General features: G+C 39.7%; 1 protein-coding gene across 1 annotated transcript; it reads right to left on the bottom strand.

Moving 5' to 3' along the window:
- Positions 1 to 28,559: 28,559 nt before the first annotated feature.
- LOC124613022 (3-ketoacyl-CoA thiolase, mitochondrial-like) lies at positions 28,560 to 70,529 on the bottom strand. The gene is made up of 8 exons (XM_047141579.1): positions 70,394 to 70,529; positions 43,570 to 43,736; positions 39,920 to 40,051; positions 36,560 to 36,824; positions 33,578 to 33,753; positions 32,251 to 32,451; positions 31,929 to 32,083; positions 28,560 to 29,034 (listed from the first exon to the last, which is right to left on the bottom strand). Exons 1-8 carry the CDS (start codon positions 70,410 to 70,412, stop codon positions 28,950 to 28,952), a joined length of 1,200 nt encoding a protein of 399 aa, XP_046997535.1. The 5' UTR covers positions 70,413 to 70,529; the 3' UTR covers positions 28,560 to 28,949.
- Positions 70,530 to 72,089: the final 1,560 nt, after the last annotated feature.

Genomic DNA, 72,089 nt, shown 5'->3' with positions numbered 1-72,089 from the left:
AGTTCACAAACAAGTCCTAGGGACCATACCAGGTAGTGGAAATGACATCACCTTCAATGTAAAATCACAATTGCCTACCAAGACAACAGTGCTTCACGTTAGTAGAGTTAAGCCGTTCCAGGGGGTAGTAGATCCGTGTATATGTACTTCTCCTTCTGGCAGAAAGCGAAAAGAAGCGCCAGAAGCAGTCAGTATACCGGGTATTAAGTATAAGTTGCATTCGAGGGATGTGTAGTTAGCAGTAATTATCATGTGTGTATTATTTTTGTGCACGACTAGGGTTATTTTATTGGTATTAAGGGGTAGTGAGCTTTTTCCTTCTCTCTCCATTCTGTAGGTGACCCAGGATGGGGTACAAGTGGATAGTATGGGGCATAGTCCTTTGGGAGCTGACACAAACTGGCCAGGTACAGGATATGCCGTTGCGAAGTGGGGTGTTGTTCGGGAAACAATCGGATGTGGTCCTCACGAGTCACGAGTGGATGCTTCAGCTGGCACTCAACATCCTGCAGGTAAGGAATGAGGTGCGGCAGCTACAGGAGGTGGTATCGAGTGTGGAAACGGTTGCATCTAACAACGGAATATTACGGGACGTGCAAGAAGAGTACGAGGCTTTGGATAGGCCATGTAAGGAAATAAGGGAACAACTATGTCAAGTCGTGAGCATGATTCCAGGGAGTAGAAAGAGAGTAAAGAGGGGTTGGTTGAATGCAGGTGGGAAGTTTCTGAAAACAATTTTTGGAACAGTGGATAGAGATGATATTGAGGGTTTGAACAATTCTTTAACAGTTATTCGTGACAGGGAGGAAAGCATAAGGAAGGTATTGGATATACACACAACAGAGATTGCAAGAGGCAGTACATCATGCACTGCATGGGCAGGTGAGTGTGACGTTGATGTCACCAGAAAAATTCAGACGGAGTCTGAAGCAGGCAGAGGGAAAATTTCCAGAGGGGGTAGAGCACATAGTGCCGATACTTGAAGCGAGTATTTCATTTTTTTATCATATATCTAGGATTAAGGTAACAATGGATCTAGTTAAGATGTATATAGAGATTAGATTTCCAGTAACTAGTGTGGGGAGACAGTATCACTGTTACACAGCGCATCCTTATCCGGTCAGATGGGAGTGCATGGGGAAGGGCATACAGTTCAGGACACAGGAGGTTTTATTAATTTCTAAGGAGGGGGATACTCATGCTACTATGTCGAGTTTAGAGTTGAGTAGATGTCTAACGGAGTCAGTTTCCATTTGTCCACCATGGGTTGTTTTCACAGGCATGGGGTCATGTGAGATCCAGTTATTTAGGGCAGAAACAGAAGCTTCGGAGTGTCAGAGAACAATAGTGAAGCCTACGCCACATTTTCAACAAGTTGGGAGGCATTGGTCGTATTCAGTATTCGCTACAGAGAGGATATCAACCAAGTGTTATGACAATGGGAATTGGACAGCACCCACGGAGATGGAATTATGGGACAGTGGTTTGCTAATCAACAGGACAAATTGTGAAATAGTAGGGGATCGTTTCAGCTTACCAGCGACAGTCACTGGAGTCACCAAGGTTACAGGTACTCATCTGACGTAGTACTAGCCAGATGCGTCATTCAGCATCGCTCCAGGAGAAAATTTGACGTATGTTAACAACACCATGGATGCTACACTATTGCAAACGATAGATAAACTAGTAGATTTGGAGAAAGATCAAATTTCAATGCAGCAATTATTAAGGCATGTGGAGGAGTACCATACCAGGTGGAAACGTAGCATTGTGACCATTGGTATTTCAACCAGTACTATTACCGTGTTGATTGTATTTATCAGTGTGGTATATGTCTTATTAAAATGGGGAATTCAGCATGTTAATGCAAGAACGCTCCACAAGATTCCATTAGAATGGATTACCAGTAGTGCATGAGTCAGAGCAACCTGGATGTATATAGGGAAGAAGTGGAATATAAGATAGAACTAGAGTTAACCAATAGGGTAAATTCGGGGACGAATTTAATTTTTAGGAGGTCGCAGTGTTGCGGCCACATGTAGTAAGCGTTGCTTCACACAGTGGAGAATGGTAAAACAGAGGCACGCTGGCGACCGAGGCATTGTGAAGTAGGCAGGCACAGATAGCCTTGAGGACAGCAGCAGTCTACCAACAGACTGACGCAAGGACTCACACAGACCGAGCGCTGAGCGAAGCCTGGAGATTGCTGAGTAAGGGAAAGCGAGGTCAGCACGCAACGTTACTCTGCAACATACTGCGGGAGTAATAACAAAAAGCTACCACCGAGTTTAAAAAACGCCCTCCTGCCGGATATAAATAGTGCAGCGCAGGCAGCAAGAGACAGAAGACATTAGCAAGCAGTTCGGATCTGAGGACGGACGCGGTCCGTGTCCCAATGTTCCATCTTCGTAGGTGACGATTCCGGAAGTCTGTTCGTGCTCGCAGAAGTCATCCGTTCGCTGCCAGATGTCAACTTCAGCTCTGGAGGTCGGCCTGAGTTCGGTCGGCACCATGACTGACTAACTACAGCGAGAACTTCGAGCAGGACCAGCCGCAGCGCGATCTTGGTCACAGGCGCCGCCGGGGACTGACGCCCTGACTTCACGGCAACCCGGCCCCACGGGGCATGGTCCGCCCATGACGGGACCTAGCGGACATCGCGACTGACAGCTTCCCAGCCGCCGGTGCGGCAGGCGTCGGCAGCTGGCCTCACGGCGACACGGCTAGCGGCGACGAGTTCATCTCAACCACAGGGCATCCTGGCTTCAGCGGAGCACTGGTGGCCTGAGGGTCCCGGGTGCGATCGGCGGCGCTCGTTGAGCGCATTGTCGGAGAATGCAGCGACAACGAGGGAGAAATTGTAAATAAAGTTCAATAAATAATTAATAAATAATTGTAAATTCCACGCCGTCTCAGTCTTTGGCGCAGCCACTATATCCGCTGCTAACAAGTGGTGCAGAAGTCGTAACAGATGGGTCTGATGAGGTATTCATATTTTGTAAAAAAAAAAAATTCATAGTGTCATGTGTAGAACACAATGTTTCATGAACATCTGTAATTAAATGCTACTGCAAATAGCATAAGTTTATGACAGAGAAGCTGTGCTACATACATAACATAAATTATTCAACATGTTTATGAGCATTTTTATCTCTGTTTTACTCTACATTATTGTCTATTCACACTCAGATTCATTTAGCAATTGGCACTCAGGCTATAGTAAATTTTCAATCCTGATTTCATCTATCACTGATGATACCATCAGTGATGATAAAAAGTTATATATATAGTTTCTTTTTATTCAGCACAGTTTGTTTGTGTTAAGCCCATGAAGACTGTCAGTGAACACAACATGTGGGCAATGTCTTAAGAAGTTTTAACATTGCCACAGGTGTCAGGGACAATGTTGTTGTCAGGCTACTGGATAAATATCCAAGTCCACATGGAATCTTCGCAAAGGGTCACGAAAATAAACCAAATAATGATATATATATATTAAGAAAACACACACAAAAAAACAAAGTCCACATGACTGAGCGCACAGAGAATAGGTTAACTTACAATATTAAGTCCCAATATCTAAAAGTAAAAATGATATATATATTTTACACTACCTGACTTAAAAAACAGTCTACGCTGTACATAAATAATAACATAAACAGAGGAAACAGTTGTCATTAAGAAACCTTTTTTAACAGCGAAAAAATATTTCTACTTAAGGAAAATCTACAGTTGTTTTCGATGTTATTTGGTTCTTAGAAAGAAAACGAAACCCAATTGGTAAGGGAAAGAGGCTCTATGTATTGCCTTCTAAACATTATTTCATGTGTTTATATGCATATACTTCCTTAATAAATAAATGTTGAAGTTTAGAAGTGTCTGGATGACACTTTCCCCATTATTTCACTTCTCACATCAGCAGTACAGAAAATTTATCTTGCAGGCTGTGTCAAGAACGACCACTATGAAATTTGATTTGATCGTTTATAAACTCCTCACTACTTTTTTAATCCTAATATTGTTCTCTTACTTTTTGTAACAAAACTCTTATTGCACTTTGACCATTCAGTACTGGGCTAAGTGAAGTAACGTTTTGGTGACATTCCAACTAGTATGTATACACCAACATTTGATGATGATGTAGCCACTCTGTTGACATCCAATGTGAATCGACCTTTCAACTACTCATACCACGACCTTGTGACCCCTGTTTTAAAGAAAGGATGGGAGTTAATATCACCCAGTATCCATCATGGTGAGACTTCACTAACTGCTCTCTCACAAATTAAATGCTCGATTTCCAACTTAACAGATTCAATGCATATCCAAAAAATCGTTCACATCTAAGATATGAATTATCTAATAGTAGTGGACAGTATAATATTTATGTTTCAAAGCTTTCTGGGTTCCCCTTGTGTACCTTATCTCCAGAACTCAAAAGGTTGTGAGACTGAGAATACGAAAAAGTTTTTAAAAAATGCTGTTTTCTTAAAATGTCACGATGTATAATGGAAAAGTAATGCAGATCTACTAACCTCAGGCATGAATGCCCAGGACACAGAAATCCAAACAGAATTCCATTGAATAAGTCAGTTTCAACCAAAGTAGACCAATGCCATGAATATAGGTAATAAAAGGTTGCAGAATGACAGAAGGTGATGAGTTAGTTATGGACAGAGCATAAGCTGGAATTGAGGAAAGATACAGAAGACAATTGGCTGTATCCTTTCAAAGGAATGAGCCTGATGTCTGCCTTAAGTGATATTTAAAAAAGTCAGGAACAAAACAAAAATAATCTGGATACCCAGAAATGGATGTGAGCCATTATCCTACCAAATATACAATGGTGAGCCAAAACATTATGACCAGCTGCTTAATGGCTTGTTTATCAGTCTCTGGAACGAAATATGTCACTGATTCTGCAGATCAAGGATCCGATAGTTTGTTGACAGGTTTCAGGAGTTATATGGTATTAGATGTCTACGCACAAATCATGTAATTCGCGTAAATACCAGGCCACTGATTTATGTATGCAGTGATGGTGCCTGATAGCGGCCCAGATGAGTTCCATAGGATTTATATCAGGTGAATTTGGTCGCCGAGATAGCAACGTGAGTTCACTATAACGTTTTTCAAACCACTTTAGCACAGTTCTGTCTCTGAGATAAGGAATAATTATATTGCTGAAAGATGACATCGCCGTCAGGGAAGACTGATATTGAGGAAAGCTATTTACACTTACAGCGAAAATGTCCTTAATTCATTGGACAACAAATTAGAGGCAACTGGCATATTCTGTGATCTGTCAAAGGCGTTTGACTGTGTGAATCACAGTATTCTTTTAAGTAAATTAAAATATTATGGCGTCACTGGTAGTGCTGCAAAGTGGTTTCAGTCATATCTTACTAATAGAAAACAAAGGGTGTCATTACGTAACACTTCAGCAGTAGGCAATCAGACATCATCTGATTAGGAAGAAATTACATGCGGTGTTCCCCAAGGTTCCATACTAGGTCCACTACTGTTTCTTGTGCATATTAATGACCTGTCATCTGTTACATTACCAGATACCAAGTTTGTCTTATTTGCAGATGATACAAATATTGCAAAAAATAGCATATCAAATATAAATTTAGAAAGGACAGCTAATCAAATTTTTACTGACATTAATAAGTGGTTCATAGCCAATTCACTGTCATTAAACTTTGAAAAGACCCACTACATGCAGTTCAGAACTTCCAAGAGATTTCCTTCTGATGTGTGTATAAAATATGATGACATGGGAATAGGATAAGTTGAGAGTGTAAAATTCTTGGTATTACAACTTGATAATAAATTCAGTTGGGAGCAACATACTAACGAACTGCTAAAGCGCCTAAACAAGTCTGTGTTTGCAATGCGAATGATGTCAGACATAGGAGATATAAATATAAAATACTGGAATATTTTGCTTATTTTCACTCCTTTATGTCATATGGTATCATATTTTGTGATAACTCCACAAACAGAGAAAAATTTTTTAGAGTACAGAAGCGTATATTAAGAGTAATGAGTAGTGTAAATCCAAGAACATCATGTCGAAACCTATTCAAAGAATCGGGCATATTAACCATAGCTTCTCAGTATATTTATTCCTTAATGAAGTTTGTTGTAAATAATACATCTCTTTTTCCAACTAACTGCTTAGTACACAGTATCAATACTAGGAATAAGAACAATATACATAAAGATTTATAATCACTTACTCTTGCCCAGAAAGGAGTCCAGTATTCAGCAACGTATATTTTCAATAAGTTACTAGCAACCATTAAGAGTTTAGTTTCAGACAAGGCACAATTTAAACATAATTTAAAAGAATTTTTGGTGGCCAACTCCTTCTATTCCATCCATGAGTTTCTCAACAAGTGCAGTAGACCATTTTAATGAAAATTCGTTATACTTTAATTTTTGACAATACTTGGTTGTAACAGCCAGGTTACTACCTACTGTGTGAATGATGGATGTATGGAAATCAGATGTAAGTCTTAAGTCTGTAAATAGTGGAAGTTTAATTTTAAATCTTGTACATAATCTGACTGTTCATAACTCAGGATCACTGAAATGAATAATTTACTTTAATTTTTGACAATACTTGGTTGTAGTAGCCAAGAAACTAGCAAATGTCTGAATGATGGATTTAAGATGTAAGTATTAAACCTGTAAATACTAGAAGTTTAAATTTAATTCATGTACATAATTTTACTGTTCATTGGCTGAGGATAATTAAAATTAATGAAACCCAAGTTTTTCTAATTAAACTTTTGTAATGTGTTTAACTGACATGTTCCACACCCAGGAGGATTCCCTCTTTTATGGGTCTATGGAATGAATAATTAATCTAATCTAATCTAATCTAATCTGCTCAAATATGTAGGGATGCAGGTGGTTTGCAGCAGTCAGTTTTCTTCTATTAGTAGCACATATCACACAAACGTCCAGGAAAATGTATCCCACAGCATAATACTGATCTCACCAGCCTGCATCCATGGCACATGCAGGTTTCAAGCCGCCGTTCACTTCGATGACGGTGTTTGTGACGTCGGTTTTTGACCTAGTGATGTAAAACTATGAATCACCCAAAGAGCTGACATGTTTCTACTGATCGATGGTCGAACCCAATGGTCTCATGACCACTGCAATCGTAACTGATGATGTCGTTGGGCCAATATGTGAACACATAGGGATAGTCTGCTGCAGAGTTCCATATTCAACAACGTACCATGAACTGTGTGCTCTGAAACACTTGTGCATACCCCATCATTGTGCTCTTTTGACAGAGATGCCGCAGATCACCGTCTATCCTACTTTACAGAGCAGACAAGCCTCAAAACACCTGTGTTCTGTGAATAGTCGTGGACGTTCAACCATTTAGCGCCTATAGTAGTTTCATTGTCATATCTCTTTCTATAGATGCTCACGACAGTAGCAAATGTTCGCTGTTTTCGAGGTTCACAGGTTCTGCGTAATAATAATCTACTCTTTGTCAAAGTCACTTCTCTCAACGATTTCCCCAATTGCAGCCCAATTTATCTTCACTACAGTGATAACCCATTCGTGTCTGCTCCACTTACATACTTTTGGTACCATGTCATGTGCCCACAACGCCATCAGGCAGCATCCAACGTCACAGTGGCAGTGGACGTAATGTTTTGATATATAAGTGTATGTCCATTCTCTTAGCACTGCTCCACCTTGCTTGATTGTAAGAATACTCAGGCACTCGCACAGCAATTGAGTCATCTACTACATATGTAGATTATATTGCTAATGAGATACGAGTCAGATTAGAACAGAACTCAGACCAATCGAAGCAAATGAGGTTCTGAATGTGGTAGTAAGATTCTAAAATAGACAACTGCTTTCAGTTTTATATTTAATTAGAGTATAGTACGTGCAATTGACATTTTCACATAAATAACTGATTTAGTGTCCACTACTATCTATACATTGTTTTAGAAAATCAAGGAATATAATTTTTGTCTTAACTATTGTCCTGAGGATCTTAATAACCTTGTCATTTTCTTTTTTCTTGAGACCCTTCTCAATGTTTATAGCATGGGTATGGGCTTATGGCTATTGTCAGGGAAGGGAAATAACACCTGTATCCATGAACATTTTGAGAAAATTCATTTACAAAACAGATTTCTAAGAAATTTTGACATTCTGTATAAAAAACAAAAGGGGTTAACATCTCATGCTTTTGAACAAGAAACAAGCTTCACTACCAACAAAATTTTAAGAAACTGACCTGACAATAAAGAGCAGTTTATTATACCTTACAAAACATATGACACATGATGGCAGATTTGTTTTAGAAATGTAATCAAACATATTTTCAGAACACAGGTTTGTGTGTTTTATTTCTGCATTGTAGTACTACAGATTTCACTTGCAACTAAATCAAGAAATGATGCTACTGGCAACATTGTCACATCTGGGACATAAGTTTGGAAGTAGTCATGAAATAAATTAGTATCTGTTGTTTTACTGTTAGCAAACAGAAAGCTTATTTTAAAAAAAAGATCTTAATTGTAACATTCAATTATTATAACTATATGTCCTTGCATTAGTATTCTGTGTATACAGAATACTAGCGCAAGGAAATACAGTCATAATTATTGAGTATGATTGTAAACACTGTATCACACCAGCATTGTAGAATACTCATAAATATAGTGAAGCTTAATAGCAACCATTTGTAATCTAAAGTATTATTGTACATGTTGCTTAATATACCTGCTGGTGCTATACTGATATTAATATCCATTGTGTTAACTTAAATGGAGCTACATAGTGGAATAACATTTTAGTCCACTGTAATTCATTTCAAAATTATAAAACTGCAGGAATATCAATTTTTATGTGCTTCAAGAAACTTTTTCATTCCAAGAGATTCCTTTTCTCACACTTTTAAACTTGGAGCAGCATTCTTTCCACTTATGCTCTTTATTTGAATTACTTGTAAATGTGGAACTAATGTTTATGCACAACTATGAACCTAACCAGCAGTATCAGAATATCAGGAAAATTAAACAGTAACAACAAAAGCTTTTAAGCAAGAGAAACTGTATGCTGACAAAACCAAAGTGGAATAGTAGATTAAAATATCATAACACACACTGGTGACTTACAAATAGGATGAATCACGAAGTAATATCTATTTCCTGTCATGAAATGTCACTGCAGCTAAGTGCATCCTGTTGCGAGACACTCCTGCGATATAAAGATGGAAGTAAATAAATAGAAGAAGCGCCCTTTTCACCTCTTGACAACCAAAAAAGGTTAATTATTGGAAATTGTCTTGGGTCATAAATATGTGAATATACTACAGCCAATAACATCAAGTTCGAAATAACTTTTTTGTCCTAGACCACTCTACATGCAAAGATTTACTTACACAAATGTCTGTTCACAAGACATCTGCATAGGCAAATGGTAATGATTGGTCAGGAGAGTTGTGCATATGTGAGATATATGCAAATCAGGAAGTTAGAATTAAAGATCTGAGAAAGTTGCTGAATTCTGTGGGTGCAAGTCACATCTGCCTAGACAAATGGAAGCACACTGAGAGGAGAAATCTGGCTCACAATATATGTTTGAGTCAGTTGTTTGCTCAGTTTAGTGTGTCTCATATTTGTGTGCATAGGGAATTCTAATGTGGTTGATATGCGCCAGAGATTTAGTGCATTCATTTATTGATCTATGTAGGAGTTACAAATGTTTGTAAAAGTTAAGACCAAGAAATGAAGTGACTGGGATAAGAAGGCAGCTGTTTATAATTCTCCTATAGAGAAAATAAGGACAGTTAACCTTATGGCAGACGCAGAAACTATAATTTAAAAATTCTTTGAGAGCTTAACCAAAGTATTCAGATCTCTCTGCATTGCACTTAGGAATCTCTTTCATTACCTTTACCAGCAAACTTTCACTCAGTACTGCCCCATGCCATAATATTTTGTAGCAGTTTGGCTAAATTGTAAAATGTAAACTTTCACAGCTGGACATGTCACAATTGATAAAATGTTCCAGACTACTATGCCATAGTTGAATGGATTTCACATTAAAACCCAACTTTTTTTCCCATCAGTGGAGGACATTTTCAAGGGAGATTCTAGCTTCTTTGAATATCCAATTTAAGCCCTTGCTCGATAATGACTGTAGAAAAATTCTGCTCCATTACAGTGGCAGTAATGTTGACAAAAAGATTTTAAAATAAAATCTAGAGTGGGCCATTGGCATTTCCTTCTGTAATTTATTATTGAAATTGTTTCATTGCATTTTAAAGCAAATTTCGTGTAAGTATATTTTTTGAATTAAAAAAACATTTTCACTTCATTTAGTCGATAAGAATAACGAATGGTAAATTCTTTTAGCAAGTAACATCATTGTGAAAAGAAATCTCAAAACACACACTTTGAGAAATGGCATCTGCTTTTAAAATTAGTGGCTTGTACATAGAGAGTTGCAGCATGTTGCAAAAATAGTGTTGAAACATTTGACAATATTTTCCATACTTGTGAGAACATGAGGAGAAGTAAAAATTAGGTAGAGGCTGGTTTCTGATTTGTATTACAAAAAGATAATTTTTTTTAAAGTAATTACGTTCTTTTGAACATTGTTGTAGTAGCTTGTGGAGTTTCCGAGTTTTAACCACAATTTTTAAAATTTTTGATAGCTGAATAACATGACTTTTCTGAAAATTACAGATGAATGGTAAAAAATCACGATCTTAGCCCTTTCTAATTTTGGTAGCATTTGGGTGTCTGTGATAGAGTCTTTCAAACATGTTGAAAGTACCAGGAATAGTGTAGTGGTTTGAGAATTTCTGTGTAAATTCTAGAACCACTCAGCCTTCTATCCCCTCGAACACAGGTTATTTTAGATATGTGTGTGAGATGGTAAAATCCTACCTACTGTGCATCACGTTTGTGTGTGCAGGTTTAAAGTCAGTTGCGAGAAGAAAGTAGATGCGGCGGTGGAATGGCACCGACAAGTACTTGTCGGGCAATCCATAGATCTTTTAGAGGAAGAACCACAGAATTTTTATGCAGCTTTGTGCCTATTGTGTCATTGACTACCGTTATGTGAAAAAAGAACAGTTGAGAGAGTAATCTTGTAAACTCTTGATCCAACCTTGTTAGAGGCAAGACCTATTTTCCGATTCATTTGAGGTAGAGTCATGGTTATTAAGCCAACTCTTTTATAAAAGTAATTAAATTTTGTTTCTGGCGTTGGATGGAGCGAGTGACTTACTGGAAGTCATATATGTATGTGAAAAGTAATAATTTTATTCTGTACGGAGTTCAAATATATTGTTGGTTAACGAAAAGTAAAGTTCGCGCATCTATTTATTTCACAAGTAGGGAGAGAGGCTTAAATATTCCCATACCTAGCATTCTACAGAGAAGAAGTCAAGAGAGTTTTCCAGCAGCCAGCTAGCCGGCCAAGAAGATCGCCTGCTAATCTCAAGTAAGTCACCATGTATAACAGAAGTGGGAAGTTTGTACGTCTACTTCTCACTTTAAATCTCCGTCAAAAACGTTAGAATAGAAGCTCCAGAGAAATGGTCAGGTGCTTTAAACTGTTCACTGTGGGGATGGTCACAAGTAGTGCCTGAAACTGAAAATAATAATCTCGTAGCTGAGGAAGCCATATATATATATATATATATATATATATATATATATATATATATATATATATATATATATATATAGAATGCTACACAAGTTGTGAATAATAAAATCTATTTTTAAATAGTCTCTGCAGAAAGAAATGACATATTTTTCAGGCTCTTTGTGGCAAAAATTTAATACTTCAGAATTAATTTTGAGAAAAAAATTATAAAAAGGCAAATTTACGTACAAAGGAGTTACATGTACATCAGTTCAATTCTTCTTTCCTGAGACAGGTGCAAGAATTTCTCTCTGCGATGTTGTCGTATAGCAGGGGCTTTTAAGTGACGAGATCGTTCCACTGAAGATGTAAAGCATAGAATTGTATCAAAGTTGATAATTTACACACTTTACGAAGCAGGTCATGCTCGTTCATTAATGAAAGTGTCTTGTAGACATTCTTTGAAGAGAGCATGTGGGAACTGTACACTACAATGATTTCTTTTGCCAAAGCAACAAAGTCAAAGAGTTGTCCATAAACTGATGAAAGTTTATAAGAGATGGCCAGACAATTTTAGTTCTAAATTTCATAAGTAAAGCACGAGAAAAATTCCCAGTTCATCGAAAGAAGAAAACCTTTTTTTCTGTCTCCTTACTGTGACCAACTATTTCAAAATACAGGCCACGACAAATGTAGATTTTTGATTCACCTGAACAAAGGTTCTTCACTATCTGTTTACAACTTGTATCACTGTTTTGAGTCGCAGATGATTTTAAAAAAAATCTGAAGTGTGTTCCCTGTCAAACTTCAGCTGTTCTGAAACATCCCCAATCTTCATGTTACAATACACGACATCGTAGTCTGTCATTTGCGGTATTATATACACTGAGGTGACTGAAGTCATGGAATACCTCCTAATATTGTGTCAGACCTCTTTCTTCCGGAGTAGAACAGAAAGTCGATGTGGGATACACTTAACAAGTCTTGGCAGTCCTTGGCAGAAATATTTAGTCATGCTGTCTCTACAGGCATTCATAACTGCCAATGTGTTGCCAGTGCAGGATTTTATGCATGAAGTTACGTCTCGTAAATGTGTGATGGGATTCATGTTGGGCCATCTGGGTGACCAGATCATTCATCTGAATTGTCCACAATTTTCTTCAAACCAATTGCGAGCAACTGAGACTCAGTGATATGGCGCATTGTCATACATAAAAATTCCATCTTTGTTTGCGAATATGAAGCCCATGAATGGCTGAAAATGGTCTCCAGGTAGCCGAATATAACAATTTCCAATCAATGATTGATTCAGCCAGATCAGAGCACCCAGTCTATTCCATGTAAACACAGCCCAAACCATAATGGAGCCGCCATCAATTTGTACAATGCCTTGTTGACAACTTGGATCCTTGGCTTCGTGGGCTCTGCGCCACACTCGAACCCCGCTGGCAGCTCTTACCAACTTAAATTGGAACCCATTTGTCCAGACCACGGTTTTCCAATCGACTAGGGTCCAACTGATAGGGTCACGAGTCAGGAGGAGTACAGCAGGTGATGTAGTGCTGTTAGCAATAGTATGCACATTGATCATCTGCTGCCATGGCCCATCAACGTCACATTTCGCCGCACTATCCTAACGGATACGTTCGTCGTATGTCCCACATTGATTTCTGCGGTTATTTCACGCAGTGTTGCTTGTCTGTTAGTTCTAACAACTCAACGTAAACGCCACCATCTCGGGCGTTAAGTGAAGGCCACCCCGGCCATTGTGTTGTCTATGGTGAGAGGTAATGCCTGAAATTTGGTGTTCTCAGCACAGTCTTGACACTGTGGATCTTGGAATACTGAATTCCCTAACGATTTCCGAAACGAAATCCCCCATGCCTTAGCTCCAACTAACATTCTGCATTCAAAGTATGTTAATTCCTATTATACAGCCGTAATCACGTCGGAAACCTTTTCACGTGAATCACCTGAGTACAAATGACAGCTTCACTAATGCACTACACTTTTATACTCGCGTATGCGATACTACTCCATCTTAATATGTGCATATCGCTATCCCATGACTGTTGTCACCTCAATGTATATCGTCTCTCTCCAGCAAGGAAAGTGACTAAAAACTGTTCAGAAAAACCAAAATACGCCGAGATTTCACCACCGCATCAGTGTCACAATTGTCACTGTTATATAGAATACTATCAAGGAATTGTAGAAGTTCTGCTCTGTGTTCTTTAATTGTGTGGACCAATCTGGATGAGAGGTTCCACTTAGTTGGGACAAGTGAAGCAACTTCGTCTGAACAAATTCCTGCAGGATCCAATTTCCTTTAGAACACAGAAAAAAAAATGAAGAAATACCACTCAGAGCTTGCAAAATTATTTTACATTCTTTTGTATTAGATATGCTTTGTTGCAAAACTACATTTAATACATGAGCATATCAGCAGGTATCTTGAGAAAAACCTTTGCAGGCCCTTAATGTGACTGGTCACTCATTACTGGTGCTGCTTCATATATCTGGCCAACCAATGTCTCTGAAATGACAAATTCATCAAACACATGTTTAACATGACCAAACAAACCACTCGCAGTTCTCTCTACACTGGTATCAGTAAAACCAATGAGTTTTTCATTCATACTTCCTTTATGAACGTAATGGAGAATTATTGGCAGCTGTGATTTACAGAATATGTCAGCAGTTTTTTCAAGCATTACGGTTACAAATTTTATTTCTTGTTTCACTGATTCCTTAATTACCTCAGAAATAACAATGCCGAATTCTTATGTGTATTGCAGTCTTTGAATTGAATTGCAAATATATTGTTAATATTCTGCTTAATATTTGCTTGCATCCATTGTAATGGGTGGAGTAAATGATTTCACAATAGTTTTTATTTCACATATAACAGAACTAGTTTTACTGCATGATGTTCTGTGGACTCACATACATTTGTTCCTGCTCGGAAATCCATGTGTGAAATGCTCAATTTAAATGTGTTGTAATATATTGCTCATATTCTACTTATTTTTGCTCACGTCTACTTTTTGTATTTTCCCGTGTGTAATGGAGAGTTCCACGTTATCAGCTCTTGGCAGAATTTTTCTCAACTTTATTACATCTAGTCATGGAATAAGCATGTAATTCTACTTTGAATGCTGTTGCTTCTTGGCATGTTATATGTTATTAACTCGTATATGAGTCTGCACAACACCAAACTACAAAACCAGATTCTGTTTCATATGAAACAAAAACAAATATGGAATCAATTATTCCATTCAATATCACAGATGCAAGCAAAAATCAAGCAGAATATGATGAACATACAATGAAGCCCTAAATAATTTTACAGATGAAAGAAAACCACAGTGTCAGTTACAAAATTTTATATGACGGTGACCCCCAGCTATGAGAAGTGAATCTTAGTTTTCGATTGAGATTTCTGGAATATATTACTTTGCAAGGTCAGAAATGTTTCCAGTCACACTCTTTACCACTAGACAACTAGGCCCACCCATAAATTATAAATGAGAAATGTTGCCGTCTAATACTTGTACCTCAAACAGCAATAATATGTATTTTCATGCTATATTTTTCCCATAACCTAAGTTCATTGCCAGGCCTCTAGGATTGCTAATGTCTTTCTCTGTTTCTACATCATAACATGGGCAGTACACTACTTATATTTCGTTGTTCTGCATCTTGTCCGCAGATAACATGTGTGCAGGCCAATTGTGGTGTTCTATTGCTGATCAGTTGGAATTCTCATGTAATTAGACGAATCACATGCGATGTATGACAATATGGCTTCCTGGCTGTGCCGAGGTTGTGGTCTCCTTGGTTGTGACACGATTGTTTAGTTCAGTGGCGTTAGACTGAGTTCGAAACATGTTCTGCAACATTGTCGATGGATAGTAATGGACTACAATATCCCCAACGTTTTGGCAACACAAAAACCAGCGTTCTACAGCTGTGTAAGTACAGATGAATGGAACATTGCTCCTGGTCTGCTGCCACTCAGTGCTAGTATTTGTTTTTACTTTGTGTGTAGTGCTGTGTGTTGTCTTTCTGAGTGTTCCTTTAGGAAATGGAGCAGAGACGAGGCATAATCTACCAACTTGTCACACTCTATGAGACAGATGAGTGCCTTTGGAATGTTCCAAGTCCTAGCTATGAAAACTATTAACCAGAAATACGATTCCATAAAAAAACTGCTGTGTTGATTGGCACCAGCAGCAGTGATGTTGATGAAAAAATTAAGTCTCTTATTTCTCAGTACCACAGAAATAACGACGACAATATGAGTTGTTATCTGACTTTGGAAAATTTGTTATCATCAAGTTGCCACCCTACAAAAGAGGGATGACAACAAAAATTTACAATACTTTCTATCAGACGGAAATGAAAGTGTGTAGAAGACAGTATAAAATAGTAATTGTGGATATGCCAGGAGGATTGCCAACTGTAGATTCTCCTGTCACATTCATTGGAAGTGTGAGTGACACTGAAGCTGAAGAAGTTTCTTTAAAGGACTAACTTTAATATGAAAAAAAAATAAAAATATGGTCAATAAAATATATGTTTCAGTGATATTAAGATGATGGAATTATACAAAGATAAATAAATATATGATCAATTAATTATATGTTTAATCCTTCAACTAAATCTTCACAATGTGCCAGAACTATCTGATATGATTGGCTTTGAAATGTAGTATAAATGTGAAAGGCTTTTATACGAATCTCCTGTTGCCAAAAGACGAAGTGTAACAATTACCTGGAGGTTTTTGTGTGTTCCTGCACTATGCCTTTTAGTAGTGCTACATAATGTGCTTGTGTGTTCTATTTTTTGAGGGGTGTTTTACATCAAAGATACATGATTTACCTATATAATTGATTTACTTATTGTGTTTATTGTACTTTTCTGTAGTGTAATTAATATTTCTCTGCCTCGTGATGACTGGGTGTTGTGTGATGTCCTTAGGTTAGTTAGGTTTAAGTAGTTCTAAGTTCTAGGGGACTGATGACCATAGATGTTAAGTCCCATAGTGCTCAGAGCCATTTGTAATTAATATGTTCATGTGCTTTCACTTCTTCCTGTGTTTTTTTATTTTCAAAATTTCTTGTTTATTGATTTATTTATTGCATATGTTGCAGTCACAATGCAGAAAATGTATTTTGTGATTTCCCCAGTAATAAAGTACCGAGGAGGGTGGCGACACCAGTCTTAATGTAATGTACTCACTTTTGATAGGGCCAAGGTTTATTCCATATCTGGCCAACCTGCCTTGGTTTCCGTAACATCCTCTTGTTGTTAAGGTGAATGCTGGGATGTTTCCTTTGATTAGCCCATAACAATTTACTGCCCTATTCTCACCTAATCCTATCCTAGTTTGTTACTGTTTTGTATGTATATACTACATCTATAGTGTTCATGACATGTCTGATACTATTGTACTAAATGGCCTATGGATGAATAAATAAATAAATAAATAAATAAAATAAAGTCTCTAATTCACAGGAGTTGCTTTTCTGAAATTCGTGTCTTTCTTTGAAACAACTGTCCCTGTAATGTTATAACTTCAAATTCACATGGTGACATTCTAGTGAAGTTAAAAAATCAGAACTGTCTTCCAAATTTAGTTCACACAGCGTATCATTCCTGCCATGTCTTCCATAGTGCGTTTTTGTCCACTGATGACGACTTCATCATTTCTTTGTCTGTTTGCTTTGTCGAACATTATTAATGCAGCACCACATATCATTAATTCTTCCTCTTCACCTTTCATAGATAGTACTTGGTATGAATATACAATATGAAATGTCTTCTGGAAGTTCAGCGTAGTGGACTATACCAATATATATGTACAAATATTTATCATTTGTGTAGATGGGGACGTGAACAAAGCACAATGTTGCCAACATGGTGTGGAACAAGTTGCAATGTGGCTTTATGACAGCGTGGTTGTATAGTTATGTTTCGTTTTGCTTTGTCCACGTTAAGTAAGAACATTATATTAGAATTTATAGTTATTCAGCGACCATGAATCACTCTCATAATTGAATTTGATATTGGAGTTTCCATTTACATTAAGGAGTAATACAAAATACACATTCTGATTTTGCAAATGATTAACATGTTTGAGCTTGTGCTGTAGAATTAGAATTGATGAGAAGTTCATAGTAATACCATACACAAGGCTCCATCTGATAATCCTTTGTTATCTATGAAACAATTACACCCAAGTTCTTAACTTCTGAACAGAGTGATGTAACATAATATTAAGTGGTCATTTTAATTTAAATGTTCAGGGCAAATTTATTATACAGCTGTACTTGAGCCCCTTGCGTTTCATATAATGGAACTCTCCTTCATACATATAATTTATGATAACAGTTGTGGTAATCAGCAGTGCTGCTGTTGACAATATTCCTCTAGTAACAGCATTTAAATTACAAGACAAATGAATGGAAAAGGCGTTGAAGACTGATAAATGGGAAACGAGTTGTTTTGGCACACTTGGAAAATTTGTCACAACCTACTTGCCTTGGTGAAAACTGTATTATACTCTGTAAAGTAACCGACTGTTCCCAAGAAAAGCGATTCACACAAGTTTAATAAATTACAATTTGTGGTTTTTAAATTCAGTTTTTCAAGTATCTGTGGAGATATGGGAATCAACTGTCAGGGCTGCTAAACATCGCTGATCATTTTCCATAGCAGAAGTTCGTGATACAGAGCGCTGGTTGAAATTGTTTGATAAATCTCTCGTGCGTGGCGATTTCGAGACGAAAGATCGATTGCAGCGATGTCGCTTGCAACGGACCGCTGCGATCCGCCGCTGGTGCTTGGGGCCATATTGTTGTGACTATACCGTCTGCTGAAGCCGCACTTTCTACAACATTGAAAATGTATTTCTGCCGTTCAGACTGAGTATAGGAGAGGTCATGTGGTGGTTCCAGGGGGTACTCTGCTTGTGTAGCGAAGGCATTTGATGTCTATCTCCTATCTGATTCCTGAATTGTCCTCCTTTTACTTGCGATGGTATCAGTCTTTTGATTTGAGTGATGATTTTGAGGTGCGCCAGTTTGTGTAATAGCCCTGTATACCACATATTCTCAAACGCTCGTTCTATGTCGAAGAATAGGGCTAGTTTTCAGTTGCTCATATGATATCCATATCGTACCATAGTGAGTTTTGTAATAGGGGCACTAGTTGCATTTTTTTCTGAAGTATGTTTGGATTTTGTATGTGATGTGTCTTCTGCATATCTTCTAAGGCGGTCTGTCATAATTCCACCACACGTAGTGAGCGGTGACATTTACATGATTTTGCAGCTTTTCAATGTCTTTTGTATGGTTTCTTTCGTTACACAGAACTTGACAATATTAAGTAGGGGCGCATTTGCGATGTCAGAGGGGCTTTCTGTAGGTGAAATCTCTTAGTACAGTTTTTGCCCAGTGCTGCGTTTTTTTTTCTTTCAGTCATTAGTGCCTCTGTTAGTTTCGCCTCTGTGATGTGGCTCTTAGTCTGATGTCAGCACTGTGAGATTTTGTTCTAATTGTGAATCCATTATTAAATTTTGCATCTTCAGCAAACGACTGTTCTTTCTAGTATCGTACTATTTTGAAGGTCTTGCTGTCTTGTGATGGCCTGTTGTGGGCTCGCCATCAACACGTCATTTCCTTCAGTGTGATTTGCATTGTAGAATGTTTCGACGTTCCGATCCGTCCCGTCATTTTCCGTTCCGTCAAGGGTGAACCGACAGTCACTGCCGTTGCCCTTCTGAAATGCTTTCAGACGATTTGTTTCCTTCGTCCTTACCTGCTACAAATTTCTGACCAATTTTGAGACCTCACTTCAAGCAGTTCTCTGGATAAGCAACAGCCGCTGGTCTTTCTTGCTCATGTGCTTACTGACATATTTATACCGGTCTGTGAGGTTGACACAGACTGGAATCGTTTGTTTAAATCTCTCCGTTGGATGATTAATATCTTTCATCACTCTCTCATGTGCTCAGTATTTTTTAACAGATCGTTTTTCTATGAAATTCGAAACTATCTCCAGATGGCAACTCATTCTTTGTCAGTACTTTTCAAGGACGATATAATTGACACTTCTATAAATTAAACACGTCATTTCTCCACTTTTAAAAACTGTTTAATAAATATGTTAGGTGGCCTCCTGCATGATGTCAGGGGCCCTTCCAGCAATCTGCACCCGTGGGGTGATCGAAACGCCCCCCATTCGCTCTCTTGTTGCTCTTTCATTTGTCTACAGGTGTGGAATTAGCCTTAGAGAAGGGCGGGACAATACTGTTCAGCGTGGTAATATCGTCCACCGCTATTTCCAGTTTCCTAGAGGGAATAAATAGTGTTGCATAGTGCTGCCGCACGCTGCAAAGAACTACAATCAGATCCAGAGAGGCCGTGAGCTTTTAACGGCACAGTAGGTTTCGACAGTTGGATGTGTTTGATTTCGACTGTTTTGTCATAAAACCAACAGAGTGCGAGTGCAGAGGTAAGCGAAGTATGTTAATATTAACAATATTTAAGAAGCTTCAGCTTAATTGCGCATTTCTTGGATTTGTTCTAAACATCAAATGTTAGAAGTTAAACATCGTGGTTGTTGGTTTGGAACTAAAAATTGCCGGTTCATGGTGTCATAGGACAATACCGCGGAATATGTACGATATTGCCCCATGGTGAACCCTGTTGCCCAATGTGGTATTTTGTTTTAGTATTTTCGTGAGCTATATTTTTGGAACTGTATGCCATCTTACAAGTTGTTTTTTATCGCAGACGGTGAGCAAAAGTATCAGAACGATGGAAAGGGGTAAAAGGTTGGATGGAACATGAAATGAACTGTGCACTCCACGATTTTATGGAAAATGGAAAGCCACAGAGAGGAGCAGCGAGGTTGTATGGAATACCTTCAGAGACACGTTAAAAACTGCAGACTGTTCTAAAGTAAGCTTAGGAAGAAAACGCACATTTTCTAACGAACAGGAAGATTACATAGCAAAAAATTTGCTTTTATTACCAAAGACTTTTATGGTATATCTTCAGTGAAGTTGAGAAGATTAATGTATAAATATGCTGAGACAAATAAAATTCAACATAATTTTAATAAATCATCCGAAATAGCTGGAAAGGATTGGCTGACTGGTTTTCTTATAAAAAATCCGTCAGTCTGGTTTCGAAAACCTGAAGCTTCCACTCTTAAATGGATCTCAAGTTCTAATATAAATGATGTTAAACCTTTTTTCTCGAACCTCGCTGATGTAACTGGAGCATAAATTTGATGCCTCTGGAATTTACAATTTTGTTTAAATGGGGATATCAACAGTTAAAAAGCCAGGAAAAATTCTAGTACTCGGATGAACTAAGCAAGCTTGTTGTTCAGTGAGCCTTGAGCAGCCGCTGGTGAAGTATCAGAGCAGCAGCAGTGCAATAGCGAGTCGCATATTTAGCTTTCATATTTGTTTTGTAGTTTGATTCTTAATTTCTTTCTGAGTGTTTGTGCGCTTGCGTATCGAATTACATAAAATCCTTTCGTATTCTCGTGTTTGAGAGGAGTAATATTGCTTATTGATAGCTGTAGAGTATAAATTCGCGGAGTCGTTAGTCAGTTGTTTGTTTTGGACAGCCAGTGCGCTTTTGACACAGCTCAGTGAGCCTTGAGCAGCCGCTGGTGAAGTATCATGCAGCAGCAGTGCGGTAGCGAGTCGCGTATTAGCTTTCATATTTGTTTTTTAGTTTGATTCTTAATTTCTTTCCGAGTGTTTGTGTGCTTGCATATTTAATTACATAAAATCCTTGCGTATACTCGTAGTTGAGAGGAGTAATATTGCTTATTGATAGCCATAGAGTATAAATGCCTGTAGTCGTTAGATATTAGCAGTAGGATGGATAGGGTGTGTGCACGCTGTGTGTGGGCGCAGGAGGAACTGGCCGTGGTTTGCGAGCAGCTGTGTGTGCTGTTGGCCACGGTCAGCCGCCTTCAGGCTGCTGCCTCGAGGTGCAGCGACGGCAGAGGGTCTGGCATGTTGCTTGAGACACCCCAGGTGTCGCTTGCTGCGTTCACTGATTCAGCCGCCGAGGCACCTTCTAGTGTACCCGACGCGTTGGGGCCACCCTCACCTCAGAGTGAGTGGCGGACTGCAACGTGTTCGCATCACTCGAGGTGGAGGGCCAATGTGGAGGCTGGCCAGCTGCCCTCGCTCGTTCATCCTGTCAGTGGGCAGGTGGCCGCTCCTTCAGCGGGGCCCGAACAGGCACACGGGGGGCAAAGGCTTGCTGGTTATTGGGAGCTCCAACGTTAGGCGGGTGATGGAGCCCCTTAGGGAAACAGCATACAGGGCTGGAAAGAAATCCAACGTGCACTCGGTTTGTTTGCCAGGGGGCCTCATCCAAGATGTGGAGGCGGCCTTGCCTGCGGCAATCGTGCGTACGGGATGTACCCATGATGCCTGTCGCCTGGGTTCAGAGGCGATCCTCGGTTCGTACAGGCAGCTGGCGGATTTTGTGAAAACCGCTGGCCTCGCACGCGGGGTGCGAGCAGAGCTCTCTATTTGCAGCATCGTTCCCAGAGTGGATCGGGGTTCTTTGGTTTGGAGCCAAGTGGAGGGTCTCAACCAGAGGCTTTGTCGACTCTGTGACAGTCTTTGCTGCAAATTTCCAGACTTGCGCTATTGGGTGGGTAATTGTAGGACGCCCCTAGATAGGTCAGGGGTGCACTATACAAAGGAGGCGGCTACTCGGGTAGCAGAGTACTTGTGCCGTGCACATGGGGGTTTTTTAGGCTAGGCAGTAGTGCAAGGTGTCCTGATGAACACTCACCAGTCGACGTGTGGGCGGGGAAATCAGGACGCGCTCAGTGTAAACACACTTCAGCTATCATGATATTAGCAGTAAATTTTCAGAGTGTTCGGAATAAAGTTCCTGAATTTACTATCCTCCAGGAAGAGTGTGGCGCGGAAATTATTCTCGGGACTGAGACCTGGCTGAACCCTGAGATAGGAAGTTCTGAAATATTTAGTGTGGGTTGAAACGTGTATCGGAAAGACAGATTAGACACCGTAGGAGGTGGTGTCTTCATTGCAGTTGACAATTGTATTGTGTCTACTGAGGTCGAAGTAGAGTGTGATTGTGAAGTTATCTGGACACGTTTAACAGGGCTAGGGGAAATAAAGTTAATTGTGGGGTGTTATTACCGGCCAACAGGTTCCACTGTGACAGTTCTAGAATCATTCAAAGGGAGTCTACATTCTGGATCACAGAAGTACCCGGATCATGCTATATTAGTCAGAGGCTACTTCAACCTACCTAGTATAGACTGGGATGTCTATGGATTCATTACAGGTGGTACAGACAAGCCGTTGTGTGAATTACTTTTGAACACATTATCCGAAAACTGTCTTGAGCAGCTAAATCGACAGCCAGCGTGTAATGGAAATATTTTAGATCTGGTAGCCACGAACAGACCAGGTCTCATCGACGGTGTCACTGTTGAGACAGGGATTAGTGATCATAATGTTGTCATTACGACTATGGTTACGAAAGTTAAAAATTCGATCAAGAAGGCTAGGAGAGCATTCTTACTATAAACAGCAGATAAGCAGTTGTTAGCATCCCAATTAGTAAATGAATCGACTTCATTTACTTCCGGTACGATGGACGTGGAAGAATTATGGGCAAATTTTTAAACACATTGTAAATCATGCCATTGGACAAGTATGTGCCGAAAAGTGGGTTACTGACGAAAAAGACCCACCGTGGTTTAACAGCGCAATTCGGAGAATGCTCAGGAAGCAAAGGCAGTTGCACTCGCTGTACAAGAAAGACCGGGAGAATGAGGACAGGCAAAAGTTAGTAGAGATGCGTGCTGCTGTAAAAAGAGCGATGCGCGAAGTATTCAACCACTACCACCGTCATACCTTAGCAAAAGATTTTGCTGAAAACTCAAGGAATTCTGGTCTTACGCAAAATCGGTAAGCAGGTCGAAGGCTTCCATCCAGTCACTCACTGATCAGTCTGGCCTGGCAACGGGAGACAGCAAAACGAAAGCTGAAATTTTAAATTTAGCATTTGAGAAATCTTTCAAGCAGGAGGATCGTACAAACATACCGCCGCTTTGAGTCTCGTACAGATTCCCGTATGGAGGACTTAGTGATAGACATCCTTGGGATTGTGAAACAGCTGAATGGGTTGAAAATAAATAAATCGCCAAGTCCTGATGGGATTCCAATTCGGTTTTACAGAGAGTACTCTACTGCATTGGCTCCTTACTTAGCTTGCATTTATCGCGAATCTCTTGCCCAACGTAAAGTCCCGAGCAACTGGAAAAAAGCATAGGTGACGCCTGTATATAAGAAGGGTAGAAGGACGGATCCTCAAAATTACAGACCAGCATCCTTAACATCGGTTTGTTGCAGGATTCTCGAACATATTCTCAGGTCGAATATAATGAATTTCCTTGAGACAGAGAAGTTGCTGTCCATGCATCAGCACGGCTTTAGAAAGCATCGCTCCTACGAAACGCAACTCGCCCTTTTCTCACATGATATCTTGCGAACCATGGATGAAGGGTATCAGACGGATTCCATATTCCTTGACTTCCGAAAAGCGTTTGACGCGGTGCCCCACTGCAGACTCCTAACTAAGGTTCGAGCACATGGGATTGGTTCCCAAGTATCTGAGTGGCTCAAAGACTTCCTAAGTAATAGAACCCAGTACGTTGTCCTCGATGTTGAATGTTCATCAGAGGTGAGCGTATCATCTGGAGTGCCCCATGGAAGTGTGGTAGGTTTGCTGTTGTTTTCTATCTACATAAATGATCTGTTCGATAGGGTGGATAGCAATGTGCGGCTGTTTGCTGATGATGCTGTGGTGTATGGGAAGGTGTCGTCGTTGAGTGACTGTAGGAGGATACAAGACGATTTGGGCAGGATTTGTGATTGGTGTAAAGAATGGCAGCAACTCTAAATATAGACAAATGTAAATTAATGCAGATGAATAGGAAAAAGAATCCTGTAATGTTTGAATACTCCATTAGCAGTGTAGCGCTTGACACAGTCAAGTCGATTAAACATTTGGGCGATTCCCGGCGGGGTCAGGGATTTTCTCTGCCTCGTGAAGACTGGGTGTTGTGTGCTGTCCTTAAGTTAGTTAGGTTTAAGTAGTTCTAAGTTCTAGGGGACTGATGACCATAGATGTTAAGTCCCATAGTGCTCAGAGCCAAATATTTGGGCGTAACATTGCAGAGCAATATGAAGTGGGACAAGCATGTAATGGCAGTTGTGGGGAAGGCGTATAGTCGTCTTCAGTCCATTGGTAGAATTTTGGGAAGATGTGGTTCATCTGTAAAGGAGACCGCTTATAAAACACTAATACGACCTATCCTTGAGTACTGCTCGAGCGTTTGGGATCCCTATCACGTCGGATTGAGGGAGGACATAGAAGTAATTTAGAGACGGGCTGCTAGATTTGTTACTGGTAGGTTTGATCATCACGCGAGTGTTACGAAAATTCTTCAGGAACTCGGGTGGGAGTCTCTGGAGGAAAGGAGGCGTTCTTTTCGTGACTCGCTACTGAGGAAATTTAGAGAACCAGCATTTGAGGCTGACTGCAGTACAATTTTACTGCCGCCAACTTATATTTCGCGGAAAGGCCACAAAGATAAGAGAGAGTAGGACTCGTACAGAGGCATATAGGCACTCATTTTTCTCTCGTTCTGTTTGGGAGTGGAACAGGGAGAGAAGATCCTAGTTGTGGTACGAGGTACCCTCCGCCACGCACCGTATGGTGGATTGCGGAGTATGTATGTAGATGTAGATGTTCAATGACTGCCACTGGGGCATATATACCTCTCATGTTTATTTTTCCTCAGTTCAGAATGACTCCTGCCCTATAAGAGGGTGGGGGGGGGGGGGGGGGGGACAGGCACCAAATTCAATATATGAATGTATCAAGAATGGTTGGATGACCGAGGATCTCTTCCAAAGTGGCTGAAGCATTTTGCTAATATTGCCAGGTGACTAAGAATCATACTAGACTTTTGATTTTAGCCAATCACACTAGCCATGTGTCCCTAGAAGGCTACAACTTTTGCAAGGACAATGGAATACTAATGGTTACACTACAACCTCACTGGTCTCACAGGCTCCAATCTTTGGATGTGGCGTTTTTCCGCAGCTTGACGGCTTCATTTAATCATGAATGTGATAATTTTATGAAGCTTAGCACCCACAAGAAAATAGCACCCTATGATATTTGTCCTGTCTTTAGCAAAGCGTTCATGAGGATTTTCAACACTACAGGAATTTCTCTCTAGATCCTACCAACTTTTTAGTGACTTCATGCTTTTGCACCCAGAAGAAAAGACAGTTTTAAGACCACCAGCTGTTGAGGATTGCACCGCTAAAAATGATGAAAGTAATGAGACAGCTGTGGTTTGTTCTTGAGGGGCAGCAACTGGTGTCCTCGATGTTGTGGACAAAGAATTACAAGTTCAGCCTGTAGCTGGGCTACAATTGAAAGATATTTCTACATTAGCTGGCCCTCTTACATTGAAGAAAAAAGCCACACAACAGCATTCCTCAATTTTCACTTTGAGTCCTGACAAGGTTAGTTTAGAAACAAGTTGAAGCCTCAGAGAAAAAGTAAGTTCAGAAAGTTCACATAAAAAATAAGACCTCATCAATCTGGCATAATGAAATGTCAGAACATTTCTCTTGAGTCCTTATCAGATGATGATTTAGACCCAACATTGTACAAACTCTGTAGTGGCTAGGAGATGGATGACACTGACCCTTTCAGAGAAACTCCTGTTACAATAAACATAGGAACATTTACTGACAATGATTCCGTTTGCCTGCTCTATGGAGAGTTTGGGAAAAACAGGGAGGTGTGGTTTCAATGTGTGTTTTATAGTGGATGGGTTTATTCAGAGTGTAGTGGATGTGACGCTGCTAAAAAGTGTGTTTGTGGCTACTGCCTTGAAATTAGCGTTAAATGTGACAAATTAAGTCGATCGTGTTACAATGTTATTTTACCAATAAAAGGACTCTTGATTTTTTGCTCTTTGTTGAAACTTTAATAAGTTCTGAGATTTACATTTTTGAATTGTAAATAAATTTTTTCAGTTGTTTTATTCTTACAGAGATTTTGCCATTTTATGTGCTATATTGTACTATGCCTAACACTGCATGGTATTACATCACCCCTTGCGGTAATACCTGTAGAAATGTAAATACATTCAATATACCAAATATGAAACCATAAACATATAGGGAATTGATTGCTTGACAAAATAAGATTTCACCATTTCAGTTTGGTTCAAAAAATAAGAAATATTTTAAAAATGGCTTACGTGCGCAATATTTCCCTCCCCTCCCCCATAACACAAAATATGTGGACTACAGGAATTTAATCTCAAGTAATATGGAATGGAAGGTTGGGAAAGCCTGTAGTGAGATAATGTTAACAATGTGCCAGCCATAAGTAGCATAGTATGAGATGGACAGGGGGGGGGGGGTGAAACCTTTGAGACTATATTACCAACATGGTGGCCCATTTGCAAGCCAGTGTATGGGACAAAAATTTTGAAATGGAAAGGGAGTCACGTGGTGTATGAAAAAGGTAGAGAATCATGCAGGAAAAACATTGGTGCCTTTCAAATGAGCATGATTTTGTTCATCCTTGACTTATGACTGAGGCTTCTTTCTTACAAATGACGTGAAAACTGATAGCATTAATACAACCTAATGCATTGGGAATGCCCTGCAGAGGGTTTTAGCCAACTCCACCCAGGCAGACCACCTGTTAATGACAATGTGATGTTGGAACTTCTTGTGAAATTCCATTAAACTTGCTCTGTCACAAACAAACCAAAAGCTGCATGGATGAAACAAGAACTGTTACACTGGAATTGTTCAGTAAGGGTCCAGAGCACAGTGTTTTCTCCATACCAGGAAACTGAGGTCAGTCATATGTCAGCAGTGAAAATTTTGATCACACATAAATGGCACCATTGCAAAATGCAAATGCAAATTTCACCAAATCTCCAGATCATTAGGTGAAGTATGCAGAATGGGTGGCATGCAAGCTGGATGAAATCATCATTTCCCCATGTAATGTGCTGTTTACAAATGATGCTAATTTCTGTGTGAATGGAGAAGTGAAAAACAGTATAACAGATACTGATCAGATGTAAGCCCTTGCTGGATGAAACTGTCAAAGGTAATTGGCACATCAAAATTGATGGTTTGGTTTGGGAAATCAGGTTCTCATATTGTTGGCCCATTCTTCATACAGGATACACCAACAGCAGCCCGTTATCTGCAGTTGTTAGATAAAGGTGTCCAGCTGTCTTTGTTGTCTGAAGATGAGACATTTCTAACTTTCTTCCAACATGATGGTACACCACCTCATTATGGACTAGTTGTCTGGGCACTCATGTATACCAGTTTCTCCGGAGATGGATGGCTCATAGATGTCCATTGGAGTGGCAGCCATTTTCTCTGTATTTAAGTCCATCAGATTTCTATGCAGGAAATTGTGTATGCCGTAAAAATCAGAAATATTGCACAACTTATGGAACGGACTGTTGATTCTTGCGCTTGCATTCTGATACATGTGTTGGTTAAATTCCATGAGGAATGTGTGAGGCAGATAATAACAAACTTCAAATGTACTGGACAATATGTTGAGAACATCTTGTAACCTTTATGTGTTACAACTAGCATTTGCCTTGTTCTGTAAAAAATATAATGTAACTCAACACTGAATGAAGCTATGCTCTAAGGAACGACACATAAGAAATTTCTGAATTTAGGTGTCATAATGGGAGTTGTACTGAAAATTACTTGTCTTTTTTCATTTAGAGCACATTTTTGTAACTGGTTTTATAGTAAATAGTTTATTATAGTAGCAAGAACACTCGTCTATTCCATTAGCACAGAGCATATACCTTACAGCAGCAAGAAAGTTTTCTCTTAATAAGAAATAACCACACATATGAGAGCAGTGTATATCCAGAATAACTGTTAAAATTCTCTCTACAACATTTAAATAAAATTTTGACAATTATATACCTCAAGAAATGTACACTTTTTTCACATTGGAACTTAAGAAGGTTCAGTAAAGATGATAACATAGTAGTTTATTTCTTACTATAAACGTATGAAATGAAGTAATACTGGATGTGCAAATTGCAATTTTAACAACATTTGCACTAGAAAGTTAATTATTATTATGAATTATCATGTCAGTCTTATCATAAAAAAACATTCATTAGTGTATGCTTTCAATCAAGAGAGCAATTCCTTGGCCACCGCCAATACAAGCAGATCCAATTCCATATTTTGCTTTCCTCCTCCTGAAAAGAAAGGTTGGATTGCTTAGGACTGTTTATTTATTCATGTTTAAGCACTTTCATTTAGTCATTGGCATCACTTATACACATGTACTTATACAATAAATCTTAAGGATAATATAGAAATTTTTACTATATATATTAATATAAATTATAATGATATTAATATAAATTATAACAGATATGTCCTATAAAAATACATGTAACAATAATTAAATATAAATGTTTGCTGCCATGTATTATTCTGCCGGTTTTCGTTCTTGTGCGTGAAACAAGTGAGAGTGGATGTGAATATTTTCAGTGTTTTAAAACAAAATTTGCAAGTCTCGTCATATTCCTCAGATGCTCCCCAGTGCTTTCTTATACCAATTAAAACTTCTTTCCTCTTCAGAGAAATAGTCTGATAACCATTGCATTTGCATAAGTGAGGTGAGTGTAAGAAAAGGCATAGCAGGTATTCCATAAGAACTTGTTCAAGTTTACTTGGTAAATACGGAACTTAAATTAGCGATGTTGAGGTAGTTAATGTGGCATTCGCATGTAATTTTTTTTTAATTGAAAGAAAAGCAGAGGAGTTTAGACAAGACATCATAACAGTGATTGTCACATAGATGAAATTTTTTATCCATTTATTCTGTAGCATTTACTGAACAACCTGGGATATTCTTCAGCTATTGAATTGAATATGTTTGAGTCTCTAGCAGCTGTAGCAACGCTAGTGTCACCTGTGTAAAGTGAGGACTTAAATAACTTAGTACTGAACATTCACGTAAGCTAGTAAAATCAAAGGTCCATTCACAGAATCTTGTGGGACATTACATAATTATGAAAATGAACTTGGAAACATCTTCATTTTCACCTAAAAAGTGTATGTATGAGCTCATCCTTAAATTAAATAAAATTTTATGCTGCTCTGAACTGGTCACAGGCCACCACAATATACCTTCTAGTAGGAACAAACCTTTAATAACTCATGTGATTTTGTGCATGTAACATGCTCTTCTGCAAGTACATTTGTCAGGCAGTTCTTAGAAAATATTGCCTCGGCCAGACAGAGATTTTCCATCAGATAGCAACTTCCCTTTCATTTCTCTTTGTAGCTTCCTCAATCTAGCACCCATCCTCTTTTGCACATGTCCACAACACTCCAGTTTTGTTACCAAGGTATCGCCATGTTTTGCACCCATTCACTTTTGCACATGTCCGCAACACTCCAGTTTTGTTACGAAGGTATCGCCATGTAAAGTAAATTCTTTTTATTAACGTATTTAGAAAGAAGTTTTGTGTCAAATTATCAATCATATATGAGCATAATGTTATGTTTAGCTCTGTTTTTTTATTTTTATTTTGAGTCTCAACACTCGCACTTTTACTCTTAGGTGTTTTTAGAAGCTCCTTGGTCAAGTGACTTCTTGTGTAAACAGTGCTTCCAGATTCAGAAATAAATCTAAGTATTTGAAAACCAAACTCACCACTTTTTGTCAGCACCTGATCTTTACTGAGAATAAATAAGTTTTTTTCTCAGTAAAATACAAGACACCACAAACATTGAACTCATTAATTATATTGAAAGTTTTAGAGTCCCCATCGCCTAGGTACTTCGTATATCTAACGTTATAAATGGGCACTGACCTCTGAAAAATTTTTAGAGTTCCTCCACTGTAACATTCATAATTCTTAGAACACTGATGTTCAATATGTCCTTCACTGTTAACGTGACAGGTGTGGCAGTACTTAGATAAGCACTCAACATCAACAACTTTTCCAGTCTCCAGAGAAGTAGCACTTACAACACCATTCAAGGAATGATGTCCTCGATGTTGCCATGTCTCATTGAGTGCAACAGGAATGTCCCTGGTTCCATTAATATTTACAGTTCCTTCTACTGCACGTTTCATAGATGCTTTAGACACAACCGTCAAGGCACCTAAAAGTATTTTTATGTACTTGCTGAACCTACTGGGAGGAAGAGGAAGGTCCACCAAACCACAAAACGTTTGAGCAGCCTTTTTTCCTTTTCCTAATGTACCCATTGCATCCACTAACTTCAAATTCACATTGTATGAATTATGCACAATGTTTAAGTCAAATTCGCGGTAGATTTATTGCAGAATCTAACAAAACAACTAATTTTGATTCTAAACCCTCCCTGCTACTTTGTTGTTCAGTTATTTTCAGGCAGCCTACCTCACATTGTTTACATTTCGCCAATTCCTTTATCAAAGAAGATAAGATGCTCACATCAACAACAACAAATCCACCACAAACAGCGTCATTGTTAACACAAAAATTTGAATCACCAGGAGGTGCGCCATGTGGGAGTTTCTTCCCTGAAGAACTGATACATAGGTTACTTTCAACAGTGTGGCTTGCTTTTTTTGTGAACTGGTTACCACAGAATTTCCTTTTATTGAATTTCTTGATGTGTGGCATAGTTCGTATTTATTGCACACTAAAGGATACGTACTTCCACAAATATATGTAGCACTTGGACAACAAACATCCTTTAACATGTGGACAAACTGGTTCAGCGAAACAAAAGTAAATACTAGCAAAGATAATCATTTACAGCCACTAGAAACCTGCACTGTCATCAACATATACAATGTATCATACTATAATTGCTGGAAACAGAATGTTCACAGTTCTTTTCTAAATAATACTAGTTTCTGTAACAGAAATAAAGGGGGTGTGGCGGCATATGTGACCATAACATTAAAATTTGGTATATATAGGCCATTTTTCATTTGAAACCCTGTAATGTATATATCAATGTAAAAGGAAAGACTATAGAATTTAATAAAGTCATAAAAAATTTCGATTTTTCCACCATTTATAATTATATCCTTAATTAAAGATAATTTACAGCTAATCTGAATATTCATCAAAATGTTTACCTGAGCTCATGTACAATATGTGTGGTGATTCTAGCCCCTGATGCTGCAAGTGGATGACCTAGAGCAATAGCACCTCCGTTGACATTAAGTTTATCAATATCCAGTTTCAGTTCTTCCTGGCAGGCCATTACCTGGGCACCAAATGCTTCATTGATCTGTAAGTCAGTAAGGACAGTTATTTTTCTGTAGTCCTAAGTAAATAGGCAGTTTGATTGTTTGAAAGTGCGTGTAATTATTACTTGGTAGAGACAGTGCACAGGTTATATGCAATAATTTGATCCAAAGAACATAGTTAACATTTTTTCCCTTGAAATCTACTCACATCAACCAGGTCAATATCCGCTAAAGATTTTCGAGAAACCTTCAACAGATTTTGTATTGCAGGTGCAGGACCAATACCCATTATGCTGGGATCAACTCCAGCAACAGAGTAACCAACTAGGCGGGCAAGAGGTTGGTAATTATATTCCTTGCAAGCTTCTTCACTGGCAATTATCACAGCTCCAGCACCATCACATATACCCTGTTAATAGATACAGGAAAGTTAATAAAAATATAAGTATCATCTTAATAAAATATATATTTAAATCAACCAGTAACAGAGAAACAAGAAGCTCAGTAACACTTGATGATGACTGTGTTCTCTTGTATATTTCAGAGTTGCTTCTGCACCAGAAGTATCACATAAAGTAAATTTATGAGAAGAGGCCTATACATTTAGGTCAGGCATAAAAATAAGTTGCTATTTATTCATTCATTAAATATTTGTAGATAAATATTGTTTCTATATAGTAAATGAAAATGTGCAATGATGAGTATTCTTAGGAAAACGAATTGTGAGGGAACAGTGTTAATCAGCACACTTATTCTAATCAAATCCAGCTTGTAAAAGACATAGTTTCAGTTTATGCATGATACAGGACTATTGCAAAATATGAGAATGCGGTGCATGTAACTGGAGCAGCAACCTTCAAACAGCAAAAACTTTGAAACATATGAAGTATTTTTGTTATCTTTAGTTAATGTTGGATTTCACCTGATACTACAAAAAAGAAAAAGGGAAGACTAGTGCTTAGTGTTTCATTTATGATAAAGTCATTACAAATGGCATACATCAGAGGTAGGAACTGTCAGAATAGTTTTGAAAACAACTATCTTAATATTTTTCTAAATCAATCTAAGAAACCCCAAAAACAAGATCACTGGACGTAAAACACGTGCCGAATACCAGTAGGACACTATGGTTCATGATGGACACAGCCTTCTGGTGATCAGCTACAGAACTTTACCAAAGAGCTGTATGCAGGTGTGTCATTGCAACATTTCCCAAATGAAATCAATTTTTGCTAGCCTTTCCTCTGAATTATGCTTCCTATTACTTAGTGTGGACAGACATCAGTTAGTAAATTTTGATCCTAAATCAGTTATTACATTCAATGAATAAAACAAAGTAACTGCCATTCCTACTTCCTTTGATGGCTTCTTTGCGGCAAAAAAATTAGTTATGAGACAAATGAACAGCACATGCACAAGTAAAATACAAAACGTTATCATTGCTCTTTTGGCAATAGCAACAGATGCTGCCAAAGTTTATAGAAACGTAAATGGAAGTAGTATCAAACACTTTGCAGGGAATCAATATCTCTTACCGATGCAGAACCTGCAGTAACGACTCCACCTTTTTTAAAAACTGGAGGAAGAGCTGCTAGCCCTTCAGCTGTAGAGAATGGTCTAGGATGCTCATCAACATTCACAACTTCTTCACCTTTCCTTGTTTTTATGGTAACTGGAGCTAATTCTTCCTTAAAGTAACCTTTTTCATTGGCTGTAATAAACAAAAAGAGTTTCATAACAGTTCAAGTTAAAAGTAAGTTTAAATTGGCTCTTGGCTCCATACACTCAGTGTATACATACATACACAGCCTAAACTCTTTTTATACAAGGAATATTAGATACTCATATGATCAATACCTCAATGGAGTAAGTATACTGATTTCTTGTTTAGCAAACAAAGCTCAGCACTCTTTGCCCTGAACACAACTTATAATTTTTGATAGGCCTTCAAAACTGAAATCTTTGTCTGAAGCATTAGAAATGCTTGCTCTCCCAAGTCAGCAAAAGTCTACCAGTAAATGATGTGTCAATAAAAACCTTTTCATATTAATAGGGATATTCAAAATCTTGTCTCAGATACGGAAAACAGATACAAATCTTGTAAAGTCTTTAGCCCATCTTAAGGGGCTCCGGAAAGCCTCAAAATCATGAAATGTTCAATTTTTACTTTTTTGCGTTTTCTGAATCTGCAGACTATTACCTTTTAATAGATATATAATTTATTCAATTCCGAAGACTACAACTATTTTTAAATTTTTTTTTGAAATGTGTTCTACATGGGCGTGACCCACTGTGGCGCTGTTAAACTGCTGTCAAATGGTGTTATTATTAACGTCCGTGTTCATCAGGTACATTTTAGTGATGTGAGATAAAGTATGTGTTGTGGCTAACCTGTGATGGTTCAATATATATCGCTGGTGTGATTGTCGATTGTTTCATGTTTATTTACTCTGTCTTTATCTCGAAAATATTCGTAATTAATTCTGTTTCTTGAGTCTCTGTTTTGTTGAAGTATAATAATGAGTAAAAGTAAAGTTATTAGAAATCCTCTGAAGGCTTTTAAGAAAAGGAGAAATGTTGGAAAGCCAAAGGTATGTGTTATTACTGTAAACAATAAAGACGATAACCAAGTGAGTGAACCTAACCTCTCAAGTACACCTGCCCTTAGCAGTCAAAGTGGGAAAGAAAATACTTAACAGAAGAAGCTTGGTTCAATGAGTGAAAACTATGAATGTTTTATGAGCGAATCGGATGTGAATGAAATATTTGATATGTCGGTTCTCAAAGGAATTTTTTCAAACTGTGTAAGATGTATTCATTGTAGTGAAGTTGGTCTGGAACTCTCCTTAATAAAGCACGTAGGACTTGCTAGTGAAATACAACTGAAATGTGATAAGTGTTCATACATGACCACCTTTTGGAACAGTGTTGCAGTAACTGCAACTGAAGAAAATGGTAGCAAAATCTACGAACACAACAACGAGCGATGCTTGCCTTAGAGCAAGGAACGCCTTCGGGCTGCAGACAGGGCTGTAAAGAGTCTAGAAATACAAGCAAGAGTAAACAGGAGGAGGAACAAGAGGAAGCTGGAGGAGGAGTTTGCAGAGGATGAAGATAATCCATCCTATGGACCTGGAATGCACTAAAAAGTTAATCCAATCTTTGTCGCTCGATTCCCAAAACATTTATTTTCTCATACTAATTACATGTTTTCTAAGGATCTTCCAAACATATTTGTTTCAAACTTTCAGTAAATGTTACACAGTACCTTCTGCATAATTTAACACAGCCTTTTCGAAAAAACTGTATATTTTTGAATATATAAATAAAAAATTGCAAACAAAAGTTGTGAATTTTCATTACAATTGAAAAAAAATCATCTTTAATAACTGACCTAAAATTCTGTAAAATCCCTGTGTTAAGTTGTAGCCCATATTCCAATAAATAATCTGTAAAAGGTTCAACTTCCTACTTCAAATACTTTGTGAGGAAAGATGTAATTTATAAGCGTTATTTTAACATTGCAAGTATAGGGCGTTCCAGAGCCCCTTAAAATCATGTACCTTCAAACACAGAAGATGTTTAAAACATGATAATTATAAACATTTTAATTAGAGAATATTTATAAGAAAATATAGGATGAAAAGATTGTAAGTGCTAGGAAGACAGAGAAAACGCTAAAGATAAATGTAAAAATTAAGATGTGAGAGAGGCTGTTTTCGTCTGTTGAGTTTGAAAGTGCTAATGTTGAAAACTTAAAAGTCCAAGTGTGTCAGGTCCTTGATGTTCAACATTTTCAGCAATAGATTTTGGCTGCTATTGGCCTAGTTTTGCCTAAGGGAAGTACTTGTGATTGAAAACTTGATAATGGTCACGTCAGTACAAAATAAAGATCTATATCTGTCTGTGTTTCTATCACAGATCTCACTTTCCTAATTGTGTGTTTCCCAAATGAGTGTGCTGGAATGTATAGTAGTAGTGGATTGGATAGGGAAAATTGTTCAGCATGGCCCTCAGTTTAGGAAATAGCAAAGGCATTTTCATGTGTGTCTTAACTGCTAACAACCATGTTAACTCAGTTGGAAGAAGGGTAAAAAATTATTATGATTAAAGGTGGTACAGGTTTTAGAAGTGTTGGCCTTATTCCAATGTAACATTAAAAAAAATTATATCGCCTCATACCAGATGATTCGTAGGCTTAAGCATTTTAACTATGAAGAAGACATGGTGGTAACACACTGGACTTGCATTCAAGAAAACAGTGGGTCAAACCCCTATCTGACTACTGAGATTTAGGTTTTCTGTAGTTTCTCAAAACCCTTAAGGCAAATCTCAGGATAGTTTCTTTGAAAATGATACTGCTGATTTTCTTCTCTATCTATTTATTCCCCATTCAATTTTTTGCTGTACTTGAGAAATAAAGGCAGTCTCTCTCTCTCTCTCTCTCTCTCTCTCTCTCTCTCTCTCTCACACACACACACACACGCCAAAAGTACTAGGCTGCTGATTAGGCTTACCATTCTTCCAAAGCATCTGTGATCGAAGGGCAAACTTGTCAACATTCTCCCTGGTTAATTTATACTTTACAGCTAAGTTCTCCGCTGTCATAGCCATATTTAAATTACAATATGTGTCTGTGAGACCAGCCCAGAAGGAGTCTTCAAATTCAATTTTGGTTCCAAGAGGTGCTCCAAACCTGACATTACGCACAAAATATGGTGTCTGACTCATATTTTCAGCTCCTCCAGTTAAGACCACTTTTGATTCACCCACAAGTATGCTCTGAAAGCAGAATTATTTGAGGTATTAAAACATTGATGGACAATACAGTAAAATTAATTTAAGACACTTATGTGCTGCTAAAAGATATTGATTCAGTTTTTGATACCTAGGATTGTAGGGACTACTTTTCTAGGGTGACTGAAACAGCCATTGTGTAATTCTGTCACAGATACCAGTATCAATACTGCACAGTCAGTAATCACACACTATGCCAGATTTCCTCAAGGACATTATTACTTTTGTGCTTACATTATTACTGTATTACTAAGTCTACGCCATTCACCAGCTGCTGGTGGATGGTCTACATCAAAAATTATACAATTTGTATGTGCAAATAATATGTAACAATACAAAAAATTTTAACAGGTTAAGCATTTTACTATGCATATAGTACGTTTAATCTGCTACTGACATCACTAGTTTTGGAGAAAGTTCCTTAAATTCATTCACTTTCTTCACAGTAAAAAAACATGACAATATATTTCCACTCATTGCTCTCGTGAAAGCTTGTTTCCAAAAATTATAATTTTTAAACACAACATAAGAGATAAAAGTAATTCCAATATTTTTTGCTTTATTGGAATGGCGTGCAGCTATATAACAAGCTACCACCATCAATGGAAGACTTACCAGTGACGTTTTTGATGACCACCTTCATAAGCTGTTAGTTGGTAAGTGTGTGTATAGTGCTAAGGAATTTTAATGTACATAGTAAAGCTCCTCATCCCCATGCATTGTTCTAACCTGTCACCTACTGTCAAAATTAAGCTAAGAAGGAAATAAAAATTCAATATTGTGTATTCCATGAACTGTTTAAGGGTATGCAAAGTTTGGCATTTGTACAACATAGAGTCTTTATAGTTTACTTACCAGTTCCAAGTGCACCACTTCAATTTGACAGCTATAAAGCAAATTTCTAACACTAAGATGATGACTGTTAAATATGTTGTAGAATTTGATTTGTAAAATTGTCTGTTTCAACATATGATGGCTAACAACAAATAAATAAATGAAATATTTTTTCATTAAAGTTGATTCCTTTATGCAAGCTTTTGTTGGAGTCATAAAATAAGAGAAAAATGTATATATAATAAAAATTATATATCCACAATGATTGTGGACCTGATGAACTTCATAAATCAGAGTAAATTATTTTTTAAATTCAAATTTGTCAATGTTATTGGATTAGCCTTTAAGTGCATAAACTTAAGCTTTTTCAATGAAAAATTGATTGTTTGCATCATGCACCAAAAAGGAAATAGCATAAGCTCTTACTAATTTGGAAAACATAGCTTTATACATGATTCGATGTAGAATTCTACGGCAGAATTTATTTTGTTTCCACTGTTTGAAAATGAGCAAAGGTCAGTCTCTTGAATTTACAACTTATACATACACGTTGCCAGTAATGAAAGGAAATTAAAAATTAACACCTTGTATGTCATTTTTTGTAAGTTATGTGAAAATAATACTGCAAATGACATTACCAAGGGAGGAGGGTGCGAGGGAGGGAGGGGTGGAAGGAAGGAAAACAAACTGCTTCTCAAGTTACAGTACTACTTCTTGCTCAGTTACACGAGTAAATTGAAAACTGCAAAGGACAATTATTATCAGTGCAGTATATGAATGGAGACCTGCTTACGAAGAACATCATTACTGCTATTCTAGTGATATAGACTTTCTATTATTAGATCTAATTAATCAGATAAGATATGGCTAATTCATACTACTGTAAAAATGTATGGTTTCAATTTCTTTCGTATTATTATTTCTCTTTGTATATATTTTCGATCTAAAGCTCTACACACTATGTGCTCACAGTTGTCTTCCTTGTTGTCAGTTTTACTGAAAACAGGAGAGTTGTATTAATGGCTTACAGTTATAATACTACTACTACAGAATCTGAATCATTTAATACTTCGTAATCTTATCCATTTGTAGATTAAAATTGCAAAACAGTGACATAGTAACTACTATTGTCACAAATCCAGCAGCTGGAGAGGTGTCTCTCATACCCCATATACCAATTATTACAACCGATCTTCCCGTTCGTTATAAGTGATATCAGTTCCCAGTCAAGGTTCCATTTAAAATAGCAGTAAACAAGGCTCAAGATCAGAGACATGGTAAGAGAATAGAGAAGGGGAGGAGAAAATGGACATAGAGAGGGAGGAAGAGGAGACTGGCAGAGAGAGTGGCGGGGGGAGGGGTTGGAGGAAATGGACAAAGAGAGAAGGGAGAAGGAAATGGGCGCAGAGAAGGGCAGGAAGGAGTCCAGGATGTATATCCAATTCCCATACATATTAAGCAATTGTGGAGCATTGCTGGTTTCATTAGTGAAGTACAAAGGTAACAATGAATAACAACAGTGAAAATTCATGGGTGGAATAATATGTAAAATAAAGGAAATGCAATGATTCACCAATATCTGACTGTATACTGCATAGAAACACACAACAGGAAATTATTTATACTATCTTCCAAGCTCGTGCTCTTTCTCTAGATGTACACACATTCACACACACAACACCACAGACATTCCAACACATACACCTGTAGCCACAGTGAGTCTCACTATGGCCACGGATGTGTGAGTTTGGGTGTCTGTGGGGTCGTATGTGGGTGTGTGTACTGCTACAAGTTTACTAGACAAAGGGCAAAAGCTGGTAGGAATGGTTTTATGTTGTGTGTTTCTGTGTGCAGCACATCAGTCAGTTGACAGCTGAAGGTAACAAAGAAATTTTGTGGGATCCCTGTCCTTTTGAACTGCACCAGTAAGCACTCATTAAAGACTTTTCCATCAGAATATAGAAACCCACCTACGCAAAGAAGCAAAGGCTACATTTTTTTGTGTCTTCCATTCTGTTTACGTATAAGCCTTCTGCAGTTTACTTCAGACTGGTTTTTATCATTACTTGTGAAATGACATACAGAATAAATATACTCCAAAAAGAAAGCAAGACTCTGTAGAAGTCTGTGCAAGTTTTTCAGTTCTCTACATTACACAAATTCTTGTTGCTCATTGTAGAGCCCATAAAATATACTAGTTTCTTATTTCTACAAATGTCTAGGGCATAATATAAACATCATCTCACCTGAGCGCCACTGACAATGGATTGAAAACCAGATCCACAGAGCCGATTTATGCTCATGGCATGCCTGTCTATTGGGACACCACTGTATAAAGCAGCATGTCGAGCTATCAGTATTCCATCTGCTGATGAAACCTGTAAAATAAGATTTGTTCATCACCTGTAATATAATTTTGAACATAACATGCCAATATGTATAATATTCTTACCCTATACAATACAATTAAATTAGAAGTATCTAGTAATTTGAAATGCACAGTTAAAGCTGTATGAGTATTTTTAGCTTCTTATTTTTAAAACAAATTGCCACAAATACACATTCAACTACATATTTTATGATTACTACAGATTTTACACATATTACTACATTTCAGGTTGACATGCTGAAACTGAACTCTAAGAAAACCCAAATGTGGATATCCCCATCATTTTTACCTATATTCTAATTTATGTTCATCAATTTTTTTATTATTATCAGAATATTTCTTTTATTTTACTCCTGAGATTCTCATCATGCATGTAACTGATGCAGACTCTTGGTGCATCTGTCTGCCTATGATGTTGATTACCCATTGAATGCTAGCAGTTTCAATTTAAGTGTCTGCTTCTGCCTTTTTATGATGCTGTGTTACTGTTGCTTTTCTTGATGAAAATAAATTTGCAACAATTTAAAGATACTGTTCTTTTGAAACTTTCTGTAATTTATCAGTGTGGAGATAAATATTTGTAATACCTTAATTAAGAAAAACTTTATTATTGTTTTCTTTTTTATTCAAAACAAGGTTCTTTTTATTTTTATTATATTTTTTATTACCATGGATTTGGTTGTAGAGGGAGAAGAATTGGTGGAAGAGCGATGGAAAGGGAGTGGAAGATTTCTGCTTCTCCTTTCTGATACACACATAAAAAGAAACATTCCCCTGTTTCCATGTCAGTGTATATTGAGAATCACTGTGTAGGCAAAAAATAAAGACACTTCTGTCAAGAAGATGTGGCACCACTGTGAAGTATAGTTATGGATACCTATAGCACTGATATCCATCTACATCAATATTTTGAAAGCCACTGGTGCAGGGAACTTTGTCCCAATTTCAGCAACACTATCCTCCTACATTTGTGTATGTAGGTGGGGAAAAATGTACCCACGGATTGCAAAATAGGCACCATAATCTGAACTTTTGAGGAATAGAAATAAATGTTGTAACTATAGACATATCACATTCAGATTTCAAGTGGATAAACTTTGTGAAAGAATTATAGAGTATAAGATCAGACTCCTTATTAAAGAAAATCTTTTGGAATGACTATATGGATTCAAGAAGGGAAAATCAACAACTCATTTAATTTTTGCTCTCTGCCAATAAATGGTAAAATACTACGAACATCACTGAGACCAGTGGTTATCCTTCCTGAATTAAAGAAAGCATTTGATGCTTTAAACAGGAGAAAAGGTATGCAGAACGCCCAAGAAAATTTGAATATGGGCTGACATGGTACACAGGATGAAGAATTTATATGAAGACACAGTAAAGTCAAAACACCCTTGAGAATGACCTAAACATTTGGAATGAAGTAAGGGTTAAGGTAAGGTGCTGTTCTATCTCCTATTCTTTTTGTCACTGTAGCATACGAGATCCAGACAAAGGTATACCAAATCCTGGGGATGGAAAAATGAAATCCATATGTCTGTGGGATGATTCTAAAGAAGACGTTCGAGGTCAAACGAACTCTCAGTCAGTAGCTGCTGAAGTATATGGCCTCATCTTCAACCAGGAAAAAAGTGAGGTGATAGATGTGAAAAGACACAGGCAACCAATGGGACATGTTGAAATGGAGAGGAAACAGCTACAGGTGACCTATCATTTTGTCACCAATACTGGTTCTATAGTCAAAGATCTCACTCACAGAATTCAAGCAGTAATAACTTCTATCAAACAGTTAAAGATCTAATATAGAACAACAAAGCACCATTTAATTGTAAGAGGGTCATCTATGAAACCTATTACATGTTCATTTTGCTATATGGTTGTGAAAGATGAACCTTGAAAGTAAATACATTACCAGAATTCAGGCAGTTAGAAGAGTTTCAGACAGAGCATGTGACATGGAGTGATTCAATCCGAAATAAGAATGTCTGATAATAGGCTGAAGACAATGAAGGTAACAGTGACATGACTGTGAAGCAAAATAACCTCACATTGGCTGAGATGCTGTGGACATATATGACATGTGAATTCTAACAGACTACCAAGATTAGAGTGTGACTTGGGACCCAGAGACAAAAGACCAAGAGAAAGACCGACACTAAGGTATAAGAATATGCTGAAACCTGACATCAGGCAGAGAGGACATACATGGGACAACATCGAAGAGGGAGAGAAGTATAAGAACCATAATTCATAGAGAAGCCTTGTCAGCTGACCCTTCAAACATTGTGGAATGATCTGCCAAGGTGATAAGATGATGATGAAGGTGATGATGATAATGGGAATATCTCAATACAATTCCTAATCTCTCTTACCTTGTTCTAATAGTCTGTGTGAGATATCCAATGGGGACACTAGGTCAGTTGCTCATTTCAAGAGAATTATCAAATTTCTGTTATATCTGTTGTTAGACCTATTTGATAAGTAATTTATAGGTTAATTCATTAGAAGATAAAATTACAATGGATAGTCCAGTTGAATCACAAGAGTCCAAAGACGAGGACCATACTCAAACCTTAAGTTATGGGGAAAGACTATTAGGTCAGTGACTACTACAGTGATAATAATTGCTGTCATACTTGAGCTTTGAGACTTCAAAATGAGACTGAAGAAGGTAAGAATGACCAATTTTATCTATCTCTATGAGTGATAGAAATAGTTACAGATCCCTTGTGTATTATAAGATTCAAATGGATTTCAATTATTTAAAAAAGTATCCAGGGAAGATAAGACGAAAACAAGAAGCTAAACTGTTTTGAGGAGATCTGAAGACAAATAAATGAACAAATATCACCTGAAACACAACTTTTTATTACTGACAACTGGTTTCAACTGACACTGATGATCATTTCAAAGTCTGGGGCTGTAAAGGGCAGTTCATGAACAGTAGTGTAAAATTCCAGTATTGGTGACAGATATTAAGAGCCACATTTTCAAAAATAGTTGTAATTACGTTGAACTGGCAGCTAATACTTTTTCAAAATTTTTCAAACAAGGCTCTTTCTTCAGTTGGGTGTTATACAAGCATGCTGCATTTCATTAGTCAGTAAAAGGCAAGGAGTATCATTAACAGTAGTAAGAGGCAAGGAGTATCATTGAAAGTAATAAGAGTATCTCAAATCCAACTGCAAAAATTTTACATTTGATTTTCTCTTAAGCTTTGCATGAGATTCTATCTTATTATCTAAGACCTTGACAGTTCTTCTTATCTTGTCTTTTGCTTCCCCTCCCCAACAACCATCGCCATCTCTTTACAAATAAGAAAAAATTAATATAAAAGTTGGAGATTTGAAATCAACATTTTCATCTTACTGTGAAATTAATTTGCAAGTCTAAATTTTTGTGAAAATGTATTTAACTTTTTGTTAATATGGTAATGACAAGTTACAATCACATGCGTATTTCCACGAGGCACAAAAATTATCTTTGCAAGCATTGAACACTTACAGACAGAACATGTCCAATTACTGTAGAATCTATCTGTTCTGGTTTGACGTTCCCAGCTTCCATTGCTGCTTTTGCTGCTACTGTTTGGAGCTCTACCGCTTTCTTTTGAACAAATTTCCCACCCATAGTTCCAAATGGTGTTCTTTTGGCAGCAACAATAAAAATTCCTGTGAGAAGAAATCTGAGATAATTTATTTTATTCAATTTTCCATTGTTAACTGTATGTATTATTGTTAAATACAATGCAGGAAAAAACTTATGAACTGCATTAGAAGCATGTCCTTTTCCACAATTATGCTAATTATTATATTAAATGGTAGCAATGACACAAAGATTGCTCTTGTTGTGCAGTATATAATGTAGTGTTCTGTCAACTGGAGAGTAGTCTTACTTATTCACTCATGATTTTTGTGCTACAAATTTGCTGTTTTTATATTTCTCATAAGTTCTTTTGAGTTGGTGTACAACCTGTATGAATGGCGGTAGTGTTGCTTCTGACTGATTCATAAAACAAATCTAATGTGTGGAATGTAATTCCATGTAATGACCATGGAGTATCATTTCCTTGTGGTTTCAAAGAGATATTTGTTAATAAATCTGAACTTCTTTTTTCGGCAATTAAAAAAAAGAACAAGAAGTGTTGATTTAAATACAAAATTTTCATCTTAGGGCTCACTGTGAGTGTTATGAATATCAACTGAAAATACAAATTACCATACCCAGTCACATTTTTAATTCTTCATACTATTTGTTTGGAGGATTTTACTTCCATCATCAAGCAGATTTATTTCATATGTTTCAAAGTCATAGAAATTGATTATCTGTGTCTCATCAACTGAAATAAATCCACTGTTTGATGAAGATCTGTCTCTATAAAGAGACAGGTTAAAATATTTTTTTATTTTCAACTGGAAAGTAGTATACTCCTCTGTGCTATTCTTTAATTTTATTTTATATCAGGACTGATCATTACGATTTCTCTCTCAGCATTTCTTGGGTGGTTAGGTATTAATATTCCCTAACAATCTACCAGAATTGTTTGGAATATTGGAAAATTTATCCCTATGTTCTATGATATTCTTCCCCCCTCCCTCCCCGAACAGCTGGCATACATGTCCAACTACTAGAAGGACAATATTTTTTAGGTAACAGAAAGAAAGGCAGATAAGGTCAAGTGTGGCAAACAAGGAAATTGTGGAACTGTTTCAAAATGTAAGTCATATACATTTGTCATCATGGTGATGGCCAATGTGTGTAGTCCTCAGGGTGCAAAAACATTTTCCCACCCAAGCGACTTATCATTTGGCATCTCCCAACTGCATCCCTTTTCCCCTGTTGTGGGCGGCCTATGCCAAATGTTCAGTGATGAAAGCAAGGGAGATACTTATAATGGTGAGCAAGTGCAAGTAATTGCAATTGAACTGGGGAAAGTAGTATGCCCAATTTTGAAGGAGCTATCACTCCTTTTTAGGGACATTGCTCAGCAACAAGACAAAGGCTCTGAGCTGGCCCATATTAAAATGCATTTAAGAAAGGCAAAGACCATTAAGCCATATCTTGTAAGAGGTAATGTTTTATGCTGGTAGCTCAAGGACATCAACGCAAAAAAAAAAAAAAAAAATACATTGCCATTGGATCCGGTGTCACGTGAAATTAAGTATTTTCATGAAACACCAGTGGGAGGATGCTTAGATAACTTTTAACACCAGACTGAAGGTTCTTGAGAGGTTTATTTGAAAAAGATTGGACAAGCTGATTCAGAAGTTAGTAAAGGAATTCAATGTTTGTTGCCTTAGTAAATCAACATAGAATACCTGGTGGGGGTTGCTGTCTTCCAAAGTTGAGTTGATCCTCATGACCAAAATATATATTGACTATGTTGGCCCACTTCCTAGATCAAAGGAGGGAAACTGGTTCATATATGCATATGAAGATATGTGTACACAATTTTGCTGGCTACTCCCCACAAGGAACATTAGCATACCAACAACCATAAACTGTTTGAAAAGGATCTATGGAATGTCTGGTCCATTTAGTGCCATTGTATCAGATAATGTGACAGTCTTTACTTCTGCTGCATTTATGAACTTCTATTTTCAAATGGGGATAGCCTATACTATGAAAACCCCCTACTACCCAAACATCTCATTTGTAGAGCAAATTAACAGAAATTTATAGGCAGTGTTGATCACTTCCCACCAAGATGACACACTAAGTGGGACACTTCCTTGCATTGGTTAAGTTATACATTCAGTATCACTGCTCATGGTGTGCACCAGGTTCTCCAGCTACCCTTATTTTTGCCTTCAAGCTAAATTCACCATTTTCCAGTTTATGGGCCTTAAATGATCTGTTACCAGAGAAGGTTGACACAGCACAAATTCAAGAAATTTGGCAATGGGCAAAGAAAATCCTAAAAATTAGTCATGAGAAGTTTGCTCAACATTATACGTGGGGAAACGACCCCCTTCCTTGAAACCAGGAGATAAAATATTTGTCAAGTATTTTGGGATGGTAAACAAAGGTGCCAAGAAGGTCATGGGCAAGCTGTTGTCAGTTGACATTGTGAGGTTCATCACTCAGTTATCCTATTAGTGAGTGACCCAAAGAGCTGTTGTATTTGTAGAGTCCATATTTCTCAGACAAAGCTGTATCTGAATTGGATTGTTTCCTAATTGTAATAAGCTGGAGACAGAAAGTATGTTGTACACTGTCCAGTCTCATGTGTCCACCTGCCATATACCTGAATAACCACTTTTTGCTGTGTGAACCACTGCAAGACGTGTAGGAAGAAAGTCAGTGAGGTTCTAGAAGGTACAGACACAGATGTGGAACCATACCAACTCCAGTTGGGCTCAATTTCTGGGTTGGGGATCCATGGCACAAAAAGCCTGATCGAGGTGGTCCCACAGATTCTCAACCGGGTTTAAATTCAGGGAGTTTGTTGGCCAGGAGAGAGCAGAAACTCATCCTGTGCTCTCTGAACGATGCATGTGCACTGCGAAATGTGTGGTGACATGTTGCATTGTCCTGCTTGCAGATGCCATCATGATGAGGAAAAACAAACTGCATGCAGAGATAGAATACTTCCCAAGGATAAATGCATAAGTGTGTTGATCCATTAAGCCTTCCAGTGTGAGAAGATCACCAAGGGAATGCCCTCTGGCCTGGACCCTTCTGAAAATTGTTACAAGGCTTTAGCTTTCAGATGTTTCATACCATACACATAAATGGCCATCTATCTTCCGAAAAGGCTACCTGTTGTTACTCAGAGGATGTCCAGCTGTGGCACTGGCGTGCAAATTCTAGCCTTTGTCACTGATGAACAGCAGTCAGCATGGGTGGATGAATCAGGTGCCTGCTGCAGAGACCCACGTACAGCAATGTTCGCTGAACATTCATTGAGGAGACACTGTTGGTAGCCCCATGGTTCATCTGGGTGGCCATCCATTCAACAGTTGCACACCTATTCACCTGTACACATCTCCACAGCAATTGCTCACCCTTATCCTCTATGGCCTGTGGTGCACCATAGTTGCCTCAGTGCCGAGTTTGGATGCCACCATGTTGCCATGTACGGTATACATTAACTGTGGCAGCATGGAAACAGTTTACAGACTTAGCCATTTTGGAAATGCTTCCACCATTGGCCCAATAACCAATGATTATGCCCTTTTGGATATCAGATAAATTGTTCTGTTTCCACATTACAACAATGACTGTACTGTTTTTTGCATTCTCAGAAACACTTTTCATACCCTCCACTGCTAGCGCTGCCACCTACCATCTGCAAGTGATTATTGCACATTGACGTCAAACATAGGCAGTGGTCACAATAATGTGACTGGACTGTATATTTATGTAATATGTGAGAAGGCCTGTCATTTATGATCTGTTAGTGTTCTGGATTTTGAAGTGCGAAGTGGTGGACAGTGTATATCTATGTATGTGAGAAGATTGGTAGTGTAGGATCTGTTAGTGCTCTGGATTTTGAGATGCTGGGTGGCTGATGTGTGTAAATACTGTGTGCCATGGTTGTCTTCATGTTACTTAATGGTGTGTGGGAGTTTTTCAGCCAACTTCTACGCCAAGTCCTTGAAGATTGAGGTGAGGAGGATGTGCCATCATAAGACGTCACTGAGCCACAGGTATTCGAAAACCAAGCTATTGGTGCTGCAACTACCAGTTAGAAATTTCTTCAGGAGGTGTTGTTGTCAGGTGTACCATAACATGGACACCACTATCAGGTGCCGGACAAGACCAGCTGGCAAGAGTGCAAGAAGAATGATGCAGTCACCAAAATGAGAAAGTACAAGAAGGAACCTGGGGATACCATTGGAAGAGTTGACCATATGGATTTAAATGTACATCTGGGCAGCCACAGTCGAGTCAGCTGGCAGTGGGAGGAAGTTGTTGGCTGAACAGCTGTGCTATGTCACATTGGGCACAGTTTGCTGTAGGGCTACCTATCCAGCTTGTTCCTACGTGGAAACAGTGGAGACAGTGATTCAGCCTGTGAGAGTGTGTGATCAGACATGGCTATTCTAACTTTCCATGACAACTGGTGATTAGCTCTCTCCCAAATGTAATCAAGTAGTGTGTTTGATTGAAGAGAGAGCAGCAACTTCTAGGGCAACATTTCTTGCCATTACTAGGCTGACCTTTAATTACTGTGTGTTCTGCAGATTCGTAATAAAATTACGTTGCCTCTGTCCAAGAGATATTGGTCGGCACACTGCGCATGTTTTGTACTTGTTATCTCTGCATGTATGCATAGTTAGTGGCAACATATCCATCATGAATTGGTTTTTGGTATGCTTTTCTTGGTTTGGTTCCTTCTCACTTAAATATGTCATAAGATTGTTTCTTTTTTGTAATGTGTTCCAGTGAATCTGCTCTAAAAATAAATTTTAAGTTACTTAAGGAATTTTAAATTTTTGTGGCCAGTTGTGGTACCTGGAGGTGTTTTGGTATCTGTCACATATTGTCAGATAGTTTGTTGGTTGAAGTTGCCTTTGTGGCTAGCTGGTATGCACAATCTGAAATAAGTTCCATATAAGAGTAATTACCGTATTCTTGTACCTTGTTGTGTTTGCACTGCACTCCTTGTGTAACTGGTCTTAGCTGTATTTCAAAGTGTTTTACTAAGCGTATTGTTATTGTTTTGGGATACCCAGCACGTATCACTTTTATAAAATTGTGAATTTTGATCTGTTGTTTTTTTATTTTTTTTAAAATTGTGAAATTTGTTTCTGGTTCTCCTTGGTGTTGAACAGTATAGATATTACACTGTGCATTGCAGATTTAAACTGTGGTACATAAATCTGATGAATATTTGTTGTAAAATTAATCTTGGGGATTTGTTGGATAAAAATTTGAATAAAAATTCTGGTTCTCCTTGGTGTTGAACAGTATAGATATTTCATTTTGTAATGCAAATTTAAACTGTGGCACATAAATCTGCTGAATATTTGTTGTAAAATTAATCTTGGGAATTTGTTGAATAAAAATTTTAAAGGTAACAGACCACTCTCTGCTTTACACAGTTTACACTTTCGAGAGTGGAGTTGTAAACAGAGTGGATATGAAAACACAGTACACAGTGAGTGCCCCTCACGCCAGTTGCTTGTAGAGCATGTGTTGTGTTGTACGAATGTTGGTGGTAACATGGAACATTAAAGTGATGAGGAATATGCATATTTGCATTACATGTGTGCCAGGGCTAATGGCATTGTGTGGGAGGCTGCACACTTGCACCAAGAAGCAACCCAAGAGTCAAAACATTTATAGGGATGCATCAGCGCCTCTGAGAAACTGGGAGCTTTGCATATGCTATGGGAATGGTAAGACATGCACAAATTACTCCTGTGCTTGAATATGGGGTGCTGGAAACTGTTGAACACTCCCCAGCACCCTCCATGAAGAAATTTGCCACACATATTCCTGGAATGAGCCACAGTAGTATTTGGTGACTACTGCATCGCAACACAATGTACCTGTACCACCTCCAGTGAGTTCAGTGCCCTAGGTGTGCTCTTTGGCCTTAGACTAATGTTCTGTCAGTGGTTACAACAAGTTGTAGGCAACTCTAAGTCCGGTAACAACATTTTATTAACAGATGGAGCAGGGCTCACTCGTGGTGGTGTATTGAATTATCACAATTCTCCCATTTGGAGTTGTCTAGACTCCAACCCAGATGCTGTGCTAAAGTCTCTGCATCAGTGAGATTTCTCATTGAATATGTGGTCAGGGGTACTAGGTGATCATCTTATTGGTTCACACATGTTACCTGAAAGCTCAAAGTACGGAATTACCTTCCATTTCTGTGACATCATCTTGCAGGATTGCTTGAGGATATACCCTTAGAGCAACGTCAGATGATGTGTTACATGCATGATGGAGCAATGGCACTTTTTGCTGCTATGGTGGAATAACATCTAATGCGCCAATGTGGTGAAGATGGACTGGGTGATGAGAATCTGTTCCATGACGTCCAAGATCACCTGATATTAACGCCATGGATTTCTGTGTTTAGGGCCACCTTAAAGGTGTAATGTACACCACTCCGCATAATAGAGTAGAACAATTAGGGCAGATATTTGTTAATGCTTGTCAAGAATTTCAAAATGATCCAGATGTTTTTTAAAACATTCAAAAATTCATTACAGTGATGGGTACAGGTCTGCACCGGGGTACAAGGATGACACTTTGAACACATCCTGTAAACTTGATGTACTGTCATGTAGTTTTGTCGTGTTCCTTCAACACACCTGCAGTTCTACCAAAGCATGTCTTATAACTTTTCTTAATGTTGTGTAATGTTGTTACCTTTACCTAACTGGGATGACATTTGTACCAATTCAAGTCAGCAGTGGCTAGTCACCACAAAGTCGCAACTATCTCGCAAATGGTCCATTTGTGGGCCTATGTTTGCTGAGACTCTTTTGCTTCTATATCTTGTACTTTCAGAGAGATGCATTTACACAACTAGTTATGATATATCCTGTAGGTCTGTATGAAACTTAATTCTGTTTATAAGGATACACCACAATTCTGGCAGTGGGAATGGGAATGATGCCACAAGCCACCGGAATAAAAAAAGTAGTTTCAGATGAAGGTGCATAGTTGTGAAGATAGTCTTGGCATGTTATTGACTGTTGTAGCAAGCAGACGCTTGGACAGCTACAAATGTGCATATTTTCAAGATGGCCCAGTATTGTTTTGGCCTGATGCAGTGCATATCACCAGTGTTGTTGTTCATATTCGAAAGCTAAATAAGAACATAATGCATGATGTTATTGTTTATTATTTCCAACCTCAACAATCATTTCAAACATAAAAATAATTTGTAGTTCTGCAACTCTGGAGAACAAACTACCACAAGCTACGTTCCACGTCTGCATCCATACTCTTTAAACCACTGTGAAATGCAAGGAAAAAGGGTACATACTGTTATACCAGTTAGTATGGCTTTTTCTTGTTCCATTCATGTACGAAGTTATACCAGTTAGTATGGCTTTTTCTCGTTCCATTCATGTACGAGTGATCGCTTAAATGTGCTCTGTGCATGCTGTAATTAGTCATATCATGTCTTTGCAATCTATATGGGATCAGTATGTAGCACACTACAAATGTTTTATTACACCTTTGAGCATATTTAAATGCAGCTGGCACCCCAGTGTTAACAGAATAATAATAACAATAATAATAATATAAACTTGGACATATGTCACTAACTACAGTGTAATAATCCAAGATGGACACAATACATATTTATGCAAATGTCAATGACAGCAAAAAGTTTCCTTACAGATCAGTTACAAGATAAATGAACTACATAGTTCAGTGATTGACAGATAAATAATCAAACAGATAATTAACAATAAGTACATGAAACAGTAATAAAATAGTATATTTTTCAGTTAATTTATTGCTCATTCTCATAAGGAGAATGGGTCATTTGTCACATGTGCAAGGAACTCTTGAGCAGAGTAAATTACTTTACTTTTCATCCACCTCGAAAGATTAGTTTTAAATTTAGTTACTGGCACTGTGTAGACACTTTCAGGTAATTTGTTGAAGTAGTCAGGACCAAGATATTAGTAACTGTTTTGTGTCTTTGCAAGCCTAGCATATGGCATATTAATTGTTTGTTTGCTTCTTATATTATGGCCATGAACTGTCCTCCTTAAGTCAAATTTACTCAGATTCTCTTTAAAAAAAAGTCAAGGCAGTTGTAAATATACAGGCCAGGCACTGTCATTATAGGTTGGTTGGTTTTTTGGGGGAAGAGACCAAACAGCGAGGTCATCGGTCTCATCGGATTAGGGAAGGACAGGGAAGGAAGTCGGCCGTGCCCTTTCAGAGGAACCATCCCAGCATTTGCCTGGAGCGATTTAGGGAAATCACGGAAAACCTAAATCAGGATGGCCGGACACGGGATTGAACCGTCGTCCTCCCGAATGCGAGTCCAGTGTGCTAACCACTGCGCCACCTCGCTCGGTCACTGTCATTATATTTAGTTTCTTAAAATAACCTCAACATGATTCATATGGGCTAAGTCCTGCTATGCACCTTATTGTTTTCTTTTCCCATTTAAACACTAATTTTGAGCCTACAGAATTGCCCCATAATAGTATTTCATAACTCAGGTGCCAATGGAAGAATACAAAATATGCATCTAACAGACGTTCTTTACTGACACTGCTCCTCAGCTTGTACAGCAGATAGATGACACATGCCAATTTACCACATAACTTCCCTGTCTGGGTATCCTAGCTGAGCTTTTGATCTATACGAAATCCTAATAATTTTACTGTTGATTTTTTTATCATGGCTGGGAGCATTCAGACTGAATACAATAGCTTCAGTTTTACTATCATTCTTCAGCAGTACATTTGCCTCAAACCAAGTAGTGTATCTCTCCATTGCCACTGCCATGCTGTGTTGCACATTTCCAAGGTTGGTATTGCATGTGATGAGTGTTGTGTCATCAGCATATAGCACTGCATCTCATGGTACAACTGCATGTAAATCATTTATATAAACAGTGAAAATGAAAGGTCCAAGAATAGATCCTTGAGGTACACCCAAAACTGGGAGACAACTTGACATTTGATTATTTACCTTGACTAACTGTTCTCTATTGTCCAAGTAAGACCGCATTAGGCATAGAGCATTTTCTCTCACTCCTCAGTGGTAGCGTTTTTTAATGAGAATACTGTGGGAGACCATACAGAAGGTTTCCTGAGGTCCAAAAGTGTTACACAGATAATATCTTTATTTTAAAAACAATTGTATATTTTTGCTACCATACTCTCGACTCCTTTGACTGTAGAAAAAGTGGACATGAAACCATATTGTGAGGAGGTAAGTATATCATTATGTTCAAAATATTGACTCATCTGTTTATGCATGCAGTATTCTATTACTTTTGATATTATGGGTGTAAGTGATATTGGTCGATAGGTATCTGGAGATGTTATATCTCCTTTCCTATGTACTGGTCTAACTACAGATATTTTTAAACATTCTGGATAATCACCTTCATTAAAATTTTGTTGATTATTGTAGTCAGTAGTGTTACAATTTGATTTCTGATATATTTAATAGCATAATTTGAGAGACCATAGTAATCCTCTGCTCTAGAATTACTGAGCCTAGCTATTGGTTCATTGACCATCTTCTCAGTTACACGAGTCCAGTGAAAGCTGCCCATGTGCTAACTGTTCATTTCTGGCAGCAGTGCCTCTGCCTTACTCACATCCTCCATTATGCTGTTATCTGATTGAAGACAAACAAAATTTGCATTTAGAATATCAAGTGGAAATGGTGTCTGGTATACTTCATCATCACAATTTATTTCTGTTTTAATAATTTCCCCTCAAACTTTGGATTTATTCACTGAGTTCAATATATATGCATCATTTGCTTTGCCCTTAGCTACCTTGGTTTCAGACCTGTAAATCTTTTTCACTTTCATATCCATTTCCTTGTCAGCATTACTGTGCTTAGACCTATCATAATGGAGTAGCATTATGATTCTTATTCTACTTAGATGTTGGGTGTACGAGCTTTTTAGAGTGTGTGGTGTGGTCTAACTATTTTGCTTTGATATTTTCTTGCAGTGTTTAGGACAATATGCTTCAAAATTCTCAGTTAACAGTTCTAAAAATTTGTTGGTAGATTCATTTGCACTTGCAGGGGATATTATTTTAAACCATTTTATTAAATTAAATTTACTTATCAAGTTGTCTAGGGATTATAATGTATTTCAGGATTCATCACATAAATTTGATTCTAGAAATTATCTAAGCAACTTTTTGTGGAATAGTTTGTGTCTACCTTAAAGTGTCTGCCAGTTCAATTCTTTCACTATCTGTGTAACACTTACCGGAAGGTTGATCCAAAAGTGTGACTATTCTATCTGCCCTTCTTTGTATCCTTTCAACATCCCTTGGTTGTCCCATTTGGCATGGATCATACACACTTGAGCAACATTCTCTAATCGGTCACATAAGTATTTTGTATTATGCAGCCACTTATGTAGACTGATTGCATTTCCCTGGTATTTTGCCAATGAACTGCAATCTGCCACCTGATTTACTTACAACTGAAAGCATGTGATTGTTCCATTTCCCTACAAAGTATTGCACCCAAGTATTGAATGATTACGATTTCAAATGTGGCTTAATGATATTGTAGTCATAGGATACTATGTTTCTTTGTTTTGTGAAATGCACAATTTTAAGCTTCTGAACTCTTAAAGCAAGGCTCCAATCATTATCCATATGAGTTGTGGAGTTAGTATTCTGTATTATCAGAGAGAGCTTGTATCAACACCATTTCAAACAAATGTAGATAGATCTAACAGTCCAAGTGTAAGACTTCCAGGTGTTGCTCAGAGATTAATCCACAGGACTCAATTTTTTAACAAGAACAGTTTCAAACCCTTCTTAGGCCATCTAGCCAGAGATTTCTGTGCTTCTCTAAAATCATTTAAGGCAAATTCTGGCACGGTTCCTTTAAAACGCAATGACCGAATCCTGTCACATGTTATGTTTCTTCTGGAATGACTGTATCACTTGTGGAAAGTTATATGTAATAGACATTCACGCACTGATGAATCATACAACTTTCTAACGTATGTGTTGTCGTTGCTGTTCCTTTTTTATTAATTTATCAGACGCCACCACTGTCCAAGTTTACTAACATGAGCAAATGCTTCTGATGCCACACGACCAGTATAGGCAGAAGCAGATCTGGCATTGCAGACATGCTGAAGAGAAAATGATTACATACAGACACACTCTTGGCAGTGTGACCATATGTAATGTCATACTGGCTTGGTAGCCACTGAACTGTGGAAGTGATAGCAGTCCACCTGGATTTGAGGATCTCTCTGACTGAGGGTGGGAGGTTCCACAAAATAGGTAAAGCAGTCAGGGAAAGTATAAAATAAGTGACAAGGCACCCAGATCCAGAACTGGTAGTCAATAACAGATTATAAATAGGGGTCACAGAGAGTAGGTGCCAGTTATAGCTGGACTCACAGATGATGGCGGTCTAGTTTACACTTGTTCTGCAGGCCTACATCACACAGTCAGTGGGTGTTCAGTAGTGTCCTGAGCTCTCTGCTGTGAACATCGTAGCTAGTGCGAGCGTTAAACATAATCCTAGTGAGTTATTTCGCATTAAGCGACAAATTCTACATAAGCAAGCAAGAAACACAATTTGCAGAAAACACGCTTCCTTCAAGTACAAAGCACATGTATGCATGTATAGCAGCTGTCACTTGGAACTGGAAACACTGGAGTCTCCGTCCATGCCTCGACCTGTGTGAACCACCATTGTTCATGAATCACACTATAATTAGTCGTGAGTAGCCATTACTGTACAGTTGGAGACTGGGGACGTACGAAGATCCTGAAGAGCAGCAGTGCAGCCTCAGTGTCCCATAACTAAGAGCCATGCAGAAGTAAGCATTCTATAAAGAAGTCTGTATTCCATTTTGGTGAGCACCTGACTTAGACAATAAAGCACCAGGCGAATTGGGTATCTTTGTCTGTGTGTCAGATAATAGAAGAAAACGAGCAGTAAGCTAACACAAATAGTTCTGTGAAGAGCTTGAATAAGTTGTGGCATTGTACTCCTCTCTTACAAAACTGAGTAATTAAGGAAGAGAGTGACATATCTGTATTTCCCTATGGGTAAGCAGAATAAGTCAGGGGACAACACTTGTCTCTGGTAGCTAGGTACCGATGTTGTTAAAATAATCACAACAGTTTGCTGTAATGTAACTGTCTGTTGAAGGAGTTAGGCCAGCGAGTCATAAGGGTAAAACTGTGTAACACATCTCTCCCAGTTAAATATATAACGGAAACAAATTATTGAATTACTTAAGCAGTACTTGTTTAAAATTCAGAAAACTTCCTAGCCTGATAATGACCCTCTCCAGTCCTCTCACCTTTCCTATGAAATTGAGGAACGCTTTTACTTCCTCTCACTTCCTATGATGTTAAGAAAGAGCCAGCCCACAAGGAATTGTCGCTCAAGTCTGTGAGCAGCTGACGGTGATGTGACAGCTTGTAGACTCGGAGAGCCTAGGGAAAACATCAAATGAAAAAAAAAGCACCGCGAAAGAATTATCCGAATGGGACGGATATATCGTTTCTAACGACCTCGCTGTCGACGGGACGCTAAACGCTAATCGCCTACTCCTTATCCTCACCCCGGACGGATATCGGTAGATGTGATGTACATGTACAGAAAAAAATTGTATGATTTATTCAAGAGAAAGAACTTCACAAATTGAACAAGTCAATATCGTGTTGGTCCAACTTTGATCCTTACACAAGCATTTATTCAACTTGTCGTGATTGACAGAGTAGTTGGATGTCCTTTAGAGGGATATCCTGCCAAATTCTGTTCAACTGGCGTGCTATATCGTCAAAATATTGAGACTGTTGGTGGGCCCTACCCATAATTCTCTAAACGTTCTCAATTTGGGGAGAGATCTGACGACCTTACTGGACAAGGCATGGTTTCGCTAACATGAAGACGAGCAGTGGAAATTTTCTCCATGTGCAGGAGGGCATTATCTTGCCGAAATGTAAGTCCAGGTTGGCTGGCCATGAAGGACAACAAAATGGGGCATAGAATATCGTCGACGTATTGCTGTGCTGTAGGAGTGCAGTGGATGAAGCCAAAGGAATCCTGCTATGAAAAGAAATGGCATCCCAGACCACCAGTCCTGGTTGTTGGGCCATATGGCAGGCGACAGACAGACTGGTATCTCACCGCTGTCTCGGACATCTTCAGACACGTCTTCACTGGTCATTGGGGCTCAGTTCGAAGCAGGATTCATGACTAAAGAGAATTTTACTCCTGTCAATGAGATTCCAGGCTGAAGACGTGTCTGGAGACACACTCGACAGTGATGGGATGCCAACCTGACCATTGCCTGCCACACAGCCTGACAGCCAGGAGTGATAGTCCGAAGTGCCATTTGTTTTCATAGCAGGGTCCCTTTGGTTGTCATCCTCAGCACCCGTACAGCACAGCAGTACATCAACAATATTCTGTGCCCTGTTTTGTTGTCCTTCATGGCATGCAATCCTGGGCTTTTCAGCAAAATAATGCCCGCCCACACATGGCGAAAGTTTCTACTGCTTGGCTTCGTGCTTGTCACACCCTAACTTTGCCAGCTAGGTCGCTGTATCCCTGCCCAATTGAGAATGTTTAGAGCATTACGGGCAGGGTCCTCCAACCATTTCAGCATCTAACACGCTGTTTGAACAGAATCCAGCACGATATCCTTCAGGAGGACATCCAACAACTCTATCAATCAATGCCAAGCCAAATAACTGCTTCCACAAGGGTTCGAGGTGGACCAACATGTTCTTGACTTGCTGAGTCTATGGAGCTCTTTCACTTGAATAAAACATCCAATTTTCCTTAAATTTTAATCATTTGTTTGTCTGTCTGTACGTGTAGATATACATAATTTTATGGCAAAGGAATGAAATGTGGTTTAGCTTTGTTTGGGGATCTTTGGAATTCATTGCTCTGCTTGGCAACATAACAGTGGAAGGTTGGGAGGATATTATGAAGACTTTCTCTCCATCTCTTTATTGAAGAACAATAAATTCTGGAATGAATGTTATGCACAACAAAAAGTTTTCCTTGATCACGTATAGTTTATAGCACACGATTTAACGAAAAGAAAACTACAGATTATGGAGTGATTTAGATAGAAAAGTAAATTGAGCTTGTATGAATATTTATGGAATTCTTTGGATTGCCAGTTGTCTACGAATGACCATTTCACAGAAAAAATTCTCTGTTCAGTGTTAGTGTACCAGCTGGACTGAATGTTATTATAAACTCAAAAAAGGAAAGAGGATGGATAAAACTATTATTATTTGTCGTCAGTTGAATTGGATCCATGAGAAAATTTCGACTTTATTGTTCTTATGTGTGGCTCACTGCCTGGTGAAATCTGCCGCCAGCAGTCTTCAAGTCTAACTGTTTTAATGAAAGTGACTTTTTTTAGCTTGTTTAAAGAATAATGTCACGTTCATGCTGATGATGACGATATGAGAGAAGGTGGCCGGTGAAACTTAGTGCCATCACATACAGCGGGTGGACAAAAATATGGAAAAGAAAAACACAACATATTACGATGCCCCAATACGGTGTAGGAAAACCGTCGAAACTGAAAATAGCTTCCAGTCGTCTCTGAATGGATAACCCCAGCTGCTGCATGTTTTTCAATGGAGAGATGTGACAATTCATGCTTGAGCTCGCAAAACAGTTCCTTGACGATCCAAGTTGTGTGAACAGCGTGCAACAAGATACATCCGACCAAATGACTTCCTTCCATTGCTCCATAGTGCATGTTTTATAGCTTTGCCACCTTGTTTCGGTGTTACAGGCATTTGCATCATTGGTGTGTGGTTTTGGAGTTCCAGCTGACCCTGCAGTTCTCTGCTTATGGAGCTCCATTCACCTTGTTTTGGTCCTGACAGGGTTCATGAGTGCGACATTCAGTTCAGCAGTGACTTGGCTAGCTGTCTTTTTCTAATTATTTGTCGCAGTTCTCTTCAGTAACCTCTGCCACGATCACTCAACATTCACTTTCGTCTGCGTTGTTACTTAGCGTTTAATGTTTTACACATTCCCTTTATGCAGCATAAATTTTCGATATGTTGCCACTTCAAACACCGAATGCTTCGGTTACATTGGTTATGGAAGCACCCAGAATACGAGCATGACCAATCTTCCCACTGCAACTGCAACTGAAATCACTCAACAGAGGAAAGTCCACTGGACCTGACGGGATACCAATTCGATTCTACACCGAGTGCGCGAAAGAACTTGCCCCCTTTCTAACACCCGTGTACAGCAAGTCTCTAGAGGAACGGAAGGTTCCAATTGATTGGAAAAGAGCACAGGTAGTTCCAATTTTCAAGAAGGATCGTCGAGCAGATGGGCAAAATTATAGGCGATCTGTTGTAGAATTTTAGAACATGTTTTTTGCTTGCATATCGTGTCATTTCTGGAAGCCCAGAATCTACTCTGTAGGAATCAACATGGATTCTGGAAACAGTGATCGTGTGAGACCCAACTCGCTTTTTTGTTCATGTGACCCAGAAAATACACTCCTGGAAATGGAAAAAAGAACACATTGACACCGGTGTGTCAAACCCACCATACTTGCTCCGGACACTGCGAGAGGGCTGTACAAGCAATGATCACACGCACGGCACAGCGGACACACCAGGAACCGCGGTGTTGGCCGTCGAATGGCGCTAGTTGCGCAGCATTTGTGCACCGCCACCGTCAGTGTCAGCCAGTTTGCCGTGGCATACGGAGCTCCATCGCAGTCTTTAACACTGGTAGCATGCCGCGACAGAGTGGACGTGAACCGTATGTGCAGTTGACGGACTTTGAGCGAGGGCGTATAGTGGGCATGCGGGAGGCCGGGTGGACGTACCGCCGAATTGCTCAACACGTGGGGCGTGAGGTCTCCACAGTACATCGATGTTGTCGCCAGTGGTCGGCGGAAGGTGCACGTGCCCGTCGACCTGGGACCGGACCGCAGCGACGCACGGATGCACGCCAAGACCGTAGGATCCTACGCAGTGCCGTAGGGGACCGCACCGCCACTTCCCAGCAAATTAGGGACACTGTTGCTCCTGGGGTATCGGCGAGGACCATTCGCAACCATCTCCATGAAGCTGGGCTACGGTCCCGCACACCGTTAGGCCGTCTTCCGCTCATGCCCCAACATCGTGAAGCCCGCCTCCAGTGGTGTCGCGACAGGCGTGAATGGAGGGACGAATGGAGACGTGTCGTCTTCAGCGATGAGAGTCGCTTCTGCCTTGGTGCCAATGATGGTCGTATGCGTGTTTGGCGCCGTGCAGGTGAGTGCCACAATCAGGACTGCATACGACCGAGGCACACAGGGCCAACACCCGGCATCATGGCGTGGGGAGCGATCTCCTACACTGGCCGTACACCACTGGTGATCGTCGAGGGGACACTGAATAGTGCACGGTACATCCAAACCGTCATCAAACCCATCGTTCTACCATTCCTAGACCGGCAAGGGAACTTGCTGTTCCAACAGGACAATGCACGTCCGCATGTATCCCGTACTACCCAACGTACTCTAGAAGGTGTAAGTCAACTACCCTGGCCAGCAAGATCTCCGAATCTGTCCCCCATTGAGCATGTTTGGGACTGGATGAAGCGTCGTCTCATGCGGTCTGCACGTCGAGCACGAACGCTGGTCCAACTGAGGCGCCAGGTGGAAATGGCATGGCAAGCCATTCCACAGGACTGCATCCAGCATCTCTACGATCGTCTCCATGGGAGAATAGCAGCCTGCATTGCTGCGAAAGGTGGATATACACTGTACTAGTGCCGACATTGTGCATGCTCTGTTGCCTGTGTCTATGTGCCTGTGGTTCTGTCAGTGTGATCATGTGATGTATCTGACCCCAGGAATGTGTCAATAAAGTTTCCCCTTCCTGGGACAATGAATTCATGGTGTTCTTATTTCAATTTCCAGGAGTGTATTAGATACAGGCTCCCAGGTAGATGCCATTTTCCTTTACTTCCGGAAGGTGTACGATACAGTTCCGCACTGTCGCCTGATAAACAAAGTAAGAGCCTACGGAATATCAGACCAGCTGTGTGGTTGGATTGAACAGTTTTTAGCAAACAGAACATAGCAGGGTGGTCCCAATGGAGAGACGTCTACAGACGTTAAAGTAACCTCTGGCGTGCCACAGGGGAGTGTTATGGGACCATTGCTTTTCACAATATACACTCCTGGAAATTGAAATAAGAACACCGTGAATTCATTGTCCCAGGAAGGGGAAACTTTATTGACACATTCCTGAGGTCAGATACATCACATGATCACACTGGCAGAACCACAGGCACATAGGCACAGGCAACAGAGCATGCACAATGTCGGCACTAGTACAGTGTATATCCACCTTTCGCAGCAATGCAGGCTGCTATTCTCCCATGGAGACGATCGTAGAGATGCTGGATGTAGTCCTGTGGAACGGCTTGCCATGCCATTTCCACCTGGCGCCTCATTTGGACCAGCGTTCGTGCTGGACGTGCAGACCGCGTGAGACGACGCTTCATCCAGTCCCAAACATGCTCAATGGGGGACAGATCCGGAGATCTTGCTGGCCAGGGTAGTTGACTTACACCTTCTAGAGCACGTTGGGTGGCACGGGATACATGCGGACGTGCATTGTCCTGTTGGAACAGCAAGTTCCCTTGCCGGTCTAGGAATGGTAGAACGATGGGTTCGATGACGGTTTGGATGTACCGTGCACTATTCAGTGTCCCCTCGACGATCACCAGTGGTGTACTGCCAGTGTAGGAGATCGCTCCCCACACCATGATGCCGGGTGTTGGCCCTGTGTGCCTCGGTCGTATGCAGTCCTGATTGTGGCGCTCACCTGCACGGCGCCAAACACGCATACGACCATCAGTGGCACCAAGGCAGAAGCGACTCTCATCGCTGAAGACGACACGTCTCCATTCGTCCCTCCATTCACGCCTGTCGTGACACCCCTGGAGGCGGGCTGCACGATGTTGGGGCGTGAGCGGAGGACGGCCTAACGGTGTGCGGGACCGTAGCCCAGCTTCATGGAGACGGTTGCGAATGGTCCTCGCCGATACCCCAGGAGCAACAGTGTCCCTAATTTGCTGGGAAGTGGCGGTGCGGTCCCCTACGGCACTGCGTAGGATCCTACGGTCTTGGCGTGCATCCGTGCGTCGCTGCGGTCCGGTCCCAGGTCGACGGGCACGTGCACCTTCCGCCGACCACTGGCGACAACATCGATGTACTGTGGAGACCTCACGCCCCACGTGTTGAGCAATTCGGCGGTACGTCCACCCGGCCTCCCGCATGCCCACTATACGCCCTCGCTCAAAGTCCGTCAACTGCACATACGGTTCACGTCCACGCTGTCGCGGCATGCTACCAGTGTTAAAGACTGCGATGGAGCTCCGTATGCCACGGCAAACTGGCTGACACTGACGGCGGCGGTGCACAAATACTGCGCAGCTAGCGCCATTCGACGGCCAACACCGCGGTTCCTGGTGTGTCCGTTGTGCCGTGCGTGTGATCATTGCTTGTACAGCCCTCTCGCAGTGTCCGGAGCAAGTATGGTGGGTTTGACACACCGGTGTCAATGTGTTCTTTTTTCCATTTCCAGGAGTGTATATAAATGACCTAGTAGATAGTGTCGGAAGTTCCATGCGGCTTTTCGCGGATGATGCTGTAGTATACAGAGAACTTGCAGCATTAGAAAATTGCAGCGATATGCAGGAAGATCTGCAATGGATAGGCACTTGGTGCGGGGAGTGGCAACTGACCCTTAACACAGACAAATGTAATGTATTGCGAATACATAGAAAGAAGGATCCTTTATTGTATGATTATATGATAGTGAAAGAAACACTGGTAGCAGTTACTTCTGTAAAATATATGGGAGTATGCGTACGGAACGATTTTAAAATTAAAAAAAAAAAGAGATTAATTGGGAGAGTCCTTAGAAAATGTAGTTCATCAACAAGGGAGATGGCTTACAAAACACTCGTTCGATCTATACTTGAATATTGCTCATCAGTGTGGGATCTGTACCAGCTCGGGTTGACAGAGGAGATAGAGAAGATCCAAAGAAGAGCAGCACGTTTCGTCACAGAGTTATTTGGTAAGTGTGATAGCGTTACGGAGCTGTTTAGCAAACTCAAGTTGCAGAGTCTGCAAGAGAGGCGCTCTGCATCGCCGTGTAGCTTGCTGTCCAGGTTTCGAGAGGATGCGTTTCTGGATGAGGTAACGAATATATTGCTTCCCCATACTTATACCTCCCGAGGAGATCACGAATGTAAAATTAGAGAGATTCGAGCGCGCACGGAGGCTTTCCAGCAGTCGTTCTTCCCGCGAACCATATGCGAACTGGGTGGCTTGCGGAGTATAAATGTAGATGTAGATTCGAATTCTAGTATTCTGAGAAGACAGAAGTCATGGCATTACGATATACACATATACAGATGGCGGTGGTATCGTGTACACGAGGTATAAAAGAGCAGAGCATTGGTGGAGCTGTCAACTGTACTCACGAGATTTATGTGAGAAGGTTTCTGACGTGATTATGGTCGCACTATGGGAATGAACAGTGGTCGCACTATGGGCATGAACAAACTGAACGCGGAATGGTAGATGGAGCTAGATGCAAGGGACATTCCATTTCGGAAATAGTTAGGGAATTCAACATTTCGAGGTCCACAGTGTCTTGAGTGTGCAAAAAACCAAATTTCGGGCTCTCACCACCGCCAACACAGTGGCCGACAGCCTTTACTTAACGATCGAGAGCAGTGGCGTTTGTGTAGAGCTGTCAGTGGTAACAGACAAGGAACACTGCACCAAATAACCCCAGGAATGGGTGTGGGGCGTACGACAAACATTTCTGTTACGAAAGTGTGCTGAAATGTGGCGTTAGCGAGTCATGGCAGCAGACGACTGACGCGAGTGCTTTCGGAACAGCATGACACACAACTCTTCTGGGCTTGTGGCCATATTGGTTGGACCCTAGGCGACTGGAAAACCGTGGTAAAGCCACAAACCTAATTTGTCAACAAGCCACTGTGCAAGTTGGTGGTGGCTGCATAATGATGTGGGTGGTGTTAACATGGAATGAACTGGGTCCTCTGGTTCATTAATGGTTGGTTATATTCAGCTGCTTGGAGATCATCTGCAGCCATTATGGACTTCATGTTCCCAAACAACGATGGAATTTTTATGGATGACAATGCGCCATTTCAACTGGCCACAGTTGTTCGCAATTGATTTGAAGAGCGATCTGGACAAAACAGCTCCACCAGCAGGCTTGGCTGTCATCTGCATTTATTTTCAAGCATGCAATTCTAGTGGTGTCTCCATATTTTTGTCTAACTCCTGTGGCTTACTACTCTTTAATAACAGCTGGGAGGCGACTGAGGTTGACATTTCCCATCCGTTGGACGACTCAGCATCTACAGTGGCATTTGCCCAAATACCATGTGACATTGTGAAGTGGTCAAAAAACAGTGCATATTGTGGTGATCACAACTTAATGCTTTTACTTCTCCTCCACTTGCCGGCCAATTATAGGTAATCAAATTTCTTGTACCGCCAGTATTAGAACTGACTGTTTCAAAGTCTATTGCCACCACTCCAGTGTGAGTTGCTGGCCTCGGATGGGGAAAGAGTCAGAAGCCTAATGTCAATTGTGCTTGTGAGATCTTTTGAGCTCATGGCACATATGGCTGTGTGCTAGTCACTGCAGACTCACGTGTACAGCGATGAAGTATGTTTAGAAGCAATTAATTTTTTTGTATTAGACGTGTCACATTTGTGAGCTACAAATTTCCTTACAAAGTTCTAGAACTTTCAGAAGAAATGATTCAGTCCACTTTTGCGCAACTTGGTACAGCAACTAGACGTGCTATGGACTCAAGTCTTTTGAAGTCCCCTGCAAAAATATTGAGCCATGCTGCGTTTATAGCCCTTTATAACTGCAAAAGTGTTGCCAGTGCAGGATTTCAGGCACAAACTGACCTCTCAATTTTGTCCCATAAATGTTCGTCGAGATGCATGTCAGGCGATATGGTTGGTCAAACTAGTAGAAGATTAAATGTCCTAATATAAGCAGTTTATTAGAAAAAAGGAGATCTTCGAATATGAATTCACCTAGTTCAACGAGCGCACTGGAAAGGAAAAATATGGAATGAGGAGGTATTAAATGGGTGAATAAGAACAGAGAGACACTAAGGAAATATAATTGTGTATGTGATTATAGTAGACTGCTTAATAAAGAATGCTCCAGTGGATACTCTGAATCCTCGGAAGATCAAAGGACGATGGAGATACCAGTTAAACCGTTGGAAACAGTATCTGCCGTAAAATATTTAGGAGTAACTATCCGTAGCGAGCTTAAGTGAAATGACCACATAAAACAAATAGTGGGAAAAGCAGATGCCAGACTCAAGATTCATAGAAAGAATCTTAAGGAAATGTAACTCATCCACGAAGGAAGTGGAATATAAGGCACTTGTTCGACACATTCTTGAGTACTGTTCATCTATCGGGGGTCACCATCATATAGAACTGATAGAAGAGATAGAGAAGATTCAACGAAGGGCGCCACGTTTCATCATGAGACCGTGTAGTTGGTGCTAGAGCGTTACGGAGATGCTCAACATACTCTACTGCAGATGTTACAAGAGAGCCGTTGTGCATTACAGAGGCACTTCTATTGAAATTTCGAGAGAACTTTCTGGGAAGAGTCGGACAACACGTTACTTCCCCCTGCATACGTCTCGCGTAATGACCGTGAGAAGAAAATTCGAGAAATTAGAGCCAATGCAGAGGCTTACCTACAATCACTCTTCCCATGCGCTATCCGTGAGTGGAACAGGGTTGGAGGGCTCAGTTAGTGGTTCAAAAAGTACCCTCCGCCATACTCCATTAGGTGGCTTGCGGAGTATGATATAGATGTAGACGACATTAGGATAAATTCATCAGTTGCCAAAATTAAAAGCACCACGAAGAAGAGAAAGAATAGAGAACGGTGGATTTGCTGCGGCTGACTTAGCGCGATATTGATGCTCTGGAAAGTCGAACTTACTATGGCAGTTCGTTAGATAACAAAAATACTAATATTGGCCATACAGCAAACAAATCTTTCTTATCTGTAATTGTCGAAACTCTTTTTTTCCTTATCGCCAATGGTTGCAAAATCACTTGTACTTACCAGATTACGTTAGTCACTTTGTATCCTGACTCTGTTGTTTATACAGGGTTATTACAAATGATTGAAGCGATTTCACAGCTCTACAATAACTTTATTATTTGAGATATTTTCACAACGCTTTGCACACACATACAAAAACTCAAAAAGTTTTTGTAGGCATTCACAAATGTTCGATATGTGCCCCTTTAGTGATTCGGCAGACATCAAGCGGATAATCAAGTTCCTCCCACACTCAGCGCAGCATATCCCCATCAATGAGTTCGAAAGCATCGTTGATGCGAGCTCGCAGTTCTGGCACGTTTCTTGGTAGAGGAGGTTTAAACACTGAATCTTTCACATAACCCCACAGAAAGAAATCGCATGGGGTGAAGTCGGGAGAGCGTGGAGGCCATGACATGAATTGCTGATCATGATCTCCACCTCGACCAATCCATCGGTTTTCCAATCTCCTGTTTAAGAAATGTCGAACATCATGATGGAAGTGCAGTGGAGCACCATCCTGTTGAAAGACGAAGTCGGCGCTGTCGGTCTCCAGTTGTGGCATGAGCCAATTTTCCAGCATGTCCAGATACATGTGTCCTGTAACGTTTTTTTCACAGAAGAAAAAGGGGCCGTAAACTTTAAACCGTGAGATTGCACAAAACACGTTAACTTTTGGTGAATTGCGAATTTGCTGCACGAATGCGTGAGGATTCTCTACCGCCCAGATTCGCACATTGTGTCTGTTCACTTCACCATTAAGGAAAAATGTTGCTTCATCACTGAAAACAAGTTTCGCACTGAACGCATCCTCTTCCATGAGCGGTTGCAACCGCGCCGAAAATTCAAAGCATTTGACTTTGTCTTCGGGTGTCAGGGCTTGTAGCAATTGTAAACGGTAAGGCTTCTGCTTTAGCCTTTTCCGCAAGATTTTCCAAACCGTCGGCTGTGGTACGTTTAGCTCCCTGCTTGCTTTATTCGTCGACTTCCGTGGGCTACGCGTGAAACTTGCCTGCACGCGTTCAACCGTTTCTTCGCTCACTGCAGGCCAACCCGTTGATTTCCCCTTACAGAGGCATCCAGAAGCTTTAAACTGCGCATACCACCGCCGAATGGAGTTAGCAGTTGGTGGATCTTTGTTGAACTTCGTCCTGAAGTGTCGTTGCACTGTTATGACTGACTGATGTGAGTGCATTTCAAGCACGACATACGCTTTCTCGGCTCCTGTCGCCATTTTGTCTCACTGCGCTCTTGAGCGTTCTGGCGGCAGAAACCTGAAGTGCGGCTTCAGCTGAACAAAACTTAATGAGTTTTTCTACGTATCTGTAGTGTGTCGTGACCATATGTCAATGAATGGAGCTACAGTGAATTTATGAAATCGCTTCAATCATTTGTAATAGCCCTGTATACCTAGTAAATGATTGTTGGAGCATTTTACATAATACTTTTCAGCACCCGATTTGGTGTGATAATGAATCTTAGTTTAAGGCCTGCATCCCTCCAGAAGACTGCACAGCAAATGGAAACAGGCAAAAGACACTGTCTGATCTAAAGTATCCAGATGCCTATGGTTGAGTCGATGTAAGTTTAAACCCGACATTGCAGTGGGCTGGGTGCGGCTGCTTTGCGGGTCTACCTCAACCAATAACGTCAACGCGATTTTGAAAAGCCTGTATGGCAAAGCCTCAGCGTTGTCACAGCTGTTACGGTTTTCGCCTGCAGCGCTTCGCAGCTGAAGGCGAGCTGTCGGGGATCTTCGACAGTAGCAGCAGACGTTTATAAGGGGTGTTAACAATCTTCGGCTCTATGACGGCTTAAACTCTACTGGGCACACTTTCCGTGGGATGTCAAAATATCTTTAGAGGAATGCCAGTTCATTCTTCTTCAAGAAACTAAACCAGAGTAGGCAGTCATTTGGAATGCTGTGATCTTGAGCAAAGTCGACATTGTAACTCATCCCAAAGGTGTTTTGGGTTCAGGCCGAGATTCTCGTCGGACCAGTCCATTTCAGGACTGTTACTGTCCACAAACCTCGCAGATGCTGTTTTGTGGAAGAGTGTGTTGTCATGATGATACAATCATTGTCTCTGAACTGGTCCTCTACTGCACACAGTGCACGATGATGTAAAATGTGTTCATATCCTCCCGCATTTACTATTTTCTTAAGTGCAATAAGGAGACCACAGTTTTAACTGTGATATTGCGATATACGGCCCCCTCTACCACAACACTACTTTCTCCATGCTTCACTGTTGGCACGACACATGATAGCAGGTAATGTTCTCCAGGCATTCACAAAACCCAAACCCTCAATCTAACTGCAAGGTATAGCGTAATTCATCACTCCAAATCATTCTTGAACTCATCCACTGTCCAGTAGCGTCTCTCTTTACACCACCTCAACATTACTTAGCACCGACTACAGAAATCTGTGGCTTATGCACTGCTCGACAATTGCAGGCCCAGGTCCCTATGCCGAGTCATTGTGGTGGTTGGACTGTTAACAGCACTTTGGAACTCACGAGTGATTCCTTCTGCTGATATCATACGATTTTTTTCAGCCACTCTCCACAGTGGTCGACGGTCGATGTCCGTTTGTAGATGAGATCTGCCTGACCTTGGTTTAGTTGCAGTTATTCCTCCGCATTTCCACTTCACAGTCACATCACCAACAGCTGAAGTGGATAGCTTTGGAAAGGCTGAAATGTCCCTGATAGATTTTTTGCTCTGATAACATCCAGTGACTAGCCCACGTTCCCTCCAGACCGACCCTTTCTGCCATTATTGCTTCTCTGATCGCAAAACGATACCCCCCCCCCCCCCCCAACCGTGACGTCTAGTGGGTCCATTTCGTGTAGGCCTACATAAGGATGTCCGGATCAATTTAATCAGATAATGTACCTCAACTTACTCATCACTTGTTTCCCACCTTGGTTATGACACGAATAATAAAAACTGTAAAACTTTTACTGCTTTAGAAGTTCCATTTTACTTTTTCAGTAATGTGAACTTTCTGCCTAAGCAACTTTTCACTGGCATTATTTCCATTTGCTTTGCAGGAATTAAACAACTGTAATTTTTAAAAATTAAGAGAAAGTCCATTTGCAGTCTGTCATATAATAAATGATTTACTGACGTTATTTACGAGTTTTTCTTTTGACCTCGACTCACTTGCATGTTTACCATACTTGTGTTTCTTCAGAAAGGTTGACCTCACTTGTTGGCGCAAACAGAATCGATGAACTTCTGCTTGTTAATATATGCTCAACTAAATGCCAATTATTTTCACAAACAGAAGACCAGCTTATTCCGTCGAGTAATACATTCAGTTAACACACATTTTGAATTCCATCAGCCATCTGCTTTCTTCTCATCAGTTGTAAGGTACATCATCATTTATTAGACCATTATGGCATATTTTTTGTTAACAGGCTGTCGTGAGGTACAGATAATCAAGCGCGGTGACCCGTGACAGTTTGTTGTTTATGTTTTCATTATTCTGTTGCGTGAAGGTACGAGTTTCATTAAACTGACCAATCTCCTAAAACTGTTATTATGATTCACTCGATACCTTAATGTTACATTAAGTAGTCGACTTATGTCGAAAGCACTACCTGTTCAAAGAATTCAAGAAGGCACCTCGTAATGGAATCTTGTCGGAAAATATCCTCTTAAACGTGGACTGTAGCCAGTTCACAAACAAATCTGGAAGATGGTATCTTGATTCGATGTCTTCCAATCTTTTACCGACTGCCTACAAAGGCATTACATGTCAGCTAACAAGAGTGCAAGTTTGCTGTTTCAGCTGTAATAATCGCATTATTCTAACTGTCAAAGACATTTCAGAGCCGGGGAGTGACAGAACATGTCGTTGAATCTGGAGCTATACAGAGCACATTACTAATCACTGGTGCAAAAAGCATTCAATAACTTTAAAATCCTTTTCTTCGGCAGTAGCAGCTCAATGTGGTAGTCTTCCAGAGCAGACAATTAGTTTTCAAGGTGTCGTTGGTTGATGCAGATCGTTATATAACAGTTTATTGATTGTTTTCTGTAAGAAATTGATCGTTGCTTTACTGGCTGTTAATGATTTCTCACTTTAAATGCTAGTAGTCTGCATTTCATAATTCTTTCTACTTCAGGTTTTTTTCTTTTAGTCGGAGATCTAAATGTCCCTTAGAAAGTAGGGGACTTGTCATTTTCTTACGTAAGGAGGGCAGGTGTAGCTGTCGTATCAAAATATCTCAAGTGCTTCGTTTGCGTTGTTACATGTGCGGCTCACGCGGCTTTTAACAGATAAATCGAGAGGCGCATCATCTACCGATTTAGCACACAGTGCGTCGATGAAACTTGTCGGTTTAAGCTGCCAAAGTCCATTGGGAAAAGGCAGTGTTTTTACTGCATTAGAGTATCAGCGATTCTAGCCGATTTGGTACTAGGCCATGCCATAAGGAAAATCGCGAGATAAGATTCAGCTACCACCAGAAGTAAGTTGTCAATAGTATAAGACATACCTTTTGTCAGAGATGCCATGGCGTAGATGTTCTCTTGGCAAGGCAGAGGAAATTGCAGCCCTGTATTGGGTGGCAGGTGTGCTACTACTGCAAGTCTGCCCCTGAGTTCAGAGAGCCACAAACCAGCTGCTCACCAGATAACGAAAGCGACTGTAACGAGTACGATAAGACAAAAAAGAATACTCCATTCGCGGGAGACCTTTGACCGCCACTGGGCGGTACGCGGGACGGCAGTTCGTCTGTTATCTCGAATGCAAACACTCCCACAAAAATATAGGCGTGACATGACGCTCATAGATGCTCGCACCCGCGCAGACATTTTTTTCTTAAAGAATGGAATTTCTCTGTCAGTGGCCGAAATAAACATTCGTGACACGTTAAAATTGTGTGTCTTGGCCACTCAATCCTGACTTCCCGTCTCTTTGCAGTACTGTGGTGTGCAGATAAAGCGATAACGGTATGTGGCTAGACCACCGGTGATCTTGCTCGTTAGTCGAAATGGACATGTCTTGCTTTCCGTGCCGTTGGCAGCTTTCCTATTGCAAACGCTACTGTTCTGAGCAGGTCTGTGTAGAGAAAGCGAATAAGCCAAAACTTGGCGTTCATATATTTAATATTTTTTCCTGTAGGAAAACCAAAATATCTATCTATTAGTTACAAACATAGCCAGTTCTAACATACGAGGCATGTTCAGAAAGTAAGTGTACTTTGACCATAATGGGTTGAAGTTTTTTTTTTATTTTTTGAGGTTTGGCAACACTGAGTTGTAGAATGGAGAGGAATCCCCTGACCTTAGCGAGTATCGCAAGTACATAAACTCAAGTTGTAGTGTCCAGTTACGTGAAATATGCTAATAATAAATTCCACCAGGTGCTAGCACGTGCTGTGATCCTCTTCCTACTCGCAGAAGTAATAACACACACAGACTTTTTTCGTGAATCAAAAGAGTTTGCGGCGAAGGTGTTATGAACAGAACGAGTGTGGTTAAGTGATGTAGGAAATTTAGTGGAGGCAGAATAAATGTTCAGACGAACAGAGGAATGGAAGTGCGTACTTCAATGCGAGATGCTTTTAATAATCTCCAGAACGAAATTCTGCCTTGAAATCTGGCAGAAAACCCAAAGAGATTCTGGTCATACATAAAGCACACCAGTGGCAAGACGTAATCAATACCTTTACTGCACGATAACAACGGTGAAGTCATTGATGACAGTGCCACTAAAGCAGAGTTATTAAAACACGGTTTTCCGAAACTCCTTTGCCTAAGAAGACGAAGTAAATATTCCTAAATTCCAATCAAGAACAACTGCCAAGATGAGAAACATAGAAGTAGATATCATCGGTGCAACAAAGCAGCTTATATCACTTAATAAAGAAAGGCAAGGCCTCCGGTCCGGATTGTATACCAGTCAGGTACCTCTCAGAGTATGCTGATAAAATAGCTCCATATTTAGCAATTAAAAACAACCACTCGCTCACAGAAAGATCCGTACCTAAGGACTGGAAAATCTCTCAAGTCACACCAATACCCACAAAGGGAAGTAGGAGTAATCCGCTGAATTACAAGCCTATATCACTAACGTCGATTTGCAGTAGGGTTTTGGAATGTATACTTTATTCGAACATTATGAAGTGCCTCAAAGAATACGATTTGATCCGTACCTAAGGACTGGAAAATCTCTCAAGTCACACCAAT

The sequence above is a fragment of the Schistocerca americana genome, chromosome 4 (genome assembly GCF_021461395.2).
Source record: "Schistocerca americana isolate TAMUIC-IGC-003095 chromosome 4, iqSchAmer2.1, whole genome shotgun sequence".
In the NCBI taxonomy this organism is placed as follows: domain Eukaryota; kingdom Metazoa; phylum Arthropoda; class Insecta; order Orthoptera; family Acrididae; genus Schistocerca; species Schistocerca americana.
The sequence above is the reverse complement of the archived record's forward strand: the minus strand, read 5'-3'. Positions and strand labels throughout refer to the sequence as shown.

Bases quoted from the DNA above. Each gene is read 5' to 3' on its own strand.
- LOC124613022 (XM_047141579.1), bottom strand. The intron at 32,084-32,250 runs GTGAGTAGATTT...ACTGACTTACAG, and splicing joins CGGATATTGACCTGGTTGAT to ATCAATGAAGCATTTGGTGC. The intron at 29,035-31,928 runs GTAAACATTTTG...CTTTCTTTTCAG, and splicing joins CATATTGTACATGAGCTCAG to GAGGAGGAAAGCAAAATATG.